The sequence below is a fragment of the Medicago sativa genome, chromosome 3 (genome assembly GCF_051527215.1).
Source record: "Medicago sativa cultivar Bolivia chromosome 3, Bolivia_mono, whole genome shotgun sequence".
NCBI classification, from domain to species: Eukaryota; Viridiplantae; Streptophyta; class Magnoliopsida; order Fabales; family Fabaceae; genus Medicago; species Medicago sativa.
Genome location: NC_140751.1, coordinates 19,582,856 through 19,643,803, shown reverse-complemented (window position 1 = coordinate 19,643,803; position 60,948 = coordinate 19,582,856). Strand labels below are relative to the sequence as shown.

The 60,948-nt window shown below is 35.7% G+C and overlaps 4 protein-coding genes, 2 long non-coding RNA genes, 1 other non-coding gene and 3 pseudogenes across 8 annotated transcripts; 2 read left to right on the top strand and 8 right to left on the bottom strand.

Moving 5' to 3' along the window:
• Positions 1-2,290: 2,290 nt before the first annotated feature.
• On the bottom strand, positions 2,291-3,205 carry LOC146936222 (uncharacterized). The gene has a single exon (XM_085749166.1). The coding sequence runs from the start codon at positions 3,203-3,205 to the stop codon at positions 2,291-2,293; it is 915 nt and encodes a 304-aa protein (XP_085605292.1).
• Positions 3,206-12,298: 9,093 nt separating this feature from the next.
• On the bottom strand, positions 12,299-12,631 carry LOC146936221 (uncharacterized). Its single transcript, XM_085749165.1, has one exon. It carries the CDS (start codon positions 12,629-12,631, stop codon positions 12,299-12,301), a length of 333 nt encoding a protein of 110 aa, XP_085605291.1.
• Positions 12,632-16,135: 3,504 nt separating this feature from the next.
• LOC146936220 (small nucleolar RNA R71) lies at positions 16,136-16,242 on the bottom strand. The gene has a single exon (XR_015033599.1). It is a non-coding gene; the product is annotated as a small nucleolar RNA R71 (small nucleolar RNA).
• A 7,910-nt stretch (positions 16,243-24,152) lies between these two features.
• LOC146936219 (uncharacterized) lies at positions 24,153-30,698 on the bottom strand. The gene is made up of 4 exons (XR_015030507.1): positions 28,907-30,698; positions 28,197-28,281; positions 27,447-27,668; positions 24,153-24,523 (listed from the first exon to the last, which is right to left on the bottom strand). It is a non-coding gene; the product is annotated as an uncharacterized LOC146936219 (long non-coding RNA).
• A 944-nt stretch (positions 30,699-31,642) lies between these two features.
• On the bottom strand, positions 31,643-34,351 carry LOC146936218 (uncharacterized). Of its 2 annotated transcripts, XR_015030509.1 has the most exons (6): positions 34,311-34,351; positions 33,709-33,747; positions 33,160-33,300; positions 32,097-32,204; positions 31,935-32,003; positions 31,643-31,846 (listed from the first exon to the last, which is right to left on the bottom strand). It is a non-coding gene; the product is annotated as an uncharacterized LOC146936218 (long non-coding RNA). The 2 variants fall into 2 exon arrangements; XR_015030508.1 differs by lacking the exon at positions 31,643-31,846 and having other exon boundaries at positions 31,887-32,003.
• An 8,316-nt stretch (positions 34,352-42,667) lies between these two features.
• Positions 42,668-43,018, top strand: LOC146936217 (uncharacterized). The gene has a single exon (XM_085749164.1). It carries the CDS (start codon positions 42,668-42,670, stop codon positions 43,016-43,018), a length of 351 nt encoding a protein of 116 aa, XP_085605290.1.
• Positions 43,019-49,995: 6,977 nt separating this feature from the next.
• On the bottom strand, positions 49,996-50,635 carry LOC146936216 (flavonoid 3'-monooxygenase pseudogene; annotated as a pseudogene).
• A 2,189-nt stretch (positions 50,636-52,824) lies between these two features.
• Positions 52,825-58,122, bottom strand: LOC146936214 (flavonoid 3'-monooxygenase-like). Its single transcript, XM_085751194.1, has 3 exons — positions 57,391-58,122; positions 55,187-55,643; positions 52,825-53,740 (listed from the first exon to the last, which is right to left on the bottom strand). The coding sequence occupies exons 2-3, from the start codon at positions 55,508-55,510 to the stop codon at positions 53,093-53,095; spliced, it is 972 nt and encodes a 323-aa protein (XP_085607320.1). The 5' UTR covers positions 55,511-55,643; positions 57,391-58,122; the 3' UTR covers positions 52,825-53,092.
• Positions 57,382-57,837, bottom strand: LOC146936215 (flavonoid 3'-monooxygenase pseudogene; annotated as a pseudogene).
• Positions 58,123-60,843: 2,721 nt separating the features above from the next.
• Positions 60,844-60,948, top strand: part of LOC146936213 (uncharacterized) — a 2,705-nt pseudogene continuing 2,600 nt past the window's right edge.

Below are 60,948 nucleotides of genomic sequence, written 5' to 3'. Positions count from 1 at the left end.
ATATCATAATATATGAATGAAAATGAAATATGATTATAGAGTAATGAAGAGTAATCAATGCTTTTTTTTAGTATTTTACATGCCTTTGGTATTTGTTAACATATTTTAACTGTATCGTATCCTAAATTTTAAAATTTTCGTATATCAGCATATCTGTATCGTATCGTACCTGCACACGTACTACGTATCTGAGCATCATAGCTCACAACTCACTTTTCCCTCCCTCTGCGGTCTGCACTAACTACTATTCCCTCTTCCTCTTATAGCAGGCCGCCAACCTCCACCCCATCGCTTCTGAAATTATGGCTGGCTAGCAACAGAATGTTCTACGAGATGTTCCAACACTTGACACAGATAACAGATGTTGAAAACGATGTTTAGAACATCGTGCTAGCAGTGGACATAAATAAAACAACAAAAGAAAAGACAAGAAAGTAAATGACACAGTGAGTTTGTTAACCCAGTTCGGTGCAACGTCACCTACTCTGGGGGCTACCAAGCTAGGAAGGAAATCCACTAGTGTAGTCCTTTTTCTTTAGTTCACAACAAACATCTTGTTTACACTAAAGACCTAGGACCTAGCCGTATTGACTTCAACCTAGGAACTCCTAGATCTGAGATCCTATCTCACTCCCTTACAACTGATCACGACCCCTGTGATTCTCAAATAACAAATACAAATTAGTTTGTGAAGTCACCTTCAAAACATACAACTAACACCTTGTTTCACAACTTCGTTGTAGTACACAATCTACCTGCCTCTTTGCTTAAAAGCTTCAGAGGAGTGAACAAGTTACAACTCAAAGAACAGTCTTATACATGCATCAAGATGATACATGAAAGGCTCACAAACAAACGACTCAAAACCCTAAAATGATATAATCTTCAAATGACCGCTTGAATGATTCTTCATGTCTTGCAGTCTCCTTTAAATACAGAAGCAAAGCAGGTCATAAACAAAGTTGGGCTTCAGATCAAACCGGTGATCCATTACTCAGTCAACATGGCCGGATAAGGAAGCTCCTAAAAAGCAGGCATATTAATAGGAACATTATGATCACCTTCAAAAGACTTTCCTAAGTCGTTACCACTTCCTTAGGAAATCACATACGTTTTGATCCTCTCATAACTGCACACGGTTTTGACTAACACATGATGGCGTGGATTCCTTAAGTCAGGCGAACGCGTGCGTAAACATAGGCAAGGCACATAACATACATACCAAGCCTGGATGTTGGAACATTGTGTTCCACATATGAAGTGAATATTTGTTTTAGGCAAAAGTGAAGCCAACATACAAATATCCAACAATCTCCCCCTTTGGCAAATTTTTGGCTGAAACAACTCAAGGCCAATCCAATCAAACTGGAGAGATAACACACGCAACCTTTCCTTCAATCTTCACAAAAAAAATCTACCGTGAAGAAAGGTTCACATCTCAGATTATTAATAGATACCAAAATACAGTTCTTCAGTCATCACACATAATCTTCAGGACAGAGAAGAAGTATATTACAGATCTTTGAACCTACTTTCGCAATTTTTCACAAAACATCATATGCAATAGTAGATAAGAGAAATAGGTACCATACTTGAAAAATCAGAGCCTTGCAGCAGCGGACATATAAGGAAAAATAAATTCTTATAACATCCTAAACAGACAGTCAACTGTCACAACATGCTACTCAGATAATAATAAAAGTAAACTCCCAGACAGCATTCAGTAGCTCAAACAGGATGTTCCAACATCCAAGGAAACATTCAGGGACACAGATAAATACTTCCCCTCAAGGAGCACAATCAGCATTTCTAAAACTCCCCTTGAATACATGCATACAAAATAGAATTTTGTTCGTACTAATAGAGCAACATAAAAACATGCATGTATAAACACATCCAATGCAGATACCAGAAGACTAGAATCAGAAACAGATGTCTCAACATCACCGAACACATTTATCTGCTAGCAACCAAACTGAACACTAATCATCCTACTATCATCTGTCCACACACAGCTCATCAAAACATAGCAATCTTGGTACTGATAGAAATCATGGCAGATATATCTACTCCCCCTTTTTAGCCATAAAATATGCCAATTGATAAAGAGGTATAACAGAGAAACAAATCTTCAAAGCATGAGATGTTCAAAACATGAGTACCAAGAAATAAAAAAAGTGCAGGTAAATATGTTGTTACAGACCATAGCACATAAAGTGCACAAAATATCCAGGGCATAGCCTATAAAACAAAAAAAAAAGTAATCAAAAGGTCAAAGGAACAGAAAAAATCATTCTTCTGCCTCAGAGCTACTCCCAGATGCTTCTTCTTTATCCTTGTCATCAGCTTCCTCATCCTCATTGCCAGAGCCCTCTTCATCTTCTGTTTCCTTCTCACTTACATCTTCCTCAACTTCTGTACTAGTATCCTTCCTTTCCAGAGTAGAGATCATGAGCTCAAACTGAGTCTTCCTTTCATCCAGCATCACACATGTGTCCTTCAAAGCTGCAATAATCTCTTCCTTTGTCATAAATCCTGTATTAGGGGCAGGAACAGATGTTCCAACAAGATCTGGAGCACGACTATCTCCAAACAGTTTCTGATGAAAGGTAAGAGGAGATTCCCTCTTCATGGCCATATCAGCAGCAGAAATGAGATTTGGATGTTGGCTCGGCATAATAGTACAAAGCAAGGTGGGAAAATCAATGGGGAATTTTACAGCATCAGATTTGGCATGCTTCACAATCTGATCAAATACATACCTACCAATATCCATTCTAGTTTTTGTACCTACTGCATAATTGAACCTACCCAAACATGTGGCAATATCAGATGAATGAGTGGTAGGCACCCAATTAGCATCCCCAATTCTGTTGAGCACAACATACTTCATACTCAGCTTCCCAGAAGAAATTTTTCCTTTCTTTGGCCACACCTTCACTTTGTTGGCCGTGATCTCTTTGCAGATCTGATTGTCAGTAGCTTCCACCTCAGCTGCTCCTCCTACGACACCTAGAAAATTATTGATGATGTTGGGGGAGAAGTTTACACACTTTCCTCTAACGTACACTTTCTGATAATCTCTCATAAGAGGGTTGTCACAATCCTTTGGAATGTTCACTAAGAATTCTCTAACAAACTTTTCATAGCACTCTCCTAACTTACATACAGTTTTCTCCAGACCAGCCTCTCTGATTAAACTCATAACCTCCTCAACCTTCAAAGCTTCTTTACTTAACTCTCTTTCCAAAGCAAGCCTCCTATGATAGATGGACTTCCACCTTTGAGCAAAGCTTGGAAGCTTTCTTGGATTCTGGAGTGATGTTCTGCACATCCATCTCAGCATCATACTCAGACTCACTTGAGGAAACAACCTTCCTCTTTCTAGAACTACCAGCACCACTTTTCACCATCACCTTACTCCAGCTCTTTTTGGGACCAACTCCTGCGGATTTTGTCTTGCCTTTTGGGGTTTCTGTTGTGGCAGAGACTGTTTTCTTTGAGCCTATGTCAACCGATGAAACAACTTTTCCTTTGTTGCTTCTGAGCCTCTTTGCCACACTGTCACCATAAGTCTGAGCCAGGCGAATGTCATCCAAGTCTAGATTATCAACATCTAGAACATCTTTATCTCCTGAATTTTCTTCTTCCTCCTCCTTATCAAGTGAATCACCACCACTACCAGAAAGAGAATCTTCAATCATGTTATCAGGATTCTCATTTTCTTTAGGACCAGTCTCAGCACTAGGTTTCTGTTTCTCACTAACGATTTCCTCGTTAGGAATAGCAGATTGGACCAAGGATGTGGTAACATCCGGTCCAACATTATCTTGACAATCAGATTCTTTCAGGGCATTATCAACAAAAATATCAGTTCCCATTTCCTTTTCAGATTTACTCACATCCATGTTCTCATTACTTTCTATAGCATCATTCAAGTCTTCTAACCCTAATTTTCTACCAGATATAGGTTCATCAGGAATTAGGGTTTAAACAGGATTACCTTTTTCACAGCCAGGTGTTGCAACATCTGAAGAATTCTTGGGAGTGTCACCAACAGCAGACGAACCTTTCTCAGTGGCCTTAAAGGGATTTTCTTTTTCATAAAGATCTGACATGGTCAAGGCTACCTTCGATTCACCCTTCTTTGTAGACTTCTTCTTCTTAGAAGAGGACTTAGCAGCAGGTTTCCTTATAAGTTTTGCAGGAGGAACAACGTTCAAGGGCTTTACCATCTTTGGAGCAGAGGAACTAGATTCTTGATGTTCAACGGTTTTCTTTTCAGAAGAAACAGAGGGATCGTTTTTGAACTTCATGGCGATGTGTTGATGATGATAACGAATGAAGTGAAGGCAAAGATTATGGTGATTGGTTGAGAGAAGAAGAGAGTGAGCGGTTTTGAAAGGTTTGAAAAATGGAAGAGCGTGACAAGGGTTAGATATGATGTAATTGCGGTTGGTTGAGCGAGGGAGATTAATTAGAACAAAACTGCCTAAATAAGCGTGCACCAATAAGTAACAAGAAGCACAACCCTCTTTTGCACGCTTGTCCTTAGTTAACTGCTATAATTTCTTCCTTTGAGAAATGTCCAATCTGTCCCTTAACTTCTCAAATTTCTTTAAATCCACAATTTCTGTAAATTTGTCAAATAAAATTTCTTCCTTAGGAGTGTAGCTGATTTCTTTTCCAGGATCTCCACTGAAATTTTTCTGAATTTTCATCTGATTAATTTTCAGAGGTAAATTACTCTGAGAGCCTCTTATCATTTCTTGCGAGTGTGATGAATTTTGCCTATCTGATGTTCCAGCATCTTATCCAACATGTCAATCTGTTCTTCTGGAATCCATTTGTAGCAATTATTCTTAGTCCTACTTCCTCTCATGAGTACCAGTCCCTTCTCATCTGTTACCCTGCATCCAAGTTTGTTGAAGCTCACTTCCAGACCTTGGTCACATAGTTGACTAACACTGATTAAATTTAAGAAGAATCCTTCAACAAATAAGACATTATCAAGTTTGGGAAGCTTATTACTGATCAACTTACCTTTTCCTCGTATTTCTCCCTTACCATCATCACCAAAGGTAACATACCCTTTCTCACAGGGTCTTATGTATTCAAAATAGCTGTCATTCCCAGTCATATGTTTGGAACAATCACTGTCAAAGTACTAAACTTCATTAGATGTTGACCTTTTGGAGATGTGACCTACCAACCCTACATTAACACTCTTAGGCATCCATTTGTGATTAAATCTACTTGGATAACCATATAATTTGTAACAGAAGGGTCTTATGTGCCCTTTTCTCTTACAATGATTACAAATCCAAGGACGAGTTGTCCTTTTCTTATACAGATGTTGTTGCGAAGGTTCCAACATTGTCTTGTTATTAGAAGGGCCACCGTTATCTGAAGTATCAGTAACCTCATTATGCTTGTTAAGTTCTTCTTTTCTTATCATTCCATGATCTTCCACAGCATATGCAATTTTTCTATTGCGTTGTTTTTGATTCAGAGACTAATAATTAAATTCTATACCTTTTGCTTGTCTCTTACCCTCTCCTTCTATAACGTCATTCAGGATTGTAGAACCATTTTCCATTATTTCAACTTGTTTCTTGAACTCTTCAATTTGCGAATTTAAACAAGTTACCTCAACATTGAGTTCAGATACCTTTGTCAGGAGTGTATTTTTTTCTGTAAGGAGTTGGTGATTTATCTTCTTTTGTTCTCCCAGCATCTTACTAATTTCTGTACTTCTGGCATGCAGATCCTTATAAGCAGTAGCTAGGTCATCATACTCTAATTCTTCATCGCAAGACTCATTATCAGAATAGATTCTTCCTGTTAGAGCAGTTACCTTTTTAGGGAACACACCTTCACTTTTTCTTTCTAAACCATCTACCTCAGACCAAGCGGCATCCACACTTTTCTTCTGTTTATTGTGAGATGTAGCACATTCTGCTGTCCTATGACCTAAACCTCCACATCCATGACATTGATCTTCCTTGAATTCACTATCTCTGTCATCAGTACTAAAACCCTTTTGTCTTTCTCTGATGTTGGATCTAATGTTCTGAGCATCAGTTCTGGACTTCAAGCTTGCCAAATTCATAATTTTGTTAAAGAGTTTTCCAAGGAGCACTACAGAATCAGCCAAGTTCTCATCATTTTCGGGATTCCCTTGAGTTTCTTTAATACCAGTAGAGAGAGTACTATTATCTTTCTTTTCAACCCTATTGTTGATGATAATTTCAAAATTCTGTAGAGATCCAATGAACTATTCTATCTTCATTTTAGAAATATCTTGGGCATCTTCTATAGCAGTGATTTTCATGTCAAATCTTTTCGGTAGATACCTGAGGATTTTTCTAACCAGTTTTTCTGCACACATCTTTTCCCCAAGAGTATCAAAAGTATTAGCAATGTCAAGAATATTCATGTAAAATTCTTGAACACTCTCATCTTCCTTCATAGTCAGGTTTTTAAACTGAGTGGTGAAAAGCTGTAGTCTAGATTTTTTTTACTTTTGAGGTGCCTTCTTACGTAATTTCTAGAATCTCCCAAGCTTCTTTAGCAATATTGCATTGTTTGATCATTCTGAACACATTGTTATCAACCCCATTGAAGATAGCATTTAAGGCTCTAGAATTGACAAGACAAGATTCATCCTCATCTGCAGTCCATTCTTCTTCAGGTTTCAAAACTGCAGTTTTGTTCCCATCTTTATTAAGAGCAACAGGATGCTCCCAGCCTTTCTGAACAGACTTCCAAGTCTTGCTATCAATAGATTTGAGAAAAGCACTCATATGTGATTTCCAATAATCATAATTAGAGCCATCCAACAATGGTGGTCTGTTAACATAGCCTCCTTCTTTGTCCATAATGCCAGAAATGTCCTCCTCTGGATCTCACCCTAACAACAGGCAGGGTGCCTGCTTTGATACCAATTGAAATTCTGGCTGGCTAGCAACAGAATGTTCTACGAGATGTTCCAACACTTGACACAAATAACAGATGTTGAAAGCGATGTATAGAACATCGTGCTAGCAGTGGACATAAATAAAACAACAAAATAAAAGACAAGAAAGTAAATGACACAGTGAGTTTGTTAACCCAGTTCGGTGCAACGTCACCTACTCTGGGGGCTACCAAGCCAGGAAGGAAATCCACTAGTGTAGTCCTTTTTCTTTAGTTCACAACAAACATCTTGTTTACACTAAAGACCTAGGACCTACCCGTATTGACTTCAACCTAGGAACTCCTAGATCTGAGATCCCATCTCACTCCCTTACAACTGATCACGACCCCTGTGATTCTCAAATAACAAATACAAATCAGTTTGTGAAGTCACCTTCAAAACATACAACTAACACCTTGTTTCACAACTTCGGTGTAGTACACAATCTACCTGCCTCTTTGCTTAAAAGCTTCAGAGGAGTGAACAAGTTACAACTCAAAGCACAGTCCTATACATGCATCAAGATGATACATGAAAGGTTCACAAACAAACGACTCAAAACCCTAAAATGATCTAATCTTCAAATGACCGCATGAATGATTCTTCAGGTCTTGCAGTCTCCTTTAAATACAGAAGCAAAGCGGGTCATAAACAAAGTCGGGCTTCAGATCAAACCGGTGATCCATTACTCAGCCAACATGGCAGGATAAGGAAACTCCTAAAAAGCAGGCACATTAATAGGAACATTATGATCACCTTCAAAAGACTTTCCTAAGTCGTTACCACTTCCTTGGGAAATCACATACGTTCTGATCCTCTCATAACTGCACACGGTTTTGACCAACACATGTTGGCGTGGATTCCTTAAATCAAGCGAACTCGTGCGTAAACATAGGCAAGGCACATAACATACATACCAAGCCTGGATGTTCGAACATTGTGTTCCACATCTGAAATGAATATTTGTTTTAGGCAAAAGTGAAGCCAACATACAAATATCCAACAGCTTCCCCTCTCTTTCAATCACGGTGTCACCCCTCTTCCTCTCATCACCTCTCTACTCTTCTTCTAATTTCTGTCTCTCCGTCGTCGTAACAAACCAGTTCATCGCCGCTGTAACTGTTTCAGATCAAGGGATTATTGCTTTTCAAAATTGCAATGTTTGTTCTTGGTTTGTAATTTTTTTTTCAACTATGAAAGTGCTCCATTCAATCCGATTTTGACAAAACAATGGGATTAACAGGAAGGAGAAGAGGGAACGACGAGGTTCCCTTGTAATTTTGATAACACATGATTTATGATTTTTTTTATTAAACAAAGAATTATTTATTAACTTTTAATCCTAGCCATTCAATATTTTTTTTGCCACATGTCTTGCATTCAGACCATAAATGGACTAAATGAAGCATTGTTTAAATGGAGCATACCTGAACTCGTGTTTTTAGAGGGTAATCTTTTCCCCAAAAAAAATCCTAAGGCGTTTTTTTTTTAACCTTAGTTTTGGATGTACTTATGGAACATGTGCAAGATCAGTTAGCACCAAGATATATGTTTTTTGTAGATAATGTAGTCTTGTTTGGAGAGTCAAGCAAGCGTATGTCTATAAGTCTTCGAAGGGTTTGGCTTCCGTATGAGTAGAAGCTAGACAGAGTATATGGAATAAAACTTCAACAAAATGTGAAGTAGTTCTACCTTGGATGTGAAACTTGAGGATCATCATATCATACCCTAAGTTACACGGTCTAATCGTTCCATAGTTAAAAATGACAGAGAAGTAGAAGTAGATGTAAATCGTCGTATTCAAAGTGAAAGGTTGAAATGGAAAAAAGCCTCAATTGTTTTATGTGATAAGAAAGTACCACTTAAGCTGAAAGGAAAATTCTATTGGACAGATGTCAGACCAACGATGTTATATGGTACATAGTGTTGGGTGGTTAAAAACCAACATAGAAATAAAGTAAGCTTAGCGAAGATGAGGATGTTGTGTCAGATGTCAGGTAAGACTAGACCATGATATGATTAGGAGTGACACCATTAAAGAGAGTTGAGGATAGCATCTATAATATAAAAGATGGTAGAAAATAGGTTTAGGTGGTTTGTGCATGTAAAGATAAGATATGAGGATGTTGTAGTATGAAGAATAGATCATGTGGAGGAGAGTCAAATCAAAAGAGGTAGAGGGAGACCTAAAAAAAATATAAGAGAAACTATTAGGAAAAATTTAGAGATTAATGAATTTGATCCAAATATGGTTTAGGATGGAATACCATGGCGTAATTTGATTCATGTAGCTGACCCGACTTAGTGTGATAAAAATTGTTTGTTGTTGTTGGTGTGGAACTATACATATATAGATCGGTAAATAGTTCAACAATTCTATATTTAAAAATATTAAACATTTGTTGTTGTGTTAACTCCGATGTTTCTATGGGAAATGAGCCCTAATTATTTGAAGTTCGGCCGAGATGTAAGTAAAGTCTGATTAAGAATTATAACATACATTTGATTTTTCAAAATAAATTTTGATATATATGTGTGTGTGTGTGTGTGTGTGTGTATATATATATATATATTTAAAAATTAAAAATCTTAAGAATTTAAAACAACCTATAATTGTTATGACTATTCAAAAACAAAATTAGCTCCATTAGAATTATTATATTTTATTTAGAGGATTATATTTGGTTTTTTGTATCCGAAAAATGAATTATTATGTTTGGTTTTGAATCAAATATAAATCCAAGTGCCAAGAGTTTTTACTTTTTCGGGTCAAAGTTAGTTTCTTGAATTTCCACACAAAAGAAAAGGTTAGTTTCTTGAATAATGCATAATTTTTTTCCATCTTTTGCTTTGATAAGATCTTTCTTGTTAAATACAATATGTTTTTTATATATATAAATTGCATAGTTCTAAATTTTAGCCCCAATTACAAATTAGTCGTTTGTATGAATGGGTCTCTAATGTTTAAAGATTGCTGAATACGAAATAAAATGCTGATTGAACTTTGCAAACATTTTAGTTGTCGTGAATCCTTGTGATAAGTGATTCAACAATTTTAACATAAAAAAAATGATTCGACAATTTTATTATTTTAAAATTATTAATAATATTTTATTTACTTAACCTATTTTATATTTGTTTAATAAAAAATAGATATCTAAATTAAAAACAAACTCTTTAGCAAGTCTCTTCTTCCTTTTCCCCAATTTTCCCCATCTCAAATATTCGCAAAAGAATCAGTAGAGAAGGGTCGTGGAGGTTGAAATGGAAACATTAAACGAGTTTGAATGTTTGTCTAGTGCTTATAATAGTATGTATGTTAGTTAGAAGAAAATTGTCTTTTTCATATCAATTTTTGCTTATAAACATATGGAAATAATTGTTTTGCTTTCACTTGTATATTTCAGGAACAACACCAACCCTCACGGGTTGTAGTTACGACAAAATGGGAGACACTATTAATCACATTTCCATTTACATCCACATACCACAACTACTCCTTCAATGACCAATAATTAAGGTCCTCCTAGGTTCAGTTGGATATTCTGAGTGATAAATTACTCTGCCACATGTTTGAAAATTGTGTGGATGTGATGATTTGGGTTTGTATTCCACTTTTGGAGTGTTATGTGTTTTACACTCTTGTGTATTTAAATTTGTTTAGTGAAACAAATCTATTTAGATTTGTTTTACACTCTCTCCAAATTGCAACAAATGAAATAAATTACAAATGGAGAGGATCTTTACCCTGTTTTAGTGACCCTTACAATCTGTCATTTTCTTGAAAAAATAAAATGGGGTCGCTATGATAGCGAGCATCATCATATCATTAAAAAGATACTTTTATGTGATTATTATGCCTCCACAGGTTAACTACTGTGTTGGGGATTACGAGGTGGTAGGTGTGGAGTCTAAGTGGTGATAATTGATATAGGGTAGCATAATATAAGGAAATTGTTGGATTGGGTAATTGGATCCAAACATGTACCTAATTTTCCTAAGGGAAATGCTAACCAAAAAAAATTATAGAATAGACTTAAGACCATCAACAATGGAGCTCCTCTATTTATTGATTTAAGTGGGTCTCACATGTACACATAGTTTATTGGGTTATGCTAAGTTGCTAAGTCCTGAGGACACTAGTTAAGGAAACAAAAAATTGGAAGTTTGCATTGAATTCAGCAATTTTTTTAACTTTTCAAAAGTCAAATTTATCACTTTCCACCATTTTTTAATAGAACATTTCTAAATTTATCATCTTAATCAATGCCCTAAGGGCACTATTTAGCATTTCCTTAATTTATTTTATAATTTTTAATGTCTAATACTTAATGAGCATTGAATTCCTCCAACCCAACACCACATCAAAATTTACTAATAGGTCCCACCAATAACTCTATATTATTACATTTCTAAAACACTCATTTATTTTATTAGAAAATATTAAATGAAATTCACACAAAAAATGGATAGAGATAAGATTTTTCTATAGGCACTCTTCTTTGTAAGCACCAATAAATATCACTCTATAATGAAGGTGACTATTTAGCTTAGTGCTAAATAGGTGAACTATCCATTATTGTGGATGGTCTAGTAAAAGCGATGCTTTGGAGTTGAATTGTCCGTAGAGAACTCTTGGTTATATTCCTTCCACATGTTGAAAGAGTTCATCCCAATTTATTTATGTCCCTGGCTCTCTGCAATAAATTCAACAATAGAAGTAAGAATTTCGCTCTTTACCCAACAGTTTTTGCTCATTCCCATACGCAAGTTAACACATGCTAGTGTAAATGACAACGTGAGTACGCTGCGTGAGTTAACATACGCTAGTGTTAATTTCAGCGCGAGTTAACTCACGTTGCCATTTGCACTAGTGTGAGTTAACTCACGTTTATAGCAGACAAAAGTTACTGCATTAATTGCAGTGCAGTAACTGAACAGAATTTTGAAAAGTCATAAATGACCCGTAATCACGACACATTCATAACTTAACCAAATTAAATCAGTTTAACAACATTATCAAATAATACAACATAATTGATCCAAATTACACAAAATCATCGTTTTTCTCACAATCACATAATCACCCATAAACGATCCAAATGGTCCAAATTACACAAATTGGCCAGTAATGACCCGTAATCACTTAATCACACTTAATGACACGTAAACGATCCAAATTACATCAATTTGTCCATAAATTTCAAAAATTACATAATCTCACATAAACAGTCAAAATTAACCAAATTCATCGTTAAATTGCATAAACACAAATTTATTAAAATTCAACAATACGGACACAAATTCGGAAAACATTACACTATTACACTTAAATCAATATTACACTTCAACGGATCGGACAAAAAGATACAAAGTGTTATTCTCAACCATTAACCGAAACATGTAATCAACGTCGCTATCATCTTTGAGAATTTGTGGATAATACACGGTCTTCCAAAAGTCCTCTTCCTTATCCTCCCCCAAGTCCACACCTGGCACATTTACTATTACGTCACATGTTATTTGATTTGAATTAATATGGATAAAGAAGTCATCAAGTGTTGTCTTTAACTCGTCAAACTTGTCGGTGGGGTTTACAAAGAACCTAGCCCTCTTTTTCACATCTACATAACGAACATCAAGTTTAACTGGATCTTGTGCATCTTCAGACATGTTTCACTTTACAAAATATAATGAAAAACATATATGAGAGAAATGAGATAAAATAAATAGTTGAATAATTAGAGACCAAAAAATGCGAGCACTACTTGGCGTGACATAATCGGCCACAAAATAAAAAAAAATACTTCATATATTTATATAATATATATAATATATATAATATTAGTTACATATTAGCCATAAATATCCAAATTACACAACCGGCCACCAAAAAATATGTCGGGGTGTAATACCACCAAAAAATAGGACGAACACCGACCGACTAAAAAGTGTCATAACCTATCTAACTAGACTAATGATAGTGCATAATCTTCATCCATGACTTCGAAATCTTACTTTGGTTTTTCTAGAGTTGGAGTGTCAAAAGTAATAGGATTGTGCTCATTTGTTGGTTTCTTTGGCGGCTTCGGCTCCTTAGACATGAGCTCATTGAAGGCGGCTTGTCTATCCATAAACTCAAAATATCATTTCTCCGCCTCACCAATCTTGTGATTCATCCACTCTTTACAAGGAGGTGGTAACAGACAATCTTCTTTCAACAAAACATGAAGAAAGTGGTCGGCAATTAAACAAAGACACATTATGTTGGAATGTGGCTTAAGTGGTGGAGCACTTCGGATTGGGAAATATGTCTCACATATACCTATTTTGGGCAAAGTCAATAGAACAACGACTCTATTGTAGCAAGTAGCAATAATGTGACTCATATCCGGAGTGGTCAACCACTTATCTACCGGCGCAATACCAGTCCTACTTATTGGAGGGTGTAAACCATCCAAGATAAGTTTAAAATGCCTCTCGGTACCATATATCGGCAAATAGAGTCTTTTATTATTTTTCAACTCATTAATAAGTGCATGACGAACCAAAACATGACTATCCTCATCCAATCCCATGTGCCTAGCTATGACCTGGAAACAACAATTACCATCCCCTCTAACATTCACAATGTCTTCAATGTTAGGTCTCATGATCGTTGGAATTTGTGAAATGTATGGTATTTTCAAATAAGGAATTGGTTTTGAAGTAGGAGTCGAAGCTTGTGAGCGGGACCAAGTGCCAAGACGTGCACCTTTACTCTTTGGAACATTACTCTTGGCTTGTGAGCATTGACTATCAGGATTTTGAGAATCAATATCTCCCACCTAGAGGGGATTCGACCCGCAGGCCTCGTTTTTGGTGTAAACTTCACCCTTTTAGGTGCTCCCTTGGTTACCACTTTTCTCGGAGGTGGCTTCAACATTGTGTCCTCTGGAAATCCTAGTTCACGCAACTTTTCTTTGATGTGGAGTTTCATCTTGAAAGGGGGCCCTCTTGAGACGTTCTTGAATGGCGATCCATTCCTCCGTAACGGAAAAATGTGCATCAACCTCTTGTCCAATTACACTTAACCTTTGCCAATGAGGGTGTATTTCATCCGAAAGAATAGGCAATATTTTCTTTCTCTTTTCGGCAATAATACAAGCACAAGGCAACCCGAAGGTTATCATTTGCAGACAACCACAATCTTCTTTAGCAAACCCGAATGCCCTAGAGCATTGTAATTCTTCATCGATGAAATCCAAAGCGGCTCTAGAGACATACCCCTCCAACTCGGAGAATAATTTGTTTTTTTTTTGTATTTGTGTACCATGACAGTTATGCTCCTCCCAAAACTTCCTTGTATCTCACTGATGAGTCTTAGATAGTATTAATTATTGCCTTATTTAGTTTAGTTTTATTTTAGATTTGATTTAGTTTTATTGCATTTTATTTTATATTAGAATATTTTACTTCAAATTATGTTTTATTTTATTTTAGGAATAAATATATGGTGGAAGGTGTCTTGGAGCAAAAGAAAGAGGACTAGAGCAAATACAGCACAAGAATACGAAGATACGGGACAAAAATATGTTCCCACCAAGTCAGAAGCTTGGCACGGCCAGTGCCAACATGTGGCACGGCCGTGCCACCCTCCAGAGCCACTTTTGCTGCTTTTTCTTCAAGGCCAAGTTACCCTGTTGCAGCTTTACTGTTTTACCCTTTTAGTTGCTTAGTTTCTAAGTCGATTGTAAAGCTATAAATAGAGTAGCTCTCCACCATGAACAATCATCTTTACCTTTGTTTATTTCAATTGCTATTTTAATAAAAGTCTTTATTTTCCTTTTACTTTCTTTGCAATTTATTTTACCGTATTTCTCTCTTCTTCCTCCATGTCTACGATGAACATGAGTGAGTAGACTTCTTAGTCTTAGGATTATTGGGGAGTCTAATGACTCAATCCTAAACAAAACATGTCTAAACCCTAATTTCCATGTAACCCTAATTTCTAATCTAGATTCACCGTCTTAACGTGGATTAACAATTATCAAACTGTGGAAGCGAAAGCGGAGGGTTTGATAATCGTTAATCCATCATCCCAAACATCAATTCATAAAGCGAGAGCGGAGCTTTGATGTTGGAACAAGTGAATCTAGACAATAGTTGCAAAACAGTGAAATAGTCTTTGCAACTATTGAGACAAAGAGTAGTTTCAATCCTCTATGCATCTTCTAGTAATCATGTCAGTGAAATAGGCTTGGTTGCTAGAAGTAAACTCTCACCGGACTTTCATCGGAAAGGTGAGGGGCTAAGGGAAACCGGTCTTTAGAAATTAGTGTGTAAACCATGAAATTAGAAGTTTAGGTTTTGTCAAGTGAAGGATTAGTTATTAAGATGAACCAATGATCCTAAGACCCTTTTATTATTATTGTTTTTACCTTCAGCAATCAAACCCTTTCTAACCAACTTTCTCTCCTCTAATCATTCATTGAAAGTTAATTAAATTGACCAACTCCCTAGCGGAACGATACTCTACTTACTACTATTACTTCGATAGGCCGTGCGCTTGCGGTTTGGCTCTATCAAGTTTTTGGCGCCGTTGCCGGGGAGTTAACTAATTTAATTAGCTTTTTCTTAGTGATTAGAATTCTCTCTTCTTTCTCTTTTTTTTTTTTTTTTTTTTATTTTTAACCTTTTTTATTTTTTTCTGTTATCGTTAACTTCTTGGGTTCTCAACCTTGTATGCGAAGAACTAGAAATCAAGCAGTATTCATACCCGAGATCGAAAGGTTCTTACATAGAAGGAGGAGAGCAGCACAAAATAACACCGCCATGGCCAATCGCACTCTCAAAGAGTATGCAACGCCGTCTACGGCTGAGCCACAAGCTGTTATAGTGTACCCAACGGTTGAGGATGACAACTTTGAAATCAAGCCTGCCCTACTTAACTTGGTGCAGCAAAACCAATTCTCGGGATCCCCCACTGAGGATCCCAATCTTCACATCTCTATTTTCCTACGAATTAGTGGAACCATGAAGGAGAACCAAGAAGCCGTAAGACTTCATCTCTTTCCCTTTTCCTTAAGGGATAGAGCTAGCGCTTGGTTCCATTCCCTCGAAGTCGGTTCCATTACTTCATGGGATCAAATGAGGCAAGCATTCCTTGCCCGTTTCTTTCCACCATCTAAAACCGCTAAACTTAGAGACCAAATCACGCGGTTCAATCAAAAAGATGGGGAATCTCTCTATGAGGCGTGGGAGCGTTTCAAGGAAATGCTAAGACTTTGTCCCCACCATGGCCTAGAGAAGTGGCTTATAGTCCACACTTTTTATAATGGCTTGTCTTATACCACTAAGATGTCTGTTGATGCAGCTGCAGGTGGAGCACTTATGAACAAGAATTACACGGAGGCGTATGCCTTGATTGAAGACATGGCTCAGAATCATTACAAATGGACCGACGAGAGAGCCATCTCTAGTTCTTCACCCTCCAAAAAGGAGGCAGGTATACACGAAGTCTCTAACTATGATCACCTTGCTTCTAAAATTGATACACTAACTGAAAAACTTGAAAAATTCAATGTTAGTGCTATCAATTCTGCATCTACTCCTTCTTGTGAAATATGTGGTATAGCTGGTCATGCTGGTGTTGATTGCCAACTAGGTAGTGCTATTAATGGTGTTGAGCAAATGAATTATGCTCAATACAACCAAGGGATGCGACAAAATCAAAATTTTTATAAAAACCAAAATCCCTATGGACAAGTAGCACCACCCGGTTATGCAAACAACCAAAGATTCACTCAAAAATCCAATTTGGAAATTTTGTTGGAAAATTCTATTGCCAACCAAAACAAACAACTTCAAGAACTTAAAAACCAAACTGGATTTCTGAATGATTCTCTTTCCAAGCTCAATACCAAGGTTGATTCTATTGCTACTCACTCTAAAATGCTTGAAACTCAAATCGCTCAAATAGCCCAACAAGTGGCTACATCTTCCCAAACACCGGGAGTCTTTCCTGGTCAAACCGAAGCCAACCCCAAAGCCCAAGTTAATGTCATATCTTTTAGGGGTAGTAAGTTAGGCGAAACTTTTGCTAAGGTTAAAAACATTGGGAAAGAAAATGTCAAGCCCTTAGGTGATAAAGTTGTGATAGAAGAAGCTAAACCACTTGAAGAAAACAAAACTCCATCCCCCTTAAATCCCGAAAAGCTTAAATTAGAGGGTAAATTTGAAAAATTTGTTAACATACTTAGGAAAATTTGCATTAAACTTCCCTTTGCTGAAGCTTTGTCTAGGATGCCTCTTTATGCCAAGTTTTTAAAGAAAATTTTTTCAAAGAAAAGGGCTATAGAGCATAATGAGACAATAGCCTTGGCTAAGGAAACTAGTGCAATCATCCAAGAAGCACCCCCTAAGCTTAGAGATCCAGGTAGCTTTGCCATACCATGTGAAATTGGGAATGAAACCATAAACAAAGCCTTATGTGACTTAGGAGCTAGTGTTAGTTTGCTGCCTTTGTCTCTTCTTAAAAGGATAGGGATAGGAGAATTGAAACCTACCGAAATGGAACTAAAGATAGCTGATCGTTCTACCATGAAACTTGTAGGATTTGTCGAGGACATACCTATTAAGATAGAGGGGATATACATCCCCACTGATTTTGTAGTCGTTGACATTGAAGAGGACGACGACGTCCCTATAATCCTAGGTAGACCTTTCCTCGCAACTGCGGGAGCTCTCATTGATGTGAAACTTGGTAGGATAGTCTTTCAAGTGAGTGATAAAATGGTAGGATACGAGTTGGAAAATGTTATGAAGGGTCCCGCTCTTTACTCTTGTTGCATGCTTAACGATCATGTTGTGAAAGAACGTTTTATAGCGTCATCTACACAATATGATATCTTTGATCCATTCTAAGGACTCTTTCTAACCGTCAAGCTAATGACATTAAAAGAGCGCTTCGTGGGAGGCAACCCACGCATTTAATTGCTTTTCTTTTGTTTTTCTTTGTTTTAAGTTGTTTTGTAGGTAATTGTCCAAGTTTGATTCGAAGAAAACCAAGAAATTGAAAAATTCTGAAGCCCCCAGGACCAGAAAGGTGGCACGGCCCGTGCTAGGTATGGCACGGCCGTGCCAAGTTTTTAACAAAAAAAATGGCCATTGAAGTCAGAATGATGGCACGGCCCGTGCCAATAGGTGGCACGGCCGTGCCCGACTTCTAGCACCCTATAACTTCAAATTTTTCTTCCTTCTTCCTCATTCACAAACCACAACCCTCTTTCATCTTTCAAACTTCTCTCTAAACCACCATAACCTTCAAACCTTCAAACCTTCATATCTCCCTCAATTCTTAACCAAATCACTCCATTCTTTCACCAATCAACCACAAACTTCACCCAAAATAAAAACCACCAATCAAAAACATCTTTCATCCATCCAAACCCACAATTCACCAAAACCCTAATCCTTCAAAACCTAACCCAAACACCACAAAACCTTAACCAATCTCCATATCCAAACCAACAAAACTTCCTTAAACATCAACCCCAACCCTAAACCAATCCTTTCCACCAAAAATTTTCCCAAACCCTAAACCTTCAAAACCAATTCTACCAAAGGTCAATGGCTTCAAGAAGAAGTGGTAAAGAACCAGCAAGCTCTCAAGGAGGACCTCCCCCAAAGAAGCAAGCCCAAGTGAAGAATCATGGGATCCAGTTCAAAAACAACAAGCAAAGGGACAGGTATAAAAATCTTATCTCTAAACATCTGCACCCTTCTCGTTATCCTGATTCCCATACTTTAGATATGCTAGAGCTGCTTGATGATGTTTCTAGGTTGATAGGAAAGTTAGGTTGGACTGAATTGCTGAAACCTATGAGGGGTTATGAAAATTTCACGTATGAATTCTTGAGCTCAATAGATTTTACTAAAGATAAGATGAATTTTGATAACCCTAACCATAGAGTTGTTTTCCGGTTAATGAATATTGATTATGACATGTCACTTCAGCACTTTTGTGATGCCTTAGGCTTTGCAAATGAGGGATATATTCATGATCATTGGGATCCCAGCCTTAAACCGGATAACTATGACCCAGCTGCCTTTTGGAAACAAATCACCGGTCTTAACAAATACGTCCCTAGGGCGAACAAAGCTAGCAATATTCACAACCCCGTACTTAGGTACCTTCAGAGGGTAATGGCTTGCACTATTTGGGGTAGAACCGAGCTAGGAAACACTAGAACCGATGAGTTGTTCATGCTATGGGCAATGCTCCACAACCACCCCGTCAATACCTGTTTTTATTTGATTGATCACCTAGACTTTGTCGGTACTAGACCGGCCGGTAGAGGAGACATAGTGGTGGGTGGCATCATTACATACATAACTAGGCAATTTTGAGTGGGTGAAATTGAGGAGGTAAATCCAATTGAGAGAAACAATAGGCTAAACATAGAAACCCTCATTGCAATGAACTTCATAAAACATCATCCGCCCATGCAATATTCACTCAAGCTTCATGTGTCTATTTTGTTACTACTTCCTAACCCATCTCGGACTAGCATCGAGGTGGAAGCAAATTTGTTGTATGTTGATGATAATCAGGTACATGAAGAGAACAATCTTGATGAAGGAGACAGTGCTAACTTGCACCAAGAGGAGGAGCACCATGGCCATAACACCGATAATCTAAATGAAGATCAAAGATGGACATGGATCCACAATGAGATTGAGAGGATGAGCACCGAGCAACAAAGGCAAGGTGTTGAAATCTTCGGGCTCCGAAATGATGTTCAAATTTTTAGAAGCAACCGCTTAACACAAGAAAATAATGAAATGCTCCGCCGGATGATGCAACACCTTCATCTCCAAGGTCCTCCCTATGGACCTCAATGAACAATTGTGAGCTTTCCTCTTCCTCTCTTCCCTTATCTTTTCTTCTTCATCTTCTTCTCCTATTCTTCTTCTTCTACTCCTTCTTCTTCTTCTCTTTTAATTTCTTTTTCTTTTTGAATCATTGAGGACAATGCTTCTCCTAAGTGTGGGGGGGCCTAATAAAGTGTCTAGAGTCGTAGTGTCCAAACTCCCTTGAACTTTATTCTTTTGTTTTGTTTTTATAGTGAAAGGCATGACTAGTAGCTTGTGTTTAATGTAAAAAATGGCATGAAAATTTTTGTTTTGTCTCTTCTTTAGGTTGCTTCTTGTACATGAAAGTAGTTTCTTGTGTTTCTTATGTTCTTGCTATACCCATGTCTTGTTTTATTGTGAAAATCTCCAATGAGAAAAGCACCCGGTTGCAATCCTTGAGCAAATGTATGAATAGGTATTTTAAGGAACACGTTCTATCTTTAGTGTTAACTTAGACCCTTTAAAGTCTTAAGAGTAAAAGTAGTATAAGTTTGTGTGGGAAATTAACCAATGTTCTTAATTGTTATATTCTTAAATTGTTAAAGTTAAAAGGGGCGGGAGAATGGCACCAACATATGGGGGAAAGGACAATTGCATCCTAACTTCCTAATTGTGGTGGTGACTCCCTAATTTGAACCTAAAGTGAAACAAATTCATCAATGCTAGGGGGAAAGGACAATTACATCCAAAAAGACTTCCTACGCGGAGATGAAACAAACAATAATTTTGCAGCACTACTTAGGGTGATTTTGAATCTAGGGGGAAAGGACAATTACATCCGAGAAGACTCCCTACGAGGATAGATAGCCCCTAAGCATCTGCAGCCCCTTGTGCTTAATTGTTATATCTAATTTAATGTTTAACTCAAATTCCCATCACTCTTATATGAAATGAAGAAAGGACTTTTCTCGGTTACTTTAGCACTAAGGATAGAACTTATTCCTCATAATATCTGTCTTATACAGGAGCAAGAAAAGGGTTGGACTGCACACACACACTCACTTGAGACTTGATGTTGGGTAGAATAGGTTCATGAGAAGTATTTGAAATAGTAATTAGTGTACTTGAGGCAAGGCCTTTCTCTAGAGACATTTGTTCTTAATATTGCCATAATCAAATCTTTTGTTGCTACTATGTTGCTGCCTTTTGCTTGAGGACAAGCAAAGATTCAAGTGTGGGGGAGTTTGATGAGTCTTAGATAGTATTAATTATTGCCTTATTTAGTTTAGTTTTATTTTAGATTTGATTTAGTTTTATTGCATTTTATTTTATATTAGAATATTTTACTTCAAATTATGTTTTATTTTATTTTAGGAATAAATATATGGTGGAAGGTGTCTTGGAGCAAAAGAAAGAGGACTAGAGCAAATACAGCACAAGAATACGAAGATACGGGACAAAAATATGTTCCCACCAAGTCAGAAGCTTGGCACGGCCAGTGCCAACATGTGGCACGGCCGTGCCACCCTCCAGAGCCACTTTTGCTGCTTTTTCTTCAAGGCCAAGTTACCCTGTTGCAGCTTTACTGTTTTACCCTTTTAGTTGCTTAGTTTCTAAGTCGATTGTAAAGCTATAAATAGAGTAGCTCTCCACCATGAACAATCATCTTTACCTTTGTTTATTTCAATTGCTATTTTAATAAAAGTCTTTATTTTCCTTTTACTTTCTTTGCAATTTATTTTACCGTATTTCTCTCTTCTTCCTCCATGTCTACGATGAACATGAGTGAGTAGACTTCTTAGTCTTAGGATTATTGGGGAGTCTAATGACTCAATCCTAAACAAAACATGTCTAAACCCTAATTTCCATGTAACCCTAATTTCTAATCTAGATTCACCGTCTTAACGTGGATTAACAATTATCAAACTGTGGAAGCGAAAGCGGAGGGTTTGATAATCGTTAATCCATCATCCCAAACATCAATTCATAAAGCGAGAGCGGAGCTTTGATGTTGGAACAAGTGAATCTAGACAATAGTTGCAAAACAGTGAAATAGTCTTTGCAACTATTGAGACAAAGAGTAGTTTCAATCCTCTATGCATCTTCTAGTAATCATGTCAGTGAAATAGGCTTGGTTGCTAGAAGTAAACTCTCACCGGACTTTCATCGGAAAGGTGAGGGGCTAAGGGAAACCGGTCTTTAGAAATTAGTGTGTAAACCATGAAATTAGAAGTTTAGGTTTTGTCAAGTGAAGGATTAGTTATTAAGATGAACCAATGATCCTAAGACCCTTTTATTATTATTGTTTTTACCTTCAGCAATCAAACCCTTTCTAACCAACTTTCTCTCCTCTAATCATTCATTGAAAGTTAATTAAATTGACCAACTCCCTAGCGGAACGATACTCTACTTACTACTATTACTTCGATAGGCCGTGCGCTTGCGGTTTGGCTCTATCACTCACCTAATTGGTTTTTCAACATTTTGTCAATTTCATCCCAACATGATGTCAAATCTCCCACACTACTCCTCAATTATCTTTTCAATTGTGCATGAGCTGATTCAACAATGTTGATGGTTCTACACCCTAGATGCAAGTATTTATTCATCCATGCCCTCACAAAATGCTTCTTAAGGGTCAAAAATGTGGTTTCAACATATTTAACAAACAATGGAAATGGCCCGCATACCTCCTCTTTGAATTTCAACCATGCAATTGCATATGAATCCTTCGCAGGAGAGTTAACCACATCTCTCCAAGCCCTCACTATTTTCTTAACATTCTCACAATGTTTCTCATCATTCGCTTCCTTAACATGTTTATCAACAACTTTTGCTTTCGAAGGCTTGGCAATGACTCTACAATCTGTAATGCACTTAGCTTTGACATTCTTCTCGATATGAAAATAACAAAGTATATGGTCTGTTTTAGGGAGAACTTTGGCAATGGCATTCATCAAAGCGGTTTCCCTGTCGATGACAATCACCTTAGGCATGTTGAGTTTTGAGGTCAAAAGACCAACCAACATCTCAAGTACCCAAGTAAAGTTATTCTCTTGTTCAAAGGAAAGAAAGGCAATCGCAACCGAATACGTCAATTTGGTAGAGGTAACACCAATAATATGAAATAACAGCATTCAGTAGGTATTGGTTTTGTAAGTAGAGTCCATGACCAAAATGGTGGGAAAAGTGTTAAGCATATTAATTGACTCCGGATGAACAAAAAATAAGTATTCAAGAGTGGTTTCCTCACTATTTGCTCTTGTAAAATAGACGTATTGATACTTCTCTAACTTTGAAATCAAGTATTGCAACTCCGTCTTGTCCTCTCTTTGCTCTTTGCACCATCTAGTTCGCGCATCGTACACTTGCTTGATGATTTTGTCACACTTTCATCGGTTTTTTTCCTTCAAATCCGTGAGAATATTCCTAGGTGGTGCCATACTCTTTGTCATGTCGATAACTCTTTGCTTCTCCTCCGCTTTAAGTTGACCCGCAAGAAGGTGGCCGGTTAACTTTGGCGCCAACTCATGGTTGTGAATTCCACAAAGCATTGCAATCCAAATTTAGGAAAGAGTGGCACAACAGTAATGGAAAAAATATAGGCATGATGAAATGGAAGTATGAGTAATCAATTTAGACTAACAAACAAAAACCCCATCCAAATTTCATTAACAGTCATTGCAAACCATAAGGGTGTGTTTGGATGGAGGGTTTTGGAGGGGAAGGGAGAGGAGGGTTTACTTTTCATTTTTAAATTACGAACACTATGAAATGTTTTTTAGAAAGTTAACATATTAACATGATACACGATTATATAATAATTCAATCACACATAATTTATTTTAGAAAAACATGTTATATAATCTGTAATTTTAAAAAGAAAAGTAAACCCTCCCCTCCCTTCCCCTCCTAAACCCTCAATCCAAACACACCCTAAGGCTTTGTTTGGGAGTTTGGAGGGGAGGGGAGGGGAGGGTTTTGGAAAAAAGGAAGGAGGAAGTGGAAGAAATAGAAGACATTGGGAGGAGAGGGCTTTGGAGGTTAATTTTTTACTCATAATAAAAAATCCCCTCATTTGGGGGAACTCAAAAATTGCATTGGGGGAGGGTTTTGGGGGGTTATGGAGGGTTTATATGAATTTTTCAAATTCAATCTATGTTGTTATAATATTCTTAAAATTAAAAGTATATTAATCATAAGTATTAGTTTATCATTATCTAAAAAACTGTTCTTTCAAAAAATGTGAATTTTTTGTCCATTTTTCTATATATTTCCAACCCCCCAAAGCCCTCCCCTCCCTTCCCCTCCAAACTCCCAAACAAAGCCTAAGGGAGTGCACAGAAAAGCAAAAGGATAGGATACAAAGACATACATAAGACGGAAAACATGAAAACATAAGTGGCGAAGACGCTAAATACGACCGTCAATGGGAGTTACTATATCCCATGGTAAAACAAAAAACAAACCAAAATAAGTTACAAAACAAAATGACATAATACATGACAACTAAATCCAAAGAACAACCATGCATTCATCTTCAGTCTTCAATCTTCAGGGGGCACAATGTTCGCTTGTTAGTGGTTGATGCCGCCACACCCTTTGACTCCAAATCATCCAACCCTTTCAAACCTTGGACTGGCCTCTTTCCCAAGTTCTTGCTGGTAGGAGTTTCAGATGTTTGAGAAGTGTTATCGTTGGCGTTTAAGCAGCCTCCTTCGTCTCATCCTGGTTTATAAATAAACACTATAAGAAAAATTTGCATAAGCTAATAAAGTCATCGCATGTAAATTAACTCTTTTTTTTATAAAGCTAAAATTCATAGAATAGCCAGGAGCTGCCAGAACCACAAACAAGAAAATCCAGTATTCAAAATACAAAAATAGGAAACCAAACAAACTAAAGCCCGCCCATAACCAACAAGCAGGGAGGGGGAAGCAATCAATTCATATCAACTCTATGAATAGCCAAGGCCCAGGGTAATCATTAAGTAATGTGTCAAGAGATAGCCAAAGAGCTCTTCTGGTAATGTAAAAGGTGGATGCATAGATAGCAGCTATGAAGATAGAAGCCCCTTCATGGGTAAAGGTGAAGGCAATGCATTGAGAACCATTGAGCAGGATAGAGATGCTGTGTTGTTAGTGATAGAGACACCAAAGGGATGGAGTACTGTTGTTATTGTTGAGTATATGATTGTGCAGATCTAGTTTCTTCCAATACCATGAAGTGGAAAGATATCATGGCTCAGCCAGAAACAGAAAGTCTGGTTTATGAATTTTTATCATGTGAAACAAATGGAGTTGAGATTCCAAGTTCCCAACTCCCCTTATGTTCCAAAAGAGACACTTCATTGTGTAATGTTGTTCTTGTTGTGATTTTTGCTGCCAGCCTGTAATCTGGTATTGACCAACTCCTTAGTATGCTTAGTGGAATTTTTGTGTTGAACCTGATCCCCATATGTGTTATTGGGACTCTTTTGTTTCTTAGGCCTTCCTCTTTTGGATTTCTGTACCTGATTATAAAGAGATTCCAAATACTGACAGGCATTTGGGAGTTGAGAGTTGTTTTTATAAGCTTCAGAATCAGTTTCAGGGTCACATGTACTATCAGTATCCTCATCCCCCCAAAAATTCCTCATAATCTTACCATCATTCAGACATGCAGCTGATGAATTTGCAGGGCCAGCAGTGTGAAGCACTTTCCTCTTATCAAGGCTTAAAGTTTCATCATTGGCTGTGATATGATGAATTATGGGCTGCAGAGTGATGGTGTCATCCAAACAAGGATCCAAAGCTGCACCAAGTGACACAGTGGTAGCATTGGGGAATGACAGCCTCCCAATGGTGCTACCCTGAGCTAAGGAAGAGGGACCTGTAATGGGGAATGCCCTCCCATTGACAGGGCCCAACAGAGGGTTTCTTGAAGTCACAACAACAGTGCTAGAGTTCCTTTGTACCAAGTTGCCAGAAATCTCTAGGGATGTGTTATGAGTCAAGTCCTCCTTCCTTAGGGAATTGTCTTCCACATTTGGATTTTTATTAATGTACATATCCAGTATAATGGGAATAGATTCCATATCACTTGATTTAGCCTCCCCTAAAATTCGTTCAGTACCAGTTTCAAGCAACGCAAAGGAATTGTGGAGTGTGAGGTTTGTATTGTCCCCAATGTTCTGATTCTGAATAGTAACATGAGGGTCAGTGGTGAGAATGTCAATGCTCTCAGGGGCTGAAATTTCACCATCCTCAACATCCTCAAAGTCATCAGCTAAAACAAAAGGTACATCATTGTTTCCAGCATGAACAGAAATCTCAACAGTCTTATTACCAACTGCTGCAATGTGAGGGTGGGCTTGTGTATTCATAATTGTACTAGCACCCCCATTGACAGAGATCTTAGCATTGTTTTTATGAGTCAAATCAGGCTTGGGCTGAGCTCTTTCATTTATCTTGGTAACTCTTTTGGCCAGTGGAACATTAAGATCAACATTCATCTTGGAACAAGCCTGAATACTGTGCCCTATGGATTTGCAATGAGAACAAAACAGTGGGTATTTTTCATACTGAACCATAATTGTCAAAGCATGCCATTCCCTCTCCACAATCACAGATTCAAACATTCTTTCACTCATATCAATGTCAACAAGTACTCTGGCAAATAACCCAAAACGCCTATTTTGTGTTTCTTCATCAATGGTAAGGGGTGTACCCAAACCGGAGGCAATTTCAAAGAGTGTTTGCCTTCCCTAGTATTCCTGTGGTAGCTGCATCAGTCTCACCCAGACTTGTGTGTGCGTTTGAGCTTAAGCTTTTGGTGTGAAATCTCTTGTCCAACGATAGAAACACATGAATCCTAGTTTCAAATTGACCACGCCAATTGCCCAAATCTATTTCATATCTTCAAAGAGAACTGAAATTAAGCTCGAAGAAACCCTTACCCAGTGGAATCAGACTCCAATTTTGCAATTGAGGCCAAAAGTTGCTGAGCTTCGCTTTCAATGCTTGAGTTGTTAACGGATTATCCCCTTTGTGCAGAGTCAATCGACCATGGAGATTGCATTGACAAGAAGTTAGTCCAGATTCATACGCAGCTTGTGAGATTTTGACTCGAACTGAAGCTCCCATAACCACCTTGGAGGGCAATTGAAAGTTTTCGCCGGAAACAGGGTGAGAGCTTGAGCAAAGTATTTGCTAGAATCCATAGTGTTTATCGTTGTATCAACCTTCTTTGTTACTGTCGAGTCAAAAGCAGCCATAAATGGCCATGGACACGCCATTGGAAGGTCGAAGAGGTTTCACCGGAGAAGAAACTATGTGGAACGGAACAACTCCAAAGAACTTGGAATTGGAGGAAAACCAAAACACTACCGTAGAGAAGAGTAAAGAAGAGCCAACCACCATGAAGTGGTGAGAAAATCGGTGAAAAGAGGAAGAAAAAAGCTTGCCGGAGAGATGCTAGGTCGCCGAAAAAAAACAGTTACAGTGGCTGTTTTCAGAGAGAGAGAATTTTAGAGCGTGCATCCGGCAATCAAGTTAACATCCAGATCCATTTTCCTTAACATTCTTAAAAAAAAAACATTCTCATTCTCGTTCTCCTTCTCCACCGCATGTAAATTAACTCATCAAGACACTACAAAAGATAAAATGTATACCACATGAAGCTTGTCAACAATCTCAGTCAATGCGCCAACATGATTTGGATTGGCATCTTCATGGTGTGAGTAAATTCCCGAGACCTTCATTGTTAGCAGCCAATTGCTTCAGAGTGTTGCCATCGAAATCCAAACCATTCAGCCCTTCCAAACTCTGAACTGAATCTTTCCCAGAGGCTTGCTAGTAGGAGTTTCAGTTATCTCAGATGCGCCATCCCTCTCCTGGTTTATAATTATTCACCGTAAAAGAAATTCGTGTCAACCAACAAAACTGAAATTTTTTAAACTGACTCATCAAGATATTGCAACGCATAAAAATAATATACCAGGTGACCATTCTCAACAGTATCAGTCAATGCGACACCACACCTGGGCTCGGCATCTTCATTAAGACCATCTTCAGGAGGATCATAAAGTATGGCTTATACGTTTGTGTATAGACATGACTTTTAAATTTCAGCTAATGGAAACTCACTGCTTAACTATGACTAAGTAATTTATAGGAGTTACTATTATCATCAAATTTATAAGAGTTACTAAATAAGGACTTATAAAATATGACGTAAAATAAGAGCTATCATTATCATTAATTGTGTTTTGAAAAATACATTCATAAGTAATATGATATGTCTATTATTAACTGCGTTTTAAAAAAATACAAACATAGTATCATAATACTAAATCTGGTACACAAACAAATTGGAGTATGTAATTCCACTTGTTTTCGCAATTATGCAACTTAAGACTAACCAAAGCATCGAGTGGAAATTGATGATATAATTGAAATTTGATGGCAATTCTTGATAAAGTCTTTCCTCAACTATCAACCTTTTTCCTGCAATTGTAAAGATGAAAATGTTAGATAGTGGTCAACATAAATGTAGCTGAACAATTGACAAAAAGTCCTAGCAAAAACATAGTTATCACAATACACTCCATGACTTCATTTCACAGCACAATGTAATACACTGACATTTCTATTTTATTACCATACATATATGTTTAGTGTTGTGAACATAAATTAAAAAAAAAAAAAGTGTTTGAAGGGAATTGAAGACCAATGTTTAGTGTTGTGAACATAAATTAAAAAAAAAAAAGTGTTTGAAGGGAATTGAAGACCAAAAAGGTGGAAGTGCAACACATTGTAAATACAAAAAATTTGTTGAGAGGCAATTTCAAGTTATTAAATCATAAATATTACGTCTCCGATGCATAATATTTTGCTAGACTGATAATCCAACAATTCAAATCAAGATAAAAGAATGAAAGAATCTCCTAAAGCAACGCAAATGAGCAGAAAAAATATTGAAAATGAAGCTGTTGATATATAAATATGTAGTATATAATTATATTTATGCTCTAAATATATTTTAGCTTACTCCCTAAGTTACTTAGGATATAATATTATGATGAATATTCATTCTGTAAATATATCATAGCTTAGGCCCCAAGCTACTTACTTTTATATAATAAATCCTCCGTTGTGCTATTCCGACACACAGTATTGATCATATGTCTCTCTTTTCTCTCTTATTCAACATGGTATCAGAGTCTCTTCACGATTATGGGCCACCTGTTATCAGGTTTCAGTTATCGGGCCACCTGTCATTTATGTTCACGCTTCAGATGTTTAATCCTTAGCGTGAGGGGGTGTGTTAAGAGTCACACATCGGTTAGGAGTAGGCCTGACAATTTGTTTATAAGTGGGGGCAATCCTCACCTCATAAGCCAGTTTTGTCGGGTTGTGTTAGGCCCAACCACGATTTCTAAGATGGTATCAGTAAAATGGACATCAAACACAACAAACATAAAGGTTTAAAAGTTGGTCATTTTGAACCTTCATCATAGGTATGAGATGACAATCAATTATGTGGGATACTCCTCTACCAATCAAACTTGGAAATTATCAATAGACCTGCAAATCAAATCAGTAGCACATATGAAGTAGGAACCATTTTACTCAAGAATAAAACAAAACAACAATTCTTATTCCAATCAAAATTTTATAATATATGTTATGCTAATCAAATTTAGCTGACATTTTAAATGACTTAAATCAAATTCATGAAGAAATGCTTGTTTTCTAGGTAAATATCAGAGACATCAATTGGAAAAAAAGGTCTGAACACAAAATCCAAAAACCAAATTGAATATGTGAACCATATAACTTAACCTATAGGATCACAAAGCCTTAAAAATACAGAAATGATAACCAAACACATAAATTCAAACACAAATACGACATCAGTGGCATTTTTGTAATTCTAATTGAAGTGCAAGGACACATTCGTAATTCTGTCTTGCCAGTTTCACTCTTTTCTCTTCTCTCCCTCATCGTTCCATGCTCTCTCCTTCCCTGACTTCTCTCTCTCCGATCTAGTTGTGGTGAAGGGGAGGAGAGGAAAGCTTTGATTGTGGTGGGGATGGAAGGCGTTGATGTAGGAGACTAGGAGGCAGCGGTGGCGATCGAGCTCGCAGTCAGAGAGTATCTGAGAAGGAGGAGATGGTTTTCGGTGGAGCACAGTCGACGGTGGTGGTAACGATGGTGATGAAAGTGGTGGCGGTTGGTGATAAATGGATCTGAGAAGAAGTTTGATCGGTGGTGGTGGTTGTGGTGTTGAATGCAGATCTGAGGAGAGGGATGCTGGTGGTAGTCGGAGGATGGTGGTGAACGGGGATTGTAGACGAAGACTGAGATGGTGAAAAGGCGACGGTCGCCGGTGGCCGGAGATAGGAGCAGTGTTTGTTGGAGGGTGGGAGGTGAGAGAGAATGGAAACGGTAGGGGAGGGGGAGCAGAGAGAAAGAGAAAAAAAAAACCCCAAAATACGTATTTTATACTGTGTTGTCTGGATTGTGTCTGAAATTTTGTGTTTAGTTATCATAGCTCTAAAAATATGATATAGACCTAAAGGGTATCTTATCTGTTACTCCCTCTATCCTGGTATATCTGAGGCAGTTTGGTTTTTCACACAGATTAAGAAAAATGTATAAATAAAGGGGAAAGTGGAATATATTGAATTGGGAATGATGAAAGTAGTATTAATTAGAGTTATATTGTATTGGAAATTTGTATTGAAAATTGAAATGACTCGGTTATTTTGGGACACTTTTTTTTTAGTAAATGGGTCAGATATTCCGGAACGGAGGTAGTAGTGTGTTCCACCTCATATGAGCAACATTATATTTGTTGGAAAGCACAATGAGGCTTCGAGTTTACTCCAAGTAAAGTTCTTTGGTTGTATAAACAGGGCCTGCACATAGTCAACATCAAACCAAATCAGTATAAACAGTAAAGTAACTTTAATTACCAAAAAAATTGTACACAACTTGACATGAAATGCACTTGACATCTAAGAAAATTCTGTTAAGCTTGTGTACGATAACCTTTAAAAAAAGTACCAAACAATTTCTGCATAATTCTGCAATTTTATTTTTGCATCGTTCAAGAGATATCATTCTTTGCTACTCCCTCCGTCCCGGAATATCTGAGTCAGTTTGGTTTTTCACACAGATTAAGAAAAATGTATAAATAAAGGGGAAAGTGGAATATATTGAATTGAGAATGATGAAAGTAGTATTAATTAGAGTTATATTGTATTGGGATCGATGAAAGTTGTATTGAAAATTGAAATGGCTCAATTATTTTGGGACACTTTTTTTTTAGTAAATGGGTCAAATATTCTCGGACGGAGGGAGTAGTTGCTAATTTTGGGAACATAAATTAGGTAGGAGCTGTCACACCTTGAGTACATCAATTAACTATTATGGAACACTTTAACCGAGGCAGAAGATTTACTTATCAATATTAACCATGAAGACTATCTAAACTAATTAGAAAGGTTACAATAAAAGTTGGATGCCATCAAGAATGTAAATTAAAAAAAGGGATGGGAATTTACTTATCTTAGAATTAATCCAAATTCTGAAAATGACATGAAGATTTGGTAGGAAGCAGAGTACCAAATTCCTCCATTCACAAATCATTGAAGATGTTTAGCAATGGCTGCAACCAAGCATTACAATTCTTGCTACATGAAATTCTGATCATGGGTAAAGAAAAAATTCTGAATTTATCTTTACATATTTAAACCAAAGATAGGCTTCAGATGTAACAACTGTTAAGAAAATAAACATTGGAAGAAGTGAAAACTTACAAAAAGGTTAGGAACAAAAAAAGAAGAAGCAGGAAAGGTAATATCATGAATAGATATGATTTGGGACGGAAGGATTCAAACCTCCGAATAATGGGACCAAAACCCATTACCTTACCGCTTAGCCACGCCCCATTTTTTATTCGACTCTAATAAATAGCATTATGGGTTGTTCGTCAATTCCAGTTCAAGATTACCAAATGACAATATGCACTCAATCTCAAAACAAAACCACTTGATGCATCAACCTAAATACCAAATGACCAAGTTTAAACAACAAAAAACATATTAACAAATGAGTTTGGCATATTTTTACCATAAGCATAAGCTATATACAGATTATACTCATTTCGCACTACAATATCCTTTTGCATACCGAGCAATCTCCTCGCCATGACAAATTTCCTTCAAAATGTCACACAAAAAAAATACACCAAAGCTCAATCAAATTAACATCAACAACCATAACGCATCAAAACAAAATTTACATTCACTTACTTCAAAGCCCGAAAGCGCACCATCACAAACTCACAGTTACATTATCCTTAGTTTTATGAGAATCGAAAGGACCAATTTCTGGATAAATTTGTTGCGGCTTACTTCACACTGACATGTACACACAACAAATGTTCAAAATAATTAAGTGTCATTAAATTTTCAAAACAATGCACATTGTTTCAAAACTATAATTAAATTGAAAGTTCAAAGTTTAAATAGAGAGAAAGAAAGCGGTGCAACTTATAGTTAATCATCAGAGTTCTATTTATAGCCTTCATTTAAAAAAAAGGAGTTACTCCATAGTCAAATCCTTTGTAAAAAGCAAAAACCATGTCAACAATAAAAAATTACAAACCTGGGCAAGGTCTAGCAAAGTTAAAAAGCAATTGTTTAGCATACTTTAATTTTAGGAATCAAACTTGAAGTCTGAAAGTAAAGCAATGCAAAGCCTAAAATTCAAAACTTAATGTTGTTGCATGGGAATCCCAATTTGGAATCACAACCAAATGAATATCAACCCAATTTTTAACACAATGAAACAATCATCAATGGAAGTAACCAAGCAAAGGCTAACAAACATTGAAATAAATCACAAACCTTCCTTCAAATTGTTCTACTTTAATTTCAAACACGACAACAAAGCAACAAAATTGAACAAAAAGTTTGATATTCCTAAAATGTCTATTTTGTGCAGCTTGAACAAAAACAAAAATCTTTTTATCTTGTCATTCCTTCATCAAATCAATAATTAAAATGCATACCATATTTGAGCATAGAACTGACTGCAGAGCTAAATAAACTATTTCCTACAACACAATATCATATATAATAGTAAGTTATGATTTTATCAGCAGAATTTCAATTTAAAGACATGGATATATAACATTGCAAATGCTTTCAAGATTTTGATATAATGAGTCTAGAATTGAACCATTGTTAATGATACATACAATTACGAAATGTCCTAATATAAGATTATGCATAAAATAATTGTAAGCGAACCACATGTTGCCCACATTCAAAACAATACTTAAGCTTAAGAACCATAATTAAAGATTCATACCTAAATTATTATATGCCATAATGAAGTTATTAAAAGTAATTTCCTCACAAGACTAATATAAATCTCAACAAAACAATCTGGAGAAAGTATTTAGTCCCATATTTCATTCCAGTCTTCATATATACATTGCAAAAATGGATTCTGAAAAGAAAAAGAAAACCAAGTTAGATTTCCTATATTGAAATAAGTCAAGTTTTGTTGACCATGTCTCAAGACAGTAAAATAGTTCAATTGATGTTGATTAAAATCTTGCACATATAGCTAGAAAAGTCAATTATAATAAAAGAAACCATCAATTGTAATATAAGTCAGCACTTTACACATAGGTTAAAATTATATTTGACTCTTCCAAGCGACTTAATATTCTGAATTCTTACTTCAAAGGAGCATATCAATAGACTAACTCTCTAACTGGAAACTATTAAAAAGATTGACATGTACATTAATTTTTTCCTTGGCCAGACATATTTCAACCGAAGGGACACTATAAAAGTAAAGTAATATGATAAAATACTGACTCAATGTACACTGCAAACACAAAGCATTTACCTTTTTTGTCAATTGTCCCAGATTTGCAAAGGTTTATTCCTAGAAACAAAAAAATCGAAAACACTACAAAATTTCAGTAAACAATCGCAATGAACATGTGGAATTGAAATATGAAATAAACTGACCAAGACACATACAAGTATTAGTGAATAATCACAAAGGCAAAAACAACAACAAACCCAGAAACACCAAACCACAAAGGCAAAAACTCAAACTTTTGAGACATGCGACAACAAACACAACAACAAACCCAAATCACCAAACAACAAACCAAAACCGAAAAATTCAAACCCTAAGATCAAAAATCACCATTGAATTAAAAAAATACAGGAACAAACCAGCCCTTAACATGCAATTGGATCACAAAAACAAAAATCAAACACAAAATGCTCAAAGATCATTCAATATAACAACTTTTTGCAAACATGCAACCCAAATCACCATCAAATAAAAAAAACTGGAAAAACCAAGCCATTAACATGCAATCAGATATCCAAAAAAACTCATTCAATCATTATTTTAGATATATTAAAGGATAAATAAATTAACTTTGATGAAAAAGAAAACAAAACGGAAGAACAAATTGAGAAGCTTTTTATTACCTTTGATGAAGAAGAGAAGGAAACGGAAAAAGAGAAGGAAACGGAGGAGGATAAGGAAGAAAAGTTGGCTCCCAAACATATATACCCATATCATAGGGACTTGGTAACCAACAAAGTTCACTAATTAGTAGATTACGAAAATGCCCTTCAGGAGGGTAAAATAGGAAAATCATATAGTATTATTTTATTAAATAGTTAATAGAAGTGTGTATTAACACAATGGTCCATCAAATTTCAATTTGCTCTTACCACTTTAAAATATTCATTGTACCTAGTAAACTCATTAGACACTTTTGTTAAAAAAAATTATTAAAAATTAATATAAATATAATTGGAATGAAGCATAGGGCGTAAATGTAAGTTTGAATGAAGTGCAACATAGTAACCAATGTATTTAAAAATAGATGAAAATGACCAAGATGGAAAAAAAATTTATCCTTCGTGAAACCACTTTGAGCCTCCAGGCAAAATTTCTTTCTTTTTATTTAGTGACGAAACATGTCACAGTTCTGAACCTTAAATGCATCCTGTTTGATTTCTCTTGGAGTTAGATAGGAAATTATTTTGACTGAGTATGGTTTGAAGCTAAGTTTGGGGTTTCTCTTTGGAATTAGAAACATTTTAAGTAGGGGGTGCAACAGTAAAACTTATTTATAAAAAAAAATGAAAAAATGTAGATTCCCAACGGTTTACACAAAAAAAAAATAGAAAAAAGAAAAAAAAATCAAGAGCTAAAAACATAAAAAAAATTTGGTCTCTTCAAAAATAATGTTATTTATGTCAAAAAGAAAAAAGATAAATAGTTCTACTATTTTACCCATTTTTTTTTATTCAAGGAAGGAAGGTTGGCAAACCATCAATGTTTACTAGGAATCCCCATGTTAGTAAACTAACTCCAAGTTCTTTTGTTAGCTTACTTTTCCAAAAAATATCCACCCTTAACCTAAGCTAAGTTATAACCCTTAAAGTCCTCAAAGTGTGTATGTAATTTAATTTTGAATGTCTGTTTAAAATTGTCTCAAATTTACAGCAAGGTAAATTCATGTGACAATTGGAGTAGGCAAATGTCGTGACCAGCCCTACTGGCTTTAGGTGATACATACATGTATCATGGAAAAGAGTATGGCTGAGAACATGAGCTACTTTCTCTACGCCAGACCTGCTTGAATGTAACGAGGTAAATTTAGTCAACTGTTGTATGTTGTAACAAAATGTGTTTAACAATGAACCTTAAAGAGTTTTGATGATAACAAGGTATTAAAAAAAGTAAATTTGACTAGCTAATATTTGTTCAAGTGTACAGGACCATAATTAGAAAGTTACATCATTAAGAGGTTCTGAATGAGCAAATAAAGAGCAAAAGAAATCAACAAAATTGAAGCTTAGACGCTCCTGAAGGCAATATGCTCCTGAAGAGAAAAAGCGCTCCTGAAGTCAAGCTGCTCCTGAAGAGAGTAAAGTGCTCCTGAAGACTAAAAGCGCTCCTGACGGAATAGTGCTTCTGAAGATTAGTGCTTCTGAAGACAAGAGGTCCAGAAGCGCCACGTCATCATCAGAAGCTACATTATCAGAAGCTGCCTCATCATAAGCCATTTCACCAGAAGCTGAAGATCAACTGAATTTGAGAAATTCAAGGATTCAAGAGCTATGTCATGGATCGAAATTCACCAAAGGACAGCAAAAGATTAGTGGAATTTTGCAACGGTCATTTCAAAGGTGTTTGAAGGCATGTGCTTGCAAGCGTTGACATTGTACTATTGTATGAACTGTACAAACACCTTCTCCACTACGCTGTTTTGTGTCCACGCTACAAGACAAGAAAACAGCTCCAGAATACGGCTTCGCCTGCAAAGATGTTCCTTTGGATTAGGAATGGATTTCAAATTTGTTCTTCATAGGACAATAACCAAATCAGACAAAAGATTATTGGTGAAAGATCAAGCTTCAACAACGACTCTTTGATGTGCTGGCAATTTCACAACGTCTCTTTCACACCTTTATATAAAGGAGTGAAGACTTAGAGATTTGGTAATGCTGAACGAAAGACTCACAACATTTTTACAAGTGTCAAACCTCTGCTGAAATTGTTCTGCATTCACTTAGAATTTCTGTGTCTCAAAGTTTCATTTTAGAAATTCTTAAGTTATTGAGTCTGTATCTGATTTGTATTGTGAACACCTCTAATTGTATATCAAGTGTTCAACCTTAAACAATTTTCTGTGTAATTTTGTTTAGTTAGAAGTCTCTTGCAGTTGTGCTTGAGCAGGGAAGTCTCTTGATTGTGTTCTTGAGCATAGGAAGACTCTTGCAAAGTGTGCTTGAGCAAAGGAAGTCTCTTGTAGGTGTGCTTGAGCAATTGTAATCAGATATTACATTCTAGTGAAATCTCCTTGGAAGTGCAAGGGGGACTGGACTACTTCCGGATTGTGGAAGGAACCAGTATAATTGCTTTGTGTCTTTCTTCTTCTTTCTCTCTGTTTTATTCCGCGGCGTTCATATTCTGATTATCACTTCAGAAGTTGTTTCACTTAGCTTCTGGTCAGTGTGTTCAGTTTTTAGAGAATTAAAGAATTTTTCAAAACACAATTCAACCCCCCTTCTTGTGTTTTTCTCACCTTCAATTGGTATCAGAGCCTTGGTTCTGTTGATAACACCTAATAGTGTAACAGTCCAAGATCTGAGAAAAACATGTCTGACGAATCTGCTTCTGGTAGTTGATCTGGCAATAACAACAAAAGTGTTGCATATGATTACAATGTTGACAACAAGAAATCCAGTGTTGGAAAGATTCCAAAGTTTAACGGAGATGCTGAAGAATTTTCTTGGTGGAAAACCAACTTCTATTGTTATATCATGAGTTTAGATGAAGAACTATGGGATATACTAGAAGATGATGTTGGTGACTTAGTTCTTGATGAAGAAGGAGCTGTTGTGGATAGAAAGAAACATACTCCTGAGTTGAAGAAACTCTACAAGAAGCATCATATTATCAGAGGAGCACTTGTCACTGCTATTCCTAAAGCAGAATATATGAAGATGAGTGACAAGTCCATTGCTAAAGCTATGTTTGCTTCTCTCTGTTCAAACTACGAAGGCAGCAAGAAGGTCAAAGAAGCAAAAGCTCTCATGCTTGTACATTAGTACGAGTTATTCACGATGAAGGATGATGAAACCATTGAGGAGATGTACTCAAGGTTTCAAACATTAGTCTCTGGGCTACAAATTCTAAAGAAGAGCTATGTTGCTTCTGACCATGTGAGCAAGATACTCAGAAGCTTGCCTGCTAGATGGAGACCAAAGGTGACTGCCATTGAGGAAGCTAAAGATTTAAACACTTTAAGTGTCGAAGATCTTGTTAGTTCTCTCAAAGTTCATGAGTTAAGTCTTAATGAATATGAGTCTACTAAGAAGAGTAAATCAATAGCTCTTCCATCCAAAGGCAAGTCATCAAAAGCTCTCAAAGTGGTTGAATCTGAAGAGGAAGAACAATCAAGTTCAGATTCTGAACCAGATGCTGCTGAAATGGTCATGCTCTCCAACAGACTTCAGTATCTGGCCAAGAAGAACAGAAAGTTTCTAGCCAGAAGGAGTAACTCCAGAAGCTCAAGGAAAGAAGATCAGAAGGGATGCTTCAACTGTAAGAAGCATGGACACTTCATTGCTGAATGCCCTGATCTTCAAAAGGAGAAGTCAAAGGACAAGTCAAAGAAGTCAACATTCAAACCAAGCAAATTCAAGAAGCAGATTAAGCAGAGTTTAATGGCAACCTGGGATGATTTGGGAAGTGAATCTGGATCTGATAAAGAGGAAGCTGATGAAGATGCAAAGGTAGATGTTGGGTTTGTTGCCACAACAACTTCAGAAGCTGGATCAGAATTAGATTCTGAAGATGAAAATGAGGTATAGTCTAAGATTCCCAGAAATGAACTTGTTGAGTCACTTAAAGAATTTCTTACACATTTTGAAGTAAGAAACAATGAGTTGAAGGATTTAAAAGAAAAATATGTTGATTTGGTAAAACAACAAAAATCAACTCTAGTGGATCTAAAAGCTTCTGAACAAGGACTTAGGGGCTTTGACTTCATGTGTAAAACTTATGAAGATCAGCTCAGGTTCTTATGTCAGAAGCTACATGAAAAGTGTAATGAAAAACATTTAAGAAACCATGAAATTGCTCTTGAAGATTTTATCATATCTGGCATTGACAGAAGCAGAGTGGCTTCTATGATCTATAGCATTTACAGAAACAATGGCAAAGGGATTGGTTTTTCAGGAGGGAAACCAAATGAAATCAGTCTCAAAGCATGTTGTGAATGCATCAAGGAAGGATTGAAAACCTTCTTTGTACCTGAAGGTGCTGAGTTAGAAACTGTTGTTCAATCAGAACCTGAAGCTTCTAGCTCTAAGGCTAAGATCACCTCAAAGCCAAAGAATTCTAAGCCAAAGGCTATGATCAAATCTGATTCTAAGACTTCAAAGATCAGGATCCTGAAAAGATCAGAACCTGTTCCTCAGAGTCTGGTGAAACCAAAATCTGAGGTTCTGAAGTCCAAGTTTCAGAAGAAGACAGTTACTGCCACTGAAGTACCAAAACCTAAGGTGATGGTTAATCAGAAGCAATCCAACTCACAGCACAAGGTACAGGAAATGAAGAGAAAAACCTCAAGTACTAACATTTCAGGACCCATAGGACAATGGGTACCTAAATCTGAAAATGTCAATGATGCAGGTATGTCTAAGAGCAATGCCAAAGCAAAGATCATGGTACCTAGACAGCGGTTGCTCAAGACACATGACAGGAGAAAAGTCCAGCTTCCTCAGCCTAACAATGAAGGAATGAGGAAGTGTGAAATTTGGAGGCAACCAGTCTGGCAAGATCATAGGTACAGGAACCATTGGTAATTCCTCTACCTCAATTAATAATGTATGGTTGGTAGATGGTCTTGAACATAACCTTTTGAGCATTAGTCAATTTTGTGATAATGGTTATGATGTGCTTTTTGAGAAAACCAACTGTACTGTAATCAACAAGGACGACAAATCCATTGTGTTCAAGGGAAAGAGAGTTGATAATGTCTACAAAATCAATTTTTCTGAACTGGCTGATCAGAAGGTGATTTGCCTTCTATCAGTGAATGATAAGAAATGGATGTGGCACAGAAGGTTGGGACATGCTAACTGGAGATTAATCTCTAAGCTTAGTAAGTTACAACTTGTCAAAGGCCTACCAGACATTGACTATCATTCAGATGCACTCTGTGGTGCATGTCAGAGAGGGAAAATTGTGAAATCATCTTCTAAAACCAAAGACATTGTTTCAACCTCCAGACCCTTAGAACTACTCCATATTGATTTATTTGGACCAGTCAGTACTGCATCCTTATATGGAAGTAAATATGGATTAGTCATTGTTGATGATTATAGCAGATGGACTTGGGTAAAATTCCTAAAGAGTAAAGATGTTGCTTGTGATGTATTCAGTAGCTTCTGCACTCAAATTCAATCTGAAAAGGAATCAAAGATTTTGAAAGTCAGAAGTGATCATGGTGGAGAATTTGAAAATGAGCCATTTGAAGCATTTTGTGAAAAACATTGAATTGTCCATGAATTCTCTTCTCCTAGAACTCCACAACAAAATGGGGTTGTAGAGAGAAAGAATAGAACTTTACAAGAAATGGCCAGAACCATGATCCATGAAAACAATTTACCAAAACATTTTTGGGCAAAAGCAGTGAATACAGCATGTTATGTTCAAAACAGGATCTATATCAGACCTATTTTCGAGATAACAACATATGAACTCTTTAAAGGAAGAAAACCCAATATCTCTTACTTTCATCAATTTGGATGTACATGTTACATTCTGAATAACAAGCTCTAGCTAAAGAAATTTGATGCCAAGGCCCAAAGAGGAATCTTTTTAGGTTACTCTGAAAGGTCAAAGGCATACAGAGTGTATAATTCAGAAACACTTTGTGTTGAAGAATCTATGCACGTGAAATTTGATGACAAAGAGCTTGAAGATAAAACTTCAAAGCAAGGTGAAAGTTTTGCAGAGATACAGGTTCCTGAAGTTACTTCAGAACCTGATCAGATAGCTGAATCTGAAGAAAGTCCAAAAGCTGAACCCACATCAGAAGCGCAAGATGAAATTGCTTCTGATGAAGCACAAGATGGCTCACATCAAGCAGATCCTCCCAAAAACACATTCAAACACAAGTCTTCACATCCTGATGAGCTAATCATTGGAAATAAAGATAGTCCAAGAAGAACAAGATCATACTTCAGACAAGAAGAATCAATGATTGGACTGATCTCAATGATTGAACCTACAACTGTTGTTGAAGAACTTTCAGATGATGGATGGATCTTAGCTATGCAAGAAGAGTTGAATCAATTTTAAAGAAATGATGTGTGGGATCTGGTACCCAAACCTCAGCACAAGAACATTATTGGAACAAAATGGGTATTCAGAAACAAGTTGAATGAGCAAGGAGAAGTAACAAGAAACAAAGCAAGACTTGTTGCACAAGGGTATAGTCAACAAGAAGGCATTGATTACACTGAAACATTTGCTCCAGTTGCAAGTCTGGAAGCAATCAGGTTACTTCTTTCCTATGCAGTTAATCATGGCATAATATTATATCAAATGGATGTCAAGAGTGCATTTCTTAATTGAGTCATTGAAGAAGAAGTGTATGTCAAACAACCTCCTGGATTTGAGGATATTAAATATCCTGACCATGTTTTTAAACTAAAGAAATCACTATATGGCTTGAAACAAGCTCCCAGAGCTTGGTATGATAGACTAAGTAATTTCTTAATCAAAAATGATTTTAAAAGAGGACAGGTTGATACAACACTCTTCAGAAGGACCCTTGGGAAAGATATTCTTGTTGTGCAGATATATGTTGATGATATAATATTTGGTTCTACTAATGCATCTCTTTGCAAGGAATTTTATAAGTTAATGCAGGATGAATTTGAAATGAGCATGATGGGAGAGCTGAAGTTCTTCCTTGGCATTCAAATTAATCAATGCAAAGATGGAATCTATGTTCATCAATCAAAGTATACAAAGGAGCTTCTGAAGAAGTTCAAGCTTGAAGATTGTAAAGTGATGAACACTCTAATGCATCCTACGTGCACCTTAAGCAAAGAAGATGAAGGAGCTAAAGTAGATCAGAAGTTGTATAGAGGTATGATTGGTTCTTTGTTATACCTCAATGTATCTAGGCCAGATATTTTATTCAGTGTATGCTTGTGTGCAAGATTCCAATCAGATTCTAGAGAATCTCATATGACTGCTGTCAAGAGAATCTTCAGGTATTTGAAAGGAACAACTAATCTTGGACTCCTTTTATAGGAAATCCTCAGATTATAAGCTAATTGGATTCTGTGATGCTGATTATGTTGGTGATAGGATTGAAAGAAAGTCAACCAGTGGCAATTGTCAATTTCTGGGTGATAATCTTATATCCTGGGCTAGCAAAAGACAAACAACCATTGCTATGTCTACAGCAGAAGCAGAATACATTTCAGCTGCAAGTTGTTGTACACAACTACTTTGGATGAAACATCAGTTGGAAGACTATCAGATAATTGCTAACAGTATTCCCATCTTTTGTGATAATACTGCTGCTATTTGTTTGTCTAAAAATGCAATTTTGCATTCAAGAGCTAAGCATATTGAAATCAAACACCATTTTATCAGAGACTATGTTCAAAAAGGAATTTTAGATATACAATTCATTGATACTGAGAATCAATGGGCTGATATATTTACTAAGCCTTTAACTGTTGAAAAGTTTGATTTTATAAAGAAAAATTTGAACATGCACTATGTGTCTGATTAAAGCTTGCTTGCTCCTGAATAGGATTTTAGGTTCTGAAGTTAGTTCAGAAGCAGTAGTCCATCAGAAGCTCTTTATTGAGGTTCTAAGGAAAACTCGCTTCTGATGATAACGTCAGTATCTAAAGTTCAGAAACTGGATTTTATGCCTCTGAATAGTTGAGTTATAGTGGAAACGTTGGGAGTTACTTTATTTGGTAACTCCTGGCCCACTAACTTGGTAATTACTCCGAGAACTTCTGACGTGGCCTATCTGTATTGGTGTATAACTTAAAAGGGCAATGATGATTTAATAGCTTTGAAAATTACTTTCACGCGCCCCTAATTTGACATTAATGCTTTTTTTGTTTGTCTCTTTTGAATTGCAATCGTTTTACTTTTAACACTTTGTCAATTCACACACTACTCACTCACAACAAACACATTTGCTTTCAAACCTCTTGCGAAGTAAGCGCAAAAACCCTAGAACCCTCAATCTTCTTCAAATCTTCTTCATTCTTCATCAATGGCATCATCAAGCTCACAACAACAAGCATCAGGATCTGGGTCAGTTTACAAAGAGAAGACTATGACTATTCCTCTCAACTCTTTGATCGTCCAGATAGAATCACAAGTGGACTTCGTTTCACTCAAAAAGTACGATGTGGACATGAAAGAGTTGGTAGATACTCAGAAGCTATCTGAGTACTTCAAAATGCTGAATGGGCCAACGTATGTGAACTTGGTCAAAGACTTCTGGTTAAGGGCTAAAGTCTTCAATGGAAAGCCTGCAAAGGTCGTAGGTAAACAAGTTGTGTCAAAGAAGGGAAAGATGACAGTGGAAAAGAATCCTACTTCCTTCAGTAGCCTAGAATAAGGTCTGAAGTGATGGGCATTCCTATAACCATCACTGAGGAGGTTATAGCTAAAGCATGCAGAGTGGATGCTGAAGGCAGATTCCAAGAAATAGTGAAGAAGGAGGATATCTTGCTGCAAATTTACTTCAACTTGCTTCTGGGTGGAAACTCAGAAGCCAAGCCTTCAGAAATGGAAATTCACAACAGGATGTTGGTGAAATTCTGCACTGATTGCTTCTTTCAGAGAGCAGGAGGGTCTGATCAACCCAATAATCAACAGAAGCTGGCAATCTACTTCATGGCTATGTTTGATAAGATTAATTTCCCAAGATATGTCATGGATCATCTCTGCTGGGCAATTAATGAAGGCACTGTCAAAGGAAGGAAGCAAGTGCCCTATGGTAGATTGTTGTCTGAGATCTTTCATCAGGGAAGAGTGCTGAATTTCTTGAAAAAGACAAGGGATGCTTCTGATAATTGCTTCAAAGTTTCTACTGCTGAAAGAACTATCAGTAGCAGAAGCTTATACTCTATAAAGGTTATCAAGAAAGCCCCTCAAGATGAGAAGTGGATAGAGATGACCACAGAAGAAACTGAAATTATCAGGGACTTTCCTTCCATCTTTAAGGAAAGTAATCCTGAAATCTTAGCTAAATCAGTAGCTGAGTATGTCATGGAGAAAGATGCAAGCCCTCAGGAGGAAGCTGCTCCTGTTAAAGGAAAGAAAGTCAAGGGTGCTACTGCATCAGAAACTGCTACTGAAAAGGGCAAGCAACAGAAGGTTCCTAAGAGAAAGAGAGGGAAAGCTGAAACTGTTTTCTCTCAAGAAAAAGTGGATGAAGCTCTGGATAAGCTAGAGAAAGAAGAAGTTGAACCCAAGCTGAAAAAGAAGAAGGCACCTTTACAGATGATGTCTTCTATGGTTGAGATGACTCCTGCTAAGGCCAAAATGGCTAAAGAGTATGCTGCTGATGAGATAGCAGATAGAAAGGAGAAGAAGAAAATTATTGCTGCCTCTATTCCTACTAAAAAGAGGAGTAGAGAAGAAATTGACATCAGCAAGGAAAAGCTGGAACCAGCTCCTGGCAAGGTAGAAGGAGAAAAGGAAGAACCTAAGAGGAAGAAGAAGAAGGCTGTCGCACCTATCTTCACTCCAATGGTTGAAGTCATTGCTGATGAAGCTAAAGCAGCATCTGATTGTGCTAACCAGATGTTAGCAAAACAGAAGGAACAACAGGCCAAATTAATTCTGGAAAGGGATGCTAAGCTGAAGAAAGCTAGCTTAGACAAGGATGAAGGCTTTGTTGCCGAAAAGCTGGTGGAAGTAGATGCTTCTGAAACTGAACAGATTGTCAAGAAGAAAGCAGATGCTTCAGAATCTGAAATATCAAAGCCTACTTCAGAAGTTGTTGATAACACTGCAACGTTATCTCAGGTACCTTCAGTCACACACACATCTTGTACCACATCTTCTATTCCATCTGAAGACACCTCTCTTTTAGATCATCTAGAAAGCCATTACCTAGGTGAACTACCCCAATCTAGCTTTCATTTAAACTCACAAACAGCCTCTGAAATGGCTCCTGAAGCAACTGCTTCTGAAAAGGTCATTTCAGAAGACCCCCAACAACAAAAACTAGAACCAGAAAAGACCACCTCACCCCCATAACAACAACCAACAGATACACCAGCTGAACAAAAAATAACCATTCCTGAACACATTGTTCCTGAACAACCAGTTACTGAACCCAAACCTAAGCCTGATACTGAAATTGTTGCTCCTGAACATTCTGTTCCTGAGCCAACCCAAATTCTTCCATTTTCAGTACCTCTTAAGATAACCCGCTTTGATGGGATCTCCCTAGCCACAAACATGGATACTGACTCTGAGGATGATCAAGATGATCATGCCTCTGCCATGGCTATAGATCTTGACCAACCTTCAACCAGCAACACCCTAACTACAAATAACCAACCACCATCAAGCCAAGGCATTGTCCCCATAACCCCTCATAAACCTTCAAAACAACCTTCACCACCCACCATTTTCCTAGACTCTAGTGTATTACAAGATGTGTGAGAGGACATTAATTCTGAAGTACATACGCTGATCAAAAGCAGAAGTGACTTGGATCACAAAATCAGTTATCAAAAGCAATGGAGGAGAATCAAGGAAAGAGTCATCAATCTCATTTCAACTCTGCATGATTCATGTCTACAAGCTCAAGAGGAGGCCAAGCAGAAGTTGGAAAACTGGATCAATGGGATTGATGAGGACATGGATGATATAGAAGTCCTTGGTACTTGGGTGAAGCATCCTATGAGCATCAGAGGAAAAAATCCTGAAGATTTTCTTCCCAATTATATTCATCCCAAGGATCTGGACTTAACTTTCCTTTCCAAGGTCAATTTGAAGAGTGCTGCACCTAACCTGGCTCTAGTTCAGGAGAACAAGGTGCTGAAGAAAAGAAATGAAGAGCTGGAGCAGAAGCTACAAGAGCAGGATCAGAAGCTGGTAAAACTTCAAGCTGAAATGGAGAGGAACAAGTCAGATATGGATCATAAATATGCTGAAACTCAAGAGATTCTAAAGAATATTTTAGAGAGCCAAAATAAGCCAAACCCTTAGTTGCACACCTTAAGCTTTCTTTCGCTTCTTTATGCTTCTGATGTACTTTGTTTATTTCTGCTTCTGACTTAGTCTCACTTCTGACTTTATATGCTTCTGAACTCATTTAGCTTCTGAATATCATTGACTGTTTATATCATGTGTGTATTAGTTTTGCTCTGATTATATTGTTTGATATGCTCTGTTTAGTTTATTTTTTTTGTTAATATGCTTTAATTATATGGTTTAAATGCTCTGAACCTTTATCCTATGTTTTTCTCATCTCTTCTTTTTGTTTAATTATTTTTTCTAATGACAAAAGGGTGAGTATATGTGATAGTATTTAAAGGCTCTGAGCCCCATTAATAATATTTGAAAATTTTGAAAAACTTCTATCTTTTTGTCTTACCTAAAAAGGGGTGTATCAAAAAGGGGGAGTATCAAATTTCAAATAAAATTAATTGAACCATTCTTCTTATCTCTAAGATAATTTCTTTCAATTTTAAGCTCTGATATTTTTATTGTACGTAAAATGAATTTAATTAACCTGGATAGAACTTAGGGGGAGCTTACAAACCTCACCTTATAGACTATCAGACTCAGGGGGAGTTAGAGCTTACAAACCTCAGACTCCGAGCTTACAAACCTCAGAACCCCAAAGTCAACTCGTTAATTATATTAACAACAATTGATCAATTTTAAATACTATTGTTTGTCATCATCAAAAAGGGGGAGATTCTTGGAACAAAATGTGTTTAACAATGAACCTTAAAGAGTTTTGATGATAACAAGGTATTAAAAATTGTAAATTGGACTAGCTAATATTTGTTCAAGTGTACAAGACCATAATTAAAAAGTTACATCATTAAGAGGTTCTAAATGAGCAAATAAAGAGCAAAAGAAATCAACAAAATTGAAGCTTAGACGCTCCTGAAGAGAAAAAGCGCTCCTGAAGTCAAGCTGCTCCTGAAGAGAGTAAAGTGCTCCTGAAGACTAAAAGCGCTCCTGACGGAATAGTGCTTGTGAAGATTAATGCTTCTGAAGACAAGAGGTTCAGAAGCGCCACGTCATCATCAGAAGCTACATTATCAGAAGCTGCCTCATCAGAAGCCATTTCACTAGAAGCTGAAGATCAACTGAATTTGAGAAATTCAAGGATTCAAGAGCTGTGTCATGGATCGAAATTCATCAAAGGACAGCAAAAGATTAGTGGAATTTCGCAACGGTCATTTCAAAGGTGTTTGAAGGCATGTGCTTGCAATTTTGGACGAAAGCGTTGACATTGTACTATTGTACGAACTGTACAACCACCCTCTCCACTACTCTGTTTTGTGTCCACGCTACAAGACAAGAAAACAGCTCCAGAATACGGCTTCGCCTGCAAAGATGTTCCTTTGGATTAGGAATGGATTTCAAATTTGTTCTTCATAGGACAATAACCAAATCAGGCAAAAGATTATTGGTGAAAGATCAAGCTTCAACAACGACTCTTTGATGTGCTGGCAATTTCACAACGTCTCTTTCACACCTCTATATAAAGGAGTGAAGAGTTAGAGATTTGGTAATGCTGAACGAAAGACTCACAACATTTTTACAAGTGTCAAACCTCTGCTGAAATTGTTCTGCATTCACTTAGAATTTCTGTGTCTCAAAGTTTCATTTTAGAAATTCTTAAGTTATTGAGTCTGTATCTGATTTGTATTGTGAACACCTCTGATTCTATATCAAGTGTTCAACCTTAAACAATTTTCTGTGTAATTTTGTTTAGTTAGAAGTCTCTTGCAGTTGTGCTTGAGCAGGGAAGTCTCTTGATTGTGTTCTTGAGCATAGGAAGACTCTTGCAAAGTGTGCTTGAGCAAAGGAAGTCTCTTGCAGGTGTGCTTGAGCAATTGTAATCAGATATTACATTCTAGTGAAATCTCCTTGGAAGTGCAAGGGGGACTGGACTACTTCCGGATTGTGGAAGGAACCAGTATAATTGCTTTGTGTCTTTCTTCTTCTTTCTCTCTGTTTTATTCCGCTGCGTTCAGATTATGATTATCACTTCAGAAGCTGTTTCACTTAGCTTCTGATCAGTGTGTTCAGTTTTTAGAGAATTGAAGAATTTTTCAAAACACAATTCAACCCCCCTTCTTGTGTTTTTCTCACCTTCATTGTAGATGTGATGAATGATTTTCTGAGCACAACTCTCGAAAAGGTATGTTTTTCTTTAAAAAATGCAATGAATAACTTATGTTTTTCTTTCGTTACTTGAGGACAATCAACATTTTAAGTTTGGGGTTTTGATGACATGTCATCTTACGTTATTCTTAGCATGTTTTTCAGTCAAATTTAGTAGGTTTTACCAGCAAAGCAGGTGAGTTTTAGATCAATTGCCTATGGTTTCGAGACATTTGTAATGTTTTCTATATTTGAGTCTGTAATTCTATTCTTTCCGAAACATAGCAATTTTAGGGTGTTCTTGACGTAAATCACGAAGAAATCAAGCAAATCAGGCAAAGCAAGACATCCGAAGATTTATGTGGTCCTTAGAAAGATGGAGAATGAAGATTCAGGAGGCCTCAGAAGATTTTACAGAGAGAGGAATTATGTTCTCAAGTTCCAAGACATCTTAAATTGAAGTAAACACCTCAACAGGCGAAGAAATAGGCAAAACAACATAGAAAACTCACTGAACCGCCGAGGCACACCAAAGGGGTGCTAGGAGCCCCATAGTTAATGCACTAAAGCGCCTGGCGCATGCCAGGGGACGCTAGGCGCCTCAGCCTGGCAGGCATATGCGCTAGGCGCATGGTGACTTGCGAAAAAAATCACTTTTTGTGACTTTTTCGTCCCTGAAACCCCGTGATTTTAGCCCAAGTTAGGTGAAAAATTTCCCTATAAATACCGCCTTTCTCATTCACAATTTCTCGTTCGAAACTGGAGTAGTTCAAGAGGAAGGCGATTCTAGGAGCCAAGGATGAGTCATATCTTCTCCTATCTTTTATAGGACATGTTTTTATCTTTTTGTATTTTGTCTTAGTTTTCATGTGCAACTAGATATTTATAGGCTAGGGTTCTAAGATGAACCACTATTTGTTTTGATGGATAATTATTTAATTTAATGTCATTTATTTTAGTATATTTTATGTTCGCTATTAAGTTTCATTAGGATTAATTTATTCCGGCGAAGTGCAACCCTAGATTAGGTACTTAGGTTGTGACAGGGTCTAACATTGATATTACTATCCTTATGCTTATATCTTGGCTCCAAAAAGTTGTCTAAAAGACTTAAGAACTTTTATAAATAAGATGAGAGATCTTTTGTTTAAAACCATAAAAATAGGAAGAAAAGTTTCAACAAATTTTTTGTCTTCAAAAAGTTGTCTAAGAGATTTAAGAACTTTTATAAATAAGATGAGAGATAGTTTGTTTAAAACCAGAAAAATAGAAAGAAAATTTTCAACAAATTTTATGTTTCCAAAAAGTTGTATAAGAGACTTAAGAACTTTTATAAATAAGATAAGATGAAAGATCGTTTGTTTAAAACCATAAAAATAAGAAGGAAATTTGCAACAAATTTTTTGACTCCAAAATATTGTATAAAAGACTTAAGAACTTTTATAAATAAGATTTTATCCTATTTAAACATTAGCAATAGAATGTAGAGAGAAGTTGGCTTAGCAACCATGTAATTTTGCTTTATATTATGTATAAAAAAGTAATTTTTTTGCTCTCGAACTAATTGACTCTGTCTCTAAATCAGTCTTTGATAGAGATATATTTTGTTCGTCTCTAAATTCCATCAATATTTTATATTTTTTAGTGGTGAAAATTGATGAATGCAGATTAACCTGACCGATGTTTTTATAGATGAAAATTTGTTCAAGTAGAGGATAACACAAAATGCAGATTAACTTGACCCATGTTTTTATAGATGAACATTTGTTCAAGTAGAGGATGACACAAATTATTAGACCTTCTTACTAATGGTGACTTGAACTCATGTTTGAAATTTGCCTATTGGTAGGATATTTGTTAGCTCATCTTAAATTCTTGTAAATTCTCACTATGTATAATGGTTCAATCTTACTTCTCCTATTCTAATCTAATTTCTTTTAATTAAAACAAAAGATGAATTATTGTTCATATTAAAATTAAAATTAAAAGAATCAAACTCTTATATTTATTTCACAAGTTACAAGAAATAAAAGTGTATATATTCAAAAGGTTGAAACACACAAGACTTGAACCCACTAACATTACACTTTGCCCCCTTTAGGGATCTTTAGACACCATCATACGACATATCCCATTTATTCACATACATTATTATTATTACTAAGCAAAAAAGGGAATTGAGGGTGCAACTAGAAAGAAAAGAAAAACTCACAAACGCAAACTTAAAAATCAGAAACACGATGAGTACACGTGTGGCGAGAGTCTGGGTTTAGGGTGCACCGATAATGGCATAGCTCGTTGAAGTGTCAACCCATAACCTTCATCCATGTTCATTTTTTCAGCATTGAGCCCATTTTCAAGTTCCCAATAAAATGAATGGGCTAGTGTAGCTATTAGAAGCTGGACCATACGAAGCCCAAGACTCATCCCAGCACATATTCTACGTCCAGCACCAAAAGGTATAACTTCAAAATCATTTCCCTTAACATCAACATCGCACTTCTCACCACCTGGTAAAAACCTTTCAGGTTTGAACTCTAATGGATCAATCCATTCTTTTGGGTCACGAGCGATGGCCCATACATTAACCAAAAGCGTTGAACCCTTTGGAATGTGGTACCCAAAAATATCACAACTTTCAGACGCAATTCGTGGGAGGGAAAGAGGTGTTGATGGGTGCAAGCGAAATGTTTCTTTTATCACTGCTTGTAGGTAAGGTAGGTTAGGTATGTCATCTTCTTTTCCTATCTCGGCCGACAACATTGTCCAATTCTTGCTGAACTTGAGCTAAGATTCTTGGGTTTCTTATCATTTCTGCAATGGCCCATTCTGTAGTACTTGACGATGTGTCTGTCCCAGCTGCAAACATGTTCTAGACCAAAAATCAAACTTATAAGTATATGCTCTATAAAGTTTCTGTCAGTGTCAAGATACATGTGTTATAAAACTAGTTTGTTTGAGTTTGCATGGGATGTAGCCCAATGATAAGTGTTAGCTTTATAATATTAAGGAACGAAGTTTAAACCTTTAAAAAACGATTATAAAATAAGATGTAAGCTCAATGATAAACGTGCTACTTTAAATTAGTAATAATTTTTCCGTTTCTCTATTTCTTTTAAGGAAAAAGTATGTTTGATTTCGATTTGAATTTATACTAAGAAAAAAAATCCATTGCCCAATTCACCTTTACCACATTTAACTTTGATAAATTAGGTCTAATTACAAGGTAAAATATAATTAATGTAACATTTTAAATTGAGAAATATATGTCTTCAATTTGTATAACCTTTTTCAACTGTAATGGGTTTTGAATACCCTTCTAATCTGATTAAAATGTATGATTATGTAAATTATAAAATGAATGATTATGTAAATTCATAGAAACCATTTTAACCAGAACAAACAAGTCATACCAATATGTAAATGCATGACTTTGCAAGTGGACTTTAAGATGAAGAAGAGTGACAGTTAAGTTTGGACAAGAAATATAGGCTTCTCTACATGGATTGATTTAGCTAAAAGATTTGTTTGAAATTCAGTCCCCAAATAGTCTTTTGGGATGAGTTGTGGGTGCAACCATTAGGTAAGAATTAAAAAAATAAGAAAAAGTCCAATGTCTCTTGAATAAAATGATTGAACTGCAGGTTGATTCTTTATAAAATTCGTTTCAATTAGGCTTTCAGGTGTCAATGTTAGAGTGTTAGGTAAGAATTGAAAATCCATTAAAAAAAGGTAAGGATTAAAAAGAAAATGATAATGTAAATTTTTTAGTTTTTCTTAATAATGTGCCAAAAAAATTATTGTCGAATAAATTTCTGATATTTTTTTGAGCCCTTTGTTTCTAATAATGTGCCTCGATAATTTTAAATATATTGGTCATATTTATTATCCAAGAAATTAGGAATTTTATAACAAAACAAATTATATTTTAGTTGAAAATAAGCCTATTAGAGAAATTAATCTTAATGTTGTCTTTAAAATGTTCCAAAAAATTATATTATATCATTATGCTAAATCATGTGAGACGAATTTATGATCATGTGGCCCACTCATCTTTTTTTGTTCTTTTTTGGTAGTAAAAAGCGGGGAAAAAAATGAAAAGAAGGTCTGATAAAATCACAACAATGAGCTAAAAGAAATTATGATGTATTATGTAATGGGCCCTTTTCTCATATTACGCCTAAGGCCTGTAAAACTCTAGGAACAGCTCTGTGAGTAATTGTGAAGGCTGGAAAAAAAATGGAACACATATGTTATACAGATTTGTTGAGAAAGAAAAAAAATAAGGAAACAAAATCTTTTACTTGTTTACCTGATACCTAAATGAAATAACAGCAAAAGAAAAACAATCGCCACATAAAAAACCTCTCAAACCTAGAAAATCAGAGAAGAAATGTTAAGGAGAAAGGAAGAAAAGGAGTTTCAGAGAAAACATGTGAGGGAGATAACGTGTTCTATACCAGTTGCTTGGAGTATATGGTTATGCTTGTCTCTAATTGGCTGTGACAATATTTTGAGCATTGTGTACACCATTATTTTGAACTAAGGGCAGGACTGTCATTTTAAACCCCCAAAACCAAGCTGGATTGGCGCCCATCAAGGGGTAACGCAGTAAATTTGGGTGGGGCTAGCTTAGGGTTAATCTAGGGTAACATGCATATTTTCTTTACATTTGTAGATAAGATAAGATAAGATAAGATATATATTTTGTTCGTCTCTAAATTCCATCAATATTTTATTTTATATTTTTTAGTGGTGAAAATTGATGAATGCAGATTAACCTGACCCATGTTTTTACAGATGAAAATTTGTTCAAGTAGAGGATGACACAAATGCAGATTAACCTGGCCCATGTTTTTATAGATGAACATTTGTTCAAGTAGAGGATGACACAAATTATTAGACCTTCCTACTAATGGTGACTTGAACTCATGTTTGAAATTTCCCTATTGGTAGGATATTTGTTAGTTCATTTTAAATTCTCACTATGTTTAATGGTTCACTCTTACCTATCCTATTCTAATATATTGTTTTTTAATTAAAACAAAAGATGAATTATTGATCATATTAAAATTAAATTTAAAATAATCAAACTCTTACATTTATTTCACAAGTTACAACAAATAAAAGTGTGTATATTCAAAAGGTTGAAACACACAAGACTTGAACCAACTACCGTAACACTTTGCCCCCTTTCGGGATCTTTAGACACCATCATACGACATATCCCATTTATTCTCATACATTATTATTATAACTAAGCAAGAAAGGGAAGTGAGGGTGCAACTAGAAAGAAGAGAAAAATTCACAAACACAAACTTAAAAATCAGAAACACGATGAGTACACGTGTGGCGAGAGTCTGGGTTTAGGGTGCACCGATAATGGCACAGCTCGTTGAAGTGTCAACCCATAACCTTCATCCATGTTCAATTTTTCAGCATTGAGCCCATTTTCAAGTTCCCAATCAAATGAATGGGCCAGTGTAGATGTTAGAAGCTGGACCATACGAAGCCCAAGACTCATCCCAGCACATATTCTACGTCCAGCACCAAAAGGTATAACTTCAAAATCATTTCCCTTAACATCAACATCGCACTTCTCACCACCTGGTAAAAACCTTTCAGGTTTGAACTCTAATGGATCAGTCCATTCTTTTGGGTCACGAGCGATGGCCCATACATTAACCAAAAGCGTTGAACCCTTTGGAATGTGGTACCCAAAAATATCACAACTTTCAGATGCAATTCGTGGGAGGGAAAGAGGTGTTGATGGGTGCAAGCGAAATGTTTCTTTTATCACTGCTTGTAGGTAAGGTAGGTTAGGTATGTCATCTTCTTTCACGTTCCTATCTCGGCCGACAACATTGTCCAATTCTTGCTGAACTTGAGCTAAGATTCTTGGGTTTCTTATCATTTCTGCAATGGCCCATTCTGTAGTGCTTGACGATGTGTCTGTCCCGGCTGCAAACATGTTCTAGACCAAAAATCAAACTTATAAGTATATGCTCTATAAAGTTTTTGTCCGTGTCAAGATACATGTGTTATAAAACTAGTTTGTTTGAGTTTGCATGTCATGGGATGTAGCCCAATGATAAGTGTTAGCTTTATAATATTAAGGAGCGAAGTTCAAACCTTTAAAAAACGATTCTAAAATAAGATGTAAGCTCAATGATAAACGTGCTACTTTAATTAGTAATAATTTTTCTGTTTCTCTATTTCTTTTAAGAACAAAGTATGTTTGATTTCGATTTGAATTTATAGTAAGAAAAAAAATCCATTGCCCAATTCACATTTACCACATTTAACTTTGATAAATTAGGTCTAATTACAAGGTTAATGTTAATGTAGCATTTTAAATTGAAAAATGTATGTCTTCAATTTGTATAACCTTTTAAGGTTAAGGTTAATGTTTTGAAGGAACTGTAATGGGTTTTGAATACCCTTCTAATCTTATCAAAATGTATGATTATGTAAATTATAAAATGCATGATTATGTAAACAAGTCATACCATTTTAACCAGAACAAACAAGTCATACCAATATGTAAAACGTCATGTTAACCAGTGCTCCCGGAGCACTAGTTAATAAAGTTAAAAATAGAAGAAAAAAAATTCTGGGCTTTGCCCTCTTTTGTACCAAAAAAAAAAATAGAAATTGTTTATTCAAAACAACAACTTTTTGACTTTCATAAAGTGGAATATTCCACTTTTTTTATCATTTCCTAATGCAAAATTTTTATATTAGTTTCCTTAATTAGTGTCCGAGGACACTAGTTAACATTTCTCATATGATAAATGCATTGCAGATGGACTTTAAGATGAAGAGGAGTGACAGTAAAGTTTGGACAAAAAATATAGGCTTCTCTACATGGATTGATTTAGCTAAAAGATTTGTTTGAAATTCAGTCCCCAAATAGTCTTTTGGGATGAGTTGTGCGTGCAACCATTAGGTAAGAATTAAAAAAATAATAAAAAGTCCAATGTCTCTTGAATAAAATGATTGAACTGCAGGTTGATTCTTTATAAAATTCGTTTCAATTAGGCTTTCAGGTGTCAATGTTAGATTGTTAGGCAAGAATTGAAAATCCATTAAAAAAAGGTAAGGATTGAAAAGAAAATGATAATGTAATTTTTTTTTAGAGGTGATAATGAAATTTTTATAAGCATAGAACCAATTATTGTATACCAAAAATAAGCATAGAAAAAATAATTTATTTAATATAAAATAAACCTTTGACATGAAATATAATACTTGTAACAAATATATGTAAAAGTAAACTTTACATATATTTGTGATTCAATTTATGTAAAAGTAAAAATTTAATAGTATCGTAAATATATTCATTTTCCAATTTTTATGAGTTTGAGAAAACGGCAAGTATGCACGTGTGTTTGGAGTTATAGAAGAATAGGTAACTTACCAAAAGTAGTGCTTTGATTTCAATATCGGTGAGTTTGTTTCCATCATCATCTGTTTCCTCTTTAAGTGACAACAAAGTACTCAAAAAATTCTTATGTTTTTCATTCTTATAATTAGATGCCTCATGTTCCTCAATAATGTTTGTTAAAAATGCATCAAACCTCTTGTGTAATTTTTTCATTTTAGATTGAACTCCTTGAAGGTCTAGCCATTCCAATGATGGAATAAAATCACTTATATTGAAAACTCCAGCTAACACCATCAAATTCAAGAACCATTTCCTTGAACTCATCAGCTTTAGGGTCACAACCACCATTGCCATCATTGAATACTCTTCTTCCTAACATAACCCTAGAAAGTGCATTTGTGGTACATACATTCAATAGTTGTCCCAAGTTCACAGCTTTTGTGTCTGAATAATTACTTGCCAAATTGCTTGTCAATCTTGATACCTCTTCCTGAAAATTGCAATTGATTAGATTCAATCGACTCATAGATTCTTACGAGTTTAACCCATATTAAAAAAAATTCCTACAAGTTTAGCAAGATAACTCGATTTCAATTCCATTATTGCAAAAATTCGAATTTGCTAATGAACTAGTTGAAAATTGATACCTAAAATTGTAGAAGGGCACGATGGCAGTAGTTATAAAACCAGAATTTAACGATCTTAGTCGTTCCTTAAAAAAAAATCCTAAATAAGTGTATTACTGTAAAAAAGCAAAATACATGTACTAACCACTTCTAATATTTGTGTAAAAAAAAAACATTTTTGATATATTATTAATATAGATCAAAAGAAGTTTATTTATTTTTTGAAAATGTAATCTATCTTTAAACAGAATTATTGAGGTTGTCATGTGCTCTACGTGTGGAGGACTATTCTTGTGGTCCAGAGCATGTATCAATATTTTAAGGGAAATGCTAACCGATGCTCCCGGGACACTGGTTAAGGACATGAAAAAGGAAATTATATAGTAGTTAATGCATTGAAATTGTGTACTTAATTTATAATAAAATCAAAAACAATTTCCTTTTATGGTAATAATTCCTTTTTATGGTATGCTTAACCGGTGCCCCTGGGATACTGGTTAGCAGGACTCATATTTTAAACTCAATGTAAAAAACCACATACACACTTGAGTGGTTTAATGTACAAATTAAAGTCAATGCATTAATTTGTTTTAAGTTAAAATATTCCATTAATTCGTCAAGTTGACGCAATTATGTATCCCATTTTCTTATGATTTTTTCTTCAATTTGTCCCTTTTTAACCAATAAAAGTTCAGCTTTGTCTTGACATACAATATTATGGATGAGTGTGGGTCCCACCTTCTAATGATTTTTTCCTTCTCTTTGAGAGACTTTCTAATGGTTATTTATTACCCTTAATATTTTTCTCCTTTTGGACCATACACATCTTTGGTGATTTTTCCTTTTATGGCAGGTTTTTTCAAATAAAGTGGTTGACCTATATATTAATGAATTCTAATTAAGGCAAAAAAAAAAAATTATCAAAGTGTGGGATTTTTTCAGGTTACGAATATTTTTCAAATCTTTCGAACTAAATTATCGTTAAAAGATAAATCATTTAAATTAAGTTGTTCCTTGATATGATAATCAAAGTATTTATTTCATAGTGTAATACACTAATATCTTTCAAAAAAAAAAATGTAATACACTGATAATGATATCCTCTCAAAAAATGTAATGATTCACTGATATTGTTATAAGCAAATCCTTTGGAGTTTCTGTGCAGTACAAGAAAAACCGTAGAGCAACCTATTTCTCATTTTTCTTCAAAAAGTGGATATATATATAATAATAATAAAGCATATGTCCTTTAAACGAAAAATTATACATAAAGTTGAGCAAGTGAAAAAAAACTATACATATTAATCAATAGTTTAAACTGAAGTACAGTTTTTTTTTTACGTAACATATAGCTCCTTAAAGATGGAAAACAGCATGTCATATTTTCAGAAAATGTGAGTAGTATATTTTTTAATAAAATTCAAATGAGTATTAATTTTCCGATTACAATTAGTCCTACAATTTTTTTTTTTGGTACAAAATTATGTGACTCTCACATGAATTTAGTAGATATATAAGAATTTTATTTAACGGAGAGAGTAAGCCATATAAATGATATTGATAGTGCAATTATATGTTGAAATTGAGAAAATAATATTATAATTAACTAACCTGACGCAAGTGTTTGAATTCTTCCATAACTTTGTTGGAGAAGAGATGAACGGAGGAGATTTTTCGGAGCATACGCCACCGCGGACCATATGGTGCAAACACAAGATCTTGATAGTTATAAGCTATATATTTAGCTCCGGTGTTCAGTGGCCGGCTACTAAAGTTAGCATCATGAACCTTTAAGAATTGTTCCGCAACGGAGCCCGAAGCCGCCACGATAACATCCACAAATCCTAATTTGAGGTGCATCAAAGGGCCATGAGTTTTTGCCAAGGCTGCAATAGACTGGTGTGGGGCAGGACCTAAGTGTGGCATGTTACCTATTATAGGCCATGGTTTTGGTCCAGGTGGAAGTGGTAGTGATGAAGATCTTGTTGCAAATTTCATAAAACGGTATATGAGGATGCATAATGTGAAACTAGCTAGTGCAATGAACCATATAGACATGGTTAGTTATTTTGTGTTATGTTGTGGCTATGGTTATGAAATATGAAATATATGTGATGATGATTAGGGATTAAGGATATAAAGTTTTGTACGTACAACAACAGTATATTTGAATAGGGAAAAACAAATTAACTAGTTGATGTTGTGTTGTTGTCTCATTAAGCTAAGCCTCAATATGCTTGGTATTTATAAGGAATTGTTTCTTTGACTTTACACGTTTTTATGACTTTACACGGTTTGTTCATATTGGGTCGTACAATTGTTAGACATGGTGATCACTTGTGCAAGCAATTGCCGATTGGTATTGGTCATTAGACAAGGTATTTATTTTAATTTATTTAAACTATTTAATGATTATTTTATGAACAAATTGTTCATGATTAACATGATGCATGTAACGATCAACCTAAAGACCTAAAGTGGATAATGTTTTCGACTAAAGACGAATTATTCAAGAGAATCTGAGTTCATTTTCTTTATGAAGCAATTCTCGATCAAATTATATTTATTTTTCGAATTCTGAATCACTAAACCTTCTATTCCTAAAAGGGGAATTAGTCACTTTAGTCCCTGAATGGGGAACGATTCGTCAATTTAGTCCCTGAATGCAGATAAATTGCAAAATAGTCCCTGAATGTAGACTTTGTTAGTCAATTTAGTCCCTAAATGCAGACTTCGTTAGTCAATTTAGTCCCTGAATGTAGACTTCGTTAGTCACTTTAGTCCCTGAAATTGACCATGCAGGGACTGTTTTGCATATTATCTGCATTCAGGGACTAAATTGACGAATCGTTCCCCATTCAGGGACTAAAGTGACTAATTCCCCATTCCTAAAACCTATAGGGTTAACACAAAAAGTACTAAGCATGTGATATTTTTTTTCTATAAAGAAGTTTAGATTAGGCATACACACTATCAAGGACAGAGACGATCACCTCTTTAAGTACAACCTATCAATCAACATAATAATTCTATACTCTAACTCAAATATGTTTAGTTTTGCTTAAAAAACTGTATTTGTTAAAATAAACGTGTTTTGGCAAAATTATAACGTTATTATGACATTTAGTTTTTTTTTTTTTGAATAAATGACATTTAGTTTTATTGAGACTTACTCATTATTAACCTTTGTATTTAATGAAATTATTATGTTTTTCGTTACAAAAAGTAAGTGTTATAATTCTTTATAAGTAAATACTAAAATTACAAAAGAAGTACTTGTAACAAGATGCATGAGAAAGTCTTAGATGGGCACAACCCCAAATCAAAATATTTTGGACACACTCACTAAATATAGTAAAATTTAAATGAGAATAAAATTAAATTATATTAATTGATGTGATTGATTTATTCTTGTTTTAATTTTTTCATTTTATGTAAGTGTGTCTAAATCTTTTTGATTTGGTGTTGTGACTATATTAGACTTTTTCCAAGATGTATTAATAGTTTTACCGTCTCCCTCTATAAACACAACAAACTCAAGTTTGGTTCATAATTTATAAGTAAATATAATTAGTTTCATCCTATGTAATGACATGTTGTTCTTAAACTATTCTTCAAATTTGTACCCAGGGCCGGCACAACAGATAAAAAGGCCTAAAACAAAAAATTTAGGTTAAAAGGTATTTTTCGCCGCCTAAGTTTCAAAATATTGCGATTTTGACCACCTATAAAAAAAAATGGCCCCTCAAGAATTAGCCCATTTGCAATATTGATCTTTTTTGCCAATTTTAACCAAGTCAACGCTGATTTTTCACTTCATTAAAGGAAGTGGCACGCCACGTGTGTATATCCAACTTTTTTATGAAACTAAATGTCAAGCGTGTAATTAGTTGAATATATATATATATATATAAGTTTTCCTAGAAGACACCTATGAAGGTGTCTTTTAGCAATCCACACCTCAAGGTTTGATTATCAACTTTTTAGTTATAACTTGCTAAAAGACTCCTTCATAAAATATAGTTGGTGTCTTTTAGCAAATGCCTATAGGATAACTTGCTAAAAGACACCTTCATAAATGTCTTCTTCTAGCAAAACCCTATATATACACGTGGCATTTAGTTTCTTTAAAATCTGGATATACACACGTGGCGTGCCACTTCCTTTAATGAAGTAACAAATCAACGTTGACTTGGTCAAAATTGGTAAAAAGGATCAATATTGCAAATGGGCTAATTCTTGGGCGGCCAAATTTTTAATTTTTTTAATAGAGGCTAAAATTGCAACATTTTGAAACTTAGGGACCGAAAAATGCATTTTAGCCAAAAATTTAATGTGGCCTTTAAAAAATATATTTTTTTAACAAAAATTCAATACAAACTTACTATTTTTAGTTTCCTTAACTAGGACACTGGTTAGCTTAACCCTTTAAAAAAAACATTTTTAAGGAGACCAAAATTTGAATTCATAACCAAGAGTAATTGAGACATTTTTGGTAACCAATTAAGACTTGCAAATGTCTATAATTCATCTACCATATAATGTATTTATAACTAAATTAATTTTTTAGAGGCTTTTTTTCCATCCAAAATTTTGACTATATATTGCGGGAAGAAAGTGGTAAACTTTAATGAAAAATACTAATGAGTGCCTCCGATGCAATCTTTAAGCCCTTTAAATAATAAGTTCTTATGAAAAACTTTTTTTGTTTTTTTTTTAATAAAGTTCTTATGAAAACTTGTGTATTAGTGATTTGGAAATTCAACCGTTTGTCATTTTTTTAGAAATAATTTTTAATTTAGAATCCTTAAAAAATGTACTGAGGTATTCGTTAGCAAGACCTTAAAATTAACTTACTTTCTTAATTTGTGTACAATTGCTAAAGTTACATTATTTTGCAACGGATAGAGTGCGACCTAGTCTTACAATTAATATGAATGTACTTTAGTCTTTACAATTAATTATGTTCATCAACTGAAATTGATATTGAAATATGACTTTTATAGTTAAACGGATGGAGATATAGGAGAAATGGTGCTCTTGAAGATCTGGTCTTGAAAATTAATGGTCGTTTTGAAATTTCTCTATGGACTTAGCAAAGAGATTGAAATGTATGTAACTGGTACGTAAGCACGTCTTGAACTATCTATGGTTGAACTTGAATGAAGG

Excerpts from the sequence above, each read along its gene's own strand:
- LOC146936217 (XM_085749164.1), top strand. The coding sequence starts at position 42,668 with ATGGCATCATCAAGCTCACAACAACAAGCATCAGGATCTGGGTCAGTT.
- LOC146936214 (XM_085751194.1), bottom strand. The coding sequence starts at position 55,510 with ATGATGGCAATGGTGGTTGTGACCCTAAAGCTGATGAGTTCAAGGAAA. Across the intron at positions 53,741-55,186 it reads AAATCAAAGCACTACTTTTG|AACATGTTTGCAGCCGGGAC; the intron begins GTAAGTTACCTA and ends TTTTTGGTCTAG.
- LOC146936221 (XM_085749165.1), bottom strand. The coding sequence starts at position 12,631 with ATGTCTGAAGATGCACAAGATCCAGTTAAACTTGATGTTCGTTATGTA.
- LOC146936222 (XM_085749166.1), bottom strand. The coding sequence starts at position 3,205 with ATGAGTTTAATCAGAGAGGCTGGTCTGGAGAAAACTGTATGTAAGTTA.